The sequence below is a fragment of the Phascolarctos cinereus genome, unplaced genomic scaffold (genome assembly GCF_003287225.1).
Source record: "Phascolarctos cinereus isolate Bilbo 61053 unplaced genomic scaffold, phaCin_HiC Scaffold_42;HRSCAF=564, whole genome shotgun sequence".
NCBI classification, from domain to species: Eukaryota; Metazoa; Chordata; class Mammalia; order Diprotodontia; family Phascolarctidae; genus Phascolarctos; species Phascolarctos cinereus.
In genome coordinates this window covers 1-72,089 of record NW_027555769.1, presented here as the reverse complement: position 1 = coordinate 72,089, position 72,089 = coordinate 1, and the positions used below count along the sequence as shown (strand labels likewise).

At 40.1% G+C, this 72,089-nt stretch overlaps 2 long non-coding RNA genes and 1 pseudogene across 4 annotated transcripts; 2 read left to right on the top strand and 1 right to left on the bottom strand.

Moving 5' to 3' along the window:
* The first annotated feature begins 1,864 nt into the window (after positions 1-1,864).
* On the top strand, positions 1,865-14,907 carry LOC144456491 (putative monooxygenase p33MONOX; annotated as a pseudogene).
* Positions 14,908-18,359: 3,452 nt separating this feature from the next.
* LOC110203993 (uncharacterized) lies at positions 18,360-36,285 on the bottom strand. Of its 3 annotated transcripts, XR_002323148.2 has the most exons (7): positions 36,089-36,285; positions 35,509-35,640; positions 27,349-27,456; positions 22,789-22,887; positions 22,635-22,698; positions 21,155-21,246; positions 18,360-18,448 (listed from the first exon to the last, which is right to left on the bottom strand). It is a non-coding gene; the product is annotated as an uncharacterized LOC110203993 (long non-coding RNA). The 3 variants fall into 3 exon arrangements; XR_013485572.1 differs by having other exon boundaries at positions 35,509-36,285; XR_002323146.2 differs by lacking the exons at positions 35,509-35,640; positions 36,089-36,285 and adding an exon at positions 29,860-30,279.
* Positions 30,395-53,091, top strand: LOC144456492 (uncharacterized). Its single transcript, XR_013485573.1, has 5 exons — positions 30,395-30,546; positions 41,900-42,003; positions 42,504-42,640; positions 42,896-43,053; positions 52,849-53,091. It is a non-coding gene; the product is annotated as an uncharacterized LOC144456492 (long non-coding RNA).
* The last annotated feature ends 18,998 nt before the right edge of the window (positions 53,092-72,089 follow it).

Sequence of the window (72,089 nt, the reverse complement as noted above, 5' to 3'; positions counted from 1 at the left end):
ATGCAGCCAGTAGGTGTCTGAGGCAGTACTGGAACTGGAGTCTTCTTGACTTATAGCCCAGCACTCTTCATCTGGCTGCAGATACCTACTCTCTGTGTGACCCTGGCCAAGTCACTGAAGTGTTGTTGGCCTCAGTTTGCTCATCTGTAAAACGAGCTACAGAAAGCAATGTCTAACTGCTTTCAGTATCTCTGCCAAGAAAACCCAAATGGGATCATGGAGAGTCAGACATGACTGAAAACAACGTATTATTTTAGGGTGATGATGGAGTGCTTCGTGCATTTGTGAGAAACAACTATTCCCATTTTAGGATGAGAAAAATGAGGCCTGATTCTCATCACCACCTCAAGGTCCAGAAGTGGAGCTGGAGCTTGGACCTGTGTGCCTTCTGACCCAGAATCAGGGTTCTCAGTATGAGAAGAGCTAGTGTTGCCATCACCTCTCATCTGAGCTAAAAAATGCCTATGTTAAAGAAAGTTTACAGCGTAAGAAAGAGGGCAGCTAATCTTAACTCCAACTCCATCTGGCCTTGCAGCCCTTGTCTCGGCATTTATTTCCCTTGGGAGGTTATTTTCACTTTCCAAAATAAATTCAGACAGGGGCAGCTAGGTGGTTCAGTGAAAGAGCACCGGTCCTGGAGACAGAAGACCTGAGTTCAAATCCAGTCTTAGACCAGACACTTGACCAGACCCAGCTCTGCTGGCTTGCATGGGTTCATTTGTATGATCTGGCAACTGAAAAATTTCTTTCTTTCCCTTTTTTATTTAGTTATTGTGAGAAATCACTCAGGGGAGGGATTCACTCCAGAATTAGGTAGACTGCATTTTCACCGTATATGTCCCAGGTTCTGCCAGAAGTCAAACAGAGGAAGGAAGACTATGGTCTTAATTAGCTTTGAAGGATCAAAAATGACAAGCAACTGTACCAATAGATGACCTCATTTTCACTCCATAACTGGGAAGATCTGTAGCGTTAACTGTGTGAAGTTAGGCAAATACCCTTTTGACAAAATATATTCAGTTTTTGAAGACCCTCCAACTCTGCCTGTCTGCATGCTGAGGACCCTTCTAGTGTGGCCAGTGTATGTAGTCAGAGGTCCCCTTGAAGCAGTGATGTTCTGGGTTCCAATGTCCCTTTCAGCTCTGGAATTCTGTCATGATAATATGATCTGCTCAATCTCTGATGTTTTCTGTTCCAGGGTCACGTCTAGCTCTGACATTCCACAAAATTTGCTGCTTATTTAACAAATATCCTTCATAGCTACGACCAGCCATTTTCTTGGATATATTTCCTCCCAGTTTTGTACTTGTCAGCGGGTACATTTACACTTTGCCTGGTGCTGGTGGCTGGGCATGGTTGCTTGCTCATTTCTTTGATTATCCTCTGACATGGCTATCCCTCTCTCATCCATGAAAGAAGAGCATGGTCATTGATCTCCCCAGCTTCTCAGGGCATGGGTGACCTGGGAGACAGTGTTTTGCTGACCACAATCCTCCACCAGCTACCTCCTATATTTATTGAGGGGGCTGAATCTCAGGGGTACAAGGTATGCACAAAGAGATGGATAGACTGCCATGGACACTTGTCCAGTTCCACTTCTTCCTCTATGCCTGTGTGGCACCTGCAATGGTTTCAGTCAGATAAGCCACCTGGAGCCCAAAAGAATACTGAGGTACTCTTGCCTGGGGTGCTTTTGGGGGCTTGGTAGGTAAAACAAACCCAGTAGGGCCCGTGGTGGGGTGGGCAGTTAGCCGAACCAGGATGGGCAGACCTGAGGGCGGCTCCTGGGGTCTCGGCGGGGCCGCTGTGGAGGGGGCTGGAACTGCCTCGCCAGGTGGCCAAAGGCTCAGACCTCACAAAGGCCATGGCTGACTTCACAGACCATCAGCTCTGCTCCGCCCATGGTTGCCTGAGTATCTCTGGTGGCCCAGAGTTCAAATCTGGCAGTTTGTGAGATTGCAGGAGAGCAGATTCAGGGGCCACACTACACCTGCCTCAAGACCTCGAAGTTAACTCTGATATAGTTTAATGGTCCCCAAGTGGTAGTTATCTGACCATCGTTTTCACCCCTTCAGGTTTGGAGGGAAGCCGGTCGGCTGGAGCGGGGAACACCTCTGATCGTGAAGAAGCTGTAGACAGCCCCAGGGGCTTCACTGCAGGCTTTCAAGTCAGATCACTGGCTAGAAAGATGAACTTCTTGCTTGGGAGTTGCCTTGAGGGAAAGCATTGGACTCGCAAGTTGCTTTTTGTGTGTTGGTTATGTTTTCCTCCTGGAATGGGTGATTCAGGGGGAGTCAGCATGGAGGAGTAGCTCAGAATGGACTTGGAAGGTTTTGTGAGTGGCAGGGCTAAAGGAGAACTCAGGGGTCTTCTGGTCCAACCTGTTCGTTTATGAGAAAGTGTAAAGGAGGAGAAGGGGAGGTCAGGGACATGGCCAAGGGTACAGAGCAAGTAAGTACCTGAAGCAGGCCTGAGCCCAGGTTTCTCTTGCTGGACACCCTAGTTGGCTTATATGTTGACAACTCTCCTTTGACATCCACCCTTCACAGGCAGAAGATCCCTCAGGAAGCACTGCAAGAAGCAGCTTCCTGCCTAATGTGGGATTTCTGTAGGTTGCCCACAGAGTTACCAGGGTGGGTCAGAGCAAATATCACCCCTTTCCTGAATGGGATTTTTTCCCTTTCTAAAATGGGAGGGGAGGGAGTGGATGGTCTCCAGTGGCTTCACTCCCAGCCCTACTTGAATGTATTCCTGGAAGTTGGATGTAAAAGCTTAGGCAAAGTCCCTCTTTCCTGCCCTCAGAAAACACCCAGTCTACTGTGGGAAGAGAGGAGTGTCTTCGATATGGGAATTGTTAGAGGTTGGGCAAAGGAGGAAAAGCTAGGTGACAGGGGGATCTGGAACAAGTTGCTGCCCTTGGGCTTTCAAAGACGGGAAAGAGGTTGGAAGGTGATCACATAGCAAAGGTATCAATTTCGGACAGAAGAAAGGAGCAATGTGGGTTAAATGAGGGTCCTGGCGGAGACAGGGTGAGCACAGGAACCTGCACAACACCTTGACCAAAGCTCATGTGGCCTTTCTTTTATCAGCTTTAGCAGGTCTATCAGATTTTACTCAGGAAAATGGGTTCTGACTAGCTTATTGAGATCATTCTCAAGGACAGCTGTAAGATCATCTCCAAGATGCTAAACGTCTGAAGGGGACAAGATGGGGCAAGTAACTAAATCAAATTGCCTGTAGAAATGATGCCACAAACACAGGAGTTCAGGAGTCCTGGAATGCTTTATGAAAAGGCTCAGTGGCTGGTCCCACACCAGTGACAATGAGAGAAAAGAAAGCAGAGCTAAAAGAAATGTGGTTTACAATACCAACTCCTCCAAGCGAAACTGTTCTGCTTTCTTACTCATGATTGAAAAGGGGATGTGTTTTGAAGAAAGGGCTAAGGATCTCTCTCCCTCTCTGTCTCTGTCTCCATCCCAGTCTCTCTCACACACACCCACACACAGACACACACGCACACACACACACACACACAAACAGGGACAGGGCACACTCCCCCTGAATGGAATCGTTTCATATGGAATTTAGACTGAGAGAAGTCATTTGCAATTGGGAGGTGAAGAAAGGGTGCTCTATACTGTTGTGCCCAACCGTTCACTTACTTTCTAAGGAGAGAGGTGGGATACCATAGGCAAAACAGCTTTGGAATATAAACTCATTTGGCAAATCTCATGGAAAAAGTGGGTGAAAAATAAGGGCTTTCTTGTGGATGGGTATTCATATACTCTCAATGTTGACACATATGTGTACTCACCTATTCTGTATACTCATATATATTTATACTGATATTTTCTATCTAGATTCTCGTATGCGAATACTCCAGTATTATCCAAGTCTCTTCATACAGTAATAGTCATATATCCTTTCTTTAGATCCATACACACACATATGTACTCCTCTGTTCACTATTCACATATGTCAACAATCATAAATTGTGAAGATACATTCCCATTGATGTACTTCTCTATCTCTCAGTATTACGTCTGTTTATTCATACATCCTTCTCCATGTATTGACATAGAAGTGTGCATGTATTCTCTATTTTCACATAAATAAGGACTCACTTATTCTTTCTCTTTCTATATATATGAGTCCTCTTTCTCTCTCCATGTCTATATGCTGTTATAGGAATCATCATATTCTTTCTCAACATATAGGAGTCCACATCTTCTCCCACAGGAAATGGTGGGGTACTTGTTAATGTATAAAGACAAAAAGTGCTCACACTTCAATGAAGAAAAAAATAGATAAATATCATTTAGTTGTTTTTTCAGTCATTTGTGACACTTTGTGGTGCATTTTGAGGCTTTCCTGGCAGAGATTCTGGAGTGGCTTGCCATCTCCCCCTGCCGCTCATTTTACAGAAAAGAAAACTGAGGCAAAGAGGGTGAAGTACTTGGCCAGGGGCACATAGCCCAGGGTGACATCTGGAACTGCATTTTCATTCAGATCTTGCTGAGCCCACACCAGACACTATCCACTGAACCACCTAGATAATATATGTGTACCCATGTCAGAGGCTCTACCAGAAGTCCTTCATATGAATATAGAAAGAATACATAAGTATTTCTCAGTATGAATATGGAAAGAGAATATGGGAGTTCTTCAATATTATGAATATAATGAAAACATATAGAAAGACTTGAGGGTATGAATACACAAACAAATAGGTTTTTCTCCGGGGTACAAGGGATGAACAAGGAGATGTATAGACTGTGCCATGGACACTTGTCCAGTTCTGCTCCTTCCTCTATACCTGTGTGGCACCTGCAATGGTTTCAGTAAGGTAAGCCACCTGGAGGACAAGAGAATAGTAGGTTCTCTTGTCTGGGGTTCTGTTAGGGGTGGGGCGGGTAAAAGGAACCCAGTAGGGCCCGTGGCCGAGTGGGGGAAGGGGGGGTTTAAAAGAACCAAGGGATGGGCAGACCGAGAGGGCCGCTCCTGGAGTCTTAGCGGGGGCCTGTGGGAAGCGGGTGGAGCTGACGTTACCGACCATGAACTGTATTCCGGCCACGGTTGCCTGAGTATCTCTGGTGGCCCAGAGTTCAAATCTGTCGCGGTGTGAGATTGCAGGAGAACACTTGAACGCCCTCCCGAGGGTCGGGGGACGTGAGGGGCCACACTGCACTTGCCTGCAGACCTCGAAGTTAACTCTGATATAGTTTATTTGTCCCCAAGTGGTATTTATCTGATCATCGTTTTCACCCCTTTAGGTTGGCAGGGGAGCCAGTCGGCTGCAGTGGGAACACCTCTGATGGGGAGGAAGCTGCAGACAGCCCCAGGGGCTTCACTGCAGGCTGTCAAGTCAGATCACTGGCTAGCAGGACGAACTTCTTGCTTCGGAGTTGCCTTGAGGGAAAGCATTGGACTCGCAAGTTGCTTTTTGTTTGCTGGTTCTGTTTTTCTCCTGGAACGGGTAACTGAGGGGGGAGGTCAGCATGGAGGAGTAGCTCAGAATGGACTTGGAAGGTTTTGTGAGTGGCAGGGCGAAAGGAGAACTCAGGCGTCTTCTGGTCCAACCTCTTCATTTTTCAGAAAGTGTAAATGAGGACAAGAGGAGGTCTGGGACATGGCCAAGGGTACAGAGCAAGTAAGTACCTGAAGCAGTCCCTGAGCCCAGGGTGCTCTTGCTTGACACACTAGTTGGCTTATATTTTGACATCTCTCTCCTTTGACATCCAAGTTTCATAGGGGGAAGATCGCTCACAAAGCACTGCCAAGAAACAGCTTCCTGCCTCATGTGGGATTTGTGTAGGTTGCCCAGAGAGTTACCAGGGTGGGTCAGAGCAAATATCACCCCTTTCCTGAATGGGGTTCTTCCCTTTCTGAAATGGGAGGGGAGGGAGTGGATGATCTTCAGTGGCTTCACTCCTAGACCTACTAGAATGTATTCCTGGAAGTTGGATGTGGAAGCGTAGGCAAAGTCCCTCTTTTCCTGCCCTCAGAAAACACCCAGTCTAGTGTGGGGGGAGAAGAGTCTCTGCGATATGGTGAACTTGTTAGAGGTTGGGCATAAGGACCATAATTGTAAAGGAATACTCCTGGGTCACAGGTTGATCTTCTCCCAGGACACACACACAGGGGATACAGCAATAAATACAGAAACAATGACCACCTAGAAAGCCCAAACATCAGCAGGCACTGACTTGGGCCTACTACCAAGCTAATACAAAGGAAGAGTCTTCCAAAATGTGTTTTTCTTTTCACTGCCATGCCACTGAAATAACCAGAGAACCATTTTATAGAGGGGAATGGGGGTTAGGTTAGGTCAGGTGAGGTGGGGTAGAGTAGGGTGGGGTGGGAAGATGAGAAAATTCCACTGGAAGAACAACAAGTGGAAACTATCAAGAGAATGAATGGGGAGGGAGGAAGGGAGGGAGGGTGGGAAGGACTGGGGGTGGTGAATGTGAAGGAAGGAGGCCTATTAGACTAGATCTTCAATTCTATGTAAAATTTTAAAAAGCAGTAATATTCCAAACAATCTGATGTTGGCTAAGAAGTTTGGGACTGTTACGTGGCCATACCCCTTCTAGGACTGTATCCCAAGAGATCATATGAATGGGAAACGGACCCAAGTGTACAAAAATTATTTATAGCAGTTTTTTTATGGTGGCCAATTATTGGAAATGGAGGGGATACCCATCCGTTGGGGAATGGCTGAAGAAGTGGTGGTGCATAAATGTCATTTAATGCTATTGTGCTATGAGAAATAATGAACAGGGGGACTCAGAAAAACACACACACACACTTATAAGTACATATATATGTATACATATATATGTATCTATATAGATACATATATAAAAATACATATATGTTTGTATATGTATAAAGTAATGCTGATGAAGTGAGCACAACCAGGAGAACATGTACACAGTAACAGTCACATTATGAGATGACAAGTCACTTTGATGCACTTATCTCTTCTTAGCAATGCAAGGATCTAAGATAACTCCCAAAAGACTGAGGATGGAAAATGCGTCCACATGCAGAAAAGAACTATGGAGTCTGAATGCATATTGAAGCACATTACTTGCTTTCTGTCTCTCTCTCTCTCTCTCTCTCTCTCTCTCTCTCTCTCTCTCTCTCTCTCTCTCTCTCTCTCTCTCTGTCTCTCTGTGTCTCTCTGGTGGTTTCTCCCTTACTTCTCATTCTTCTTTACAACATGACTGATGTGGAGATAGGTTAATATAAATGTATATGTAACCTATATGAATTTACATGCCGTGCTTGTATGAGGGGAGGGGAGAGATGGGAGATCATTTCACAGAAGTGAATATTGAAAACTACAAGTTAATTAATTAATTAAGAAAAAAGAAGTAGTGGAATCGATGGTGTGGTTGGGAAATGATGTTTTATCTAATCATGTCCTTGCTTTTCCTTTTATGGCAAGTTTCTGTAACCAAAGCAAGTGGTCAGTAAAAGAGCTGAGCACAATGCAAGGATGTGAAAGTTTTCTGTCTTCCATCTGAATGTGAGGGGCCTCAAGGCGGGGGGTCTCGGGCTTTCCCCTCGGTGGGGAAAAAGAGGGCCATGTTTGCCCCTTTGGGGTGGGGGACGACAGGGTGCTGAGCCGTGGTCACCCGACCATGGTGCCTTTAGTTGCTCGGGGTTTTCAGATTCAAGGCGGTCGACTCCACGGGAAGCGGGCGCAGTTATTTGTCTAAGGTCCCCTCCCGGAGGTTGACCAGCAAGCCTGAATAAATGCAAGGCTCAGACCTAGAATGGCACATTGAATGTTCTATTGTGCTCTCAACAGCGCTACAGGGATGGAATCGGGTGCAGGGCAATGATGGTTTTTGAGAAACCAGGAAACAAAAAAATAGATATAAGATTCACTCACAACACCAGTTTACAAGGTGAGGTTCGATTCATTTTGAAGGAAGAAGTAATTCTTATACAACAAAAAAAGACAACCACAGAAGTTAATGCAACTAATCTGCTTGTTGGAAGTAAGATTCAAGCCCAGGACTACCTACTTTTCAGATATCGCAGTAGGAAATAGTACTTTTGAAAAGGAAAAAAAAGCTGAAAAAATATTTCTGGACAAGGAATGCTGCTTCTCAAAATTGAGACTCCCCTTTTAAACTATTTATGGGTTTAAAACCACAAATATTTTCTTCGGGTTTTTTTTGGACTGTGTATTACAGGTGACTTTTTTCTTTTTTGACTAAGATTTGTTTCAAAATGGGTTCTTCCTTCATGTAATGCATCCCTGATAAATGACTCAGAATTGAACATCTGTTTATAGTATATAATGGACTTCACCTTGGCCAGTTTGAAACAAGCAGCGACAGGGCTGAGTGCATTGATATAATTGCTTGAGGCAAGAGTGAGGAGTTATAAATGCTACGGATGTACTTAGATCTTGGGCAAATAGCAAACAATGAACTTCCTTTCCCTGCATAGTTGTGAAAACAGGAATAACCAATTTCATCCACATCATAGAAAGGAAGGCATAAAGTGGTCTAATTTTTTGCATCCACACTCTGCTAGAGGTAATCAAAAAATTCATGTGTGGCCATTTTTGTTTCTCTACTATGAAGGCCAAACATTTAATCATTTAAAAGTTGGCTCTCAGTTCCCCTACTTGAAGTGATGTGTCCCTGAATCCATCCCCTTCTGTTGAACCTCTACTAGACATCTATACATTCTACCTATCAGCATGTTGGCATAAGTCTTATCCTTCTAATTAGGATGTAAGCTCCTCACATATAGGGATGTCTGGTTCCATCTTTAGAGTCTGCTTGGTCATCTTGATTATGATCCTTGTACTCTGGTTCTCCTCCCCTTCCCTCACCCAGAGGAACCCTGGACTCCACCCCTGGAATGCTGGGGTCTCATATGTGAGCTTTAGCCTTATTTTACCTGGAACCAGGTCTCTATGCCACTTCCAAGCCATCTCCACATCATACCACCCCCACACATACCCCACTTTCCCACCTCCTCTTTATGTGTTTTTTGCCTTCCTCCATCACAATGTAAACTCAAGGGAACGGACTGTCTTGCTTGTATTTCCATCCCCACACCCTGACCACAGTGTTTGACACATGTTGTTCAGTCTTTTTTTTTCCAGTCATGTCCTATTCTTCATGACCTTACTTGTGGTTTTCTTTCAAAGATACTGAATAGCAAGTGCTTAATAAATGCTTGATTTATCACTTTTCAACACAGTGCCTGCAATATAGTAGATGCCTTTCCCAATACCCCTTAATACTAGTGACTTCTCCCCTGAGATTCTCTTCCATCTACCCTGTATCTATCTTGTATGTACATAGTTGTTTACATGTTATCTCTCTATTAGAATGCGTGCTCCTTTATTGACACGGGCTGAGCTTTTGCCTTTCATCATGTCCCCAGCACTAATTGCTTGGCACATAGTGAGCACATTTGACTTAATGACAGTAAATGTGTTTTGAATTAAAGTTTTTTCAAACAGAAGGATATGGAGGGAAAAGTCAGGCCAGGATGGGTTTGATGGTGATGGAAATGAATCAAAGAAGACAAAACTAGAATGGCGGGCATTGATGACAGACTACCAACTTCACAACTTTGTCGTGATTTGGCATATGGATACTGAAGGTGAAATATTTTTCCTTTTAGAGTAAACAAACCTTGTTTCTGCACATTAATAGATGTTCATTTTCTTGAAAGAATAAATGATATCTACTTGGAATAATTACAGCCATGCCAAGATTTTTTAAGTTACTTTAATTTTACAGAATATAATTTCCTTCTGCACAGAAATCAAATTTTTATGAATAAGGGAGTCAACTGGTAGTGGACCACTATACTGTTAAGGGATACATGTTGGATGTCTCTAGTCCATGGTACCATCAACATCCTCACAGTATTGAAGAAACTCTTACATATGCCAAGAGGTTCATTTCCTACCAGGTAGCTCCTTTTCCTACTTGCTAAAAGCAGAGCTTCTGATAAATGCCTGATTTACCTTCCTAATAACTTTGGCTTTGAAAAGGTAGAGGAAACAGCTCAGAGAGTGTTGATCTGTGTCTGCTTCTGACTCAGAACCAGGAAGAGTTGGATAATAAAGCAGAAATGACAGAAAACATAACCATCATCTTAAAGAGTTTTTCATGGATAGGGATGATGACTAGACCTGTGATTTCATTGGACTAGGGAACTTCCAGGGAAAGAAAGCATTGCTACCAATTTAGATTGGCACCTTCTCTGAAATGGAGTGTCTTAGAGAGTTGTCTAGAGCAGTGTCAAACTCAAACCAAAAGGAATCCCTCAGGGTTGCAGATTGACTTAGAAAACTTCAAATTAACATTATCTATGTTGTATTGCACCTTTGTTTATTTTGTTAAGCATTTCCTAATTACATTTTAATCCAGTTCAGGAGACACTCAAGTGTTTTGCTGTAGCTTGGACCCAGTACCAGCCCTGGATTAAAATGTCATTAGAAGACGTTTAACAAAATAAACAAATATACAAACATAATATAACATTCTAAAACTAAGTTCATATGCATCTGTATTGGGCAGTTAGGTGGCACAGTGGTTAGAGCACCAGGCCTGCAGTCACGAAGACTCATCATCCTGGGTTCAAACCTGGCCTCAGACACTTGACCCTGGGCAAGTCACTTAGCCCTGTTTACCTCAGTTCCCTCAATTATAAAGTGAGCTGGAGAAGGAAATGGCAAACCACTCTAATATTGTTGCCAAGAAAATCCCAAATGGGGTCTTGAAGAGTTGGATATGACTGAAAATGACAGAAAAAAACATAAAGGGATCCTTCTAAATGGGTTAATGCCCTCATTTCTGATTGCATTTGACACCACTGGTCTGGAACACTGAAATTTTAGGTCATGCAGCCAGTAGGCATCAAAGACTACACGTGAATCTAACTCTTCCTGATAGGCTCTCTATCATCCTTACCATACTAGGTATGTAAATAATGCATTTCAAAAAGTTAAAAAAGACAAATAGGATCCCATCAATGAGACTCTAAAAGCAAAGCGGGCTCAAGAGGGCAAGAGAACCTTTTTTTTTCTGGCAATTGGGGTTAAGTGACTTGCCCAGGTCATATAGCTAGGAAATGTCACATATTTGATCTGAGGCCAAATTTGAACTCAGGTCCTCCTCACTTCAGGGCCGGTGCTCTATCCACTGTGCCCCCCAGCTGCCCTAAGAGGGCAAGAGAATTGCATGATACAATCACATAATATTTTAATAAAGAATGACAATAAACTAAATTAGCTATCATTTTGTTAGGGGAAAAATATCTCCTTTTTGAGTTCATGTGGTACATACCTACTGCCGAAATAGTTTGACCACAACAGCAGCTATTATGGAGGTAAAAGTTATGGCAGTTTTATTATGCTTAAGCACAGGTTTAGGAGATAGAAAAATAATCCTGAACTCCAAATGAAGTTTCTGAAAAACTTTGATAGAGAAAATTACAACAGATAAAGAACTAAATTTTATTGTGTATTGTAATCTCATGCATTCTTGTAGGCTATAAAATGTTCTTTTTTTTTTAAAGACAGATTCATCCTATGCTTCTTTCAATATCATACAAATTGAATAAACTTAGTTAAACAGAATCATACTCTCATACATCTCCTAAAGAAATGAACCTAGTTGAAACAGACTCTATAGGTAAACTGAGGTCACAGATCGAACTGCATTTAGAAGATCCACAGTGGGCTGATACAGAGAGGAGACCTACAGTATACCTACTAAGTCAGAGTCAGATGAACTTTCCTCAAGCCAAATTATTTGGGAAGGTTTGATTCCCATTTTGGCTCCTTATCTGAGGAATGCTTGAGACCTTAAGTACATTTTCACATCCCATGGGACAGGTTTCACCCAGCTCAATAACCTCCTAACTGGGAGAAACGTCCCTGACCTCCCCTTTGCATTCACATGCATTCTCCAAGGTCTGATATCTTTACTCCACCAAGCTATCCTTCAAGGATGTCTGGTTTGCTGTCCAAAAGTCTGGGCCATTATCTTGCACCTGCACTCAATGAGCACTTCTTGGTCTCCTGAGAGAAGAAGGGTCATTGCTAGCCCCCATTACCAAAATTCCTTGAGGCAGGAGAGCTAGATTTTTAAACTGAAATCATCACACCCCAGCAGAACTCTGAATTAAGCTCAGGGACAAAGAACCATGACAGTTACAGGACGAAACCAATTACTTGTAAACAGGATCAATAAGAAAATGAAATGGATCAAATTTTAATCTTCTCACCTCATACCAGTCTCTTTCCCTGAAAAGCTCCTCACAGATTGAAAACCTGGCCTTTTTTCTGGGCTCAAATGCAATTTCCTGTGAGATTGCCCACACCAGAGGAATTCTTTCTATAATACTCTTTATCAGTGCTTTGCATAGTGTCTTGCACAGAGCAGTACTGAATTGTTCTTCTACTTCATGAGTTTTTAACCAAGGGTCCATGTAATTTTTTAGAAAACTTGATAAGTGCATTTCTATATAATTGGTTTCCTTTAAATTTTAGGTATTTTATTATATGCATTTGAAAACATTCTGAAAAAGGGGTCCATTGGTTTTACCAGCCTGCCAAAGGGGTACATGAAAAAGTTAAGAACCCCTGCTCTCAACAGATATATCAAATGTTGTCCAATCCTTCCACGAGATCCATTAAATATTCACTTCTCCTTAGAATTTATTTCAGTATAATTCAATTGAATAAGTACTGAGTGTTTGACATCATCCTAGGTGCTAGGGAGACAGTCCTTCCCAAAATGACTATATTTCCCTAACAGGAAAACAAACAGGTAAGTTTACAGATGTACAAATACAAAGGAATTATAAATCATATGTAGAGTAAGATAAAGTAATTTCAGTGGAAGTAGAGGAGGGGGAAGAGAACACAGCAACTGAAAGATTAGGAAAAGCCTCTCAGAAATAACATGAGCTGTGCTTTGCATTAGGGTAGGCCTCAAGATACTTACTAGCTTGCGACCCTGATTAGTCACTTAACCATATATCCTTCAGTTCTTCATCTGTAAAGTGAGCTGGAGAAGGAAATGGTGAAACCATTCCAGCATCTTTGCCAAGAAAATCCCAAATGGCGTCCCAAAGAGTCAGACACAGCTGGAACAACTGAAAATCATGGTAGATTCTACAAGGAAGAGGTGAAGAGGGAGGGCATGGTAGGCATGGAGGATAGCCTATTCAAAAGCATGAAGATAACAGATGGAATATCATATACAGAGAACACAAAGTAAGCTAGTTTGGCTGAAACGTAAGAGTGCATGATGGGGCAGCTAGGTGGCACAGTAGATAGGACTCAGGCCTTAGAGTCTGGAAGACTCGAGTTCAAATTTGACCTCAGACACTTGACACTTACTAGATGTGTGACCTGGGCAAGTCACTTAACCCTGATTGCCTCACCAAAAAGCAAATCATCATCATCATCATCATCATGATAGAGGGCGTAAGGAAGGGAAGTAAGTGTGCAATCTGTCTGGAAAGACAGATTGGAACCCTAATGATGACCACTAAAAGCTTCTGAATTCTGAACTTCTTAAAAGTCCTAAGTGAGGCTTTATCTTCCTCTACATACCTCCCCCAGGTCGTCTTAGATGTTGACACCATTTGCATCATATCTGATTCTACCAAGCTTGGTGCTTAGAGAGGGAACAGGGCCTAGAACCTTGGTGGTCTCAGCTTCCTGCCCATGCTGGTGCTTTGGGCTTATGTCCCATGTCCATTCCTTTCTCTCCCTCTCTCACCAACATAAACCCACAAGTCACGACAGCCTCTGCATGGGATCTGCTAGGGACTTTGCTGTTTATCACCAGATGTAGAAAGTTCCTTTTTGACATCTGTGTCATATCTGTATAACTTCCATTGACTTTCACATAACAATCAGAGTTCTGGGTTTTTTAACTAGAGAAACACCTGGATCACAATCTTTTATTGGCATCCAGAGAGCCGGATGTGCCTGCTACTGAGCACAGCACAGGTGGGCTTCTAGCCAAGCTGTCCCTGCTGCTTGGAGTGCACCAGGGCATTCACTTATGATACTCTAGAAGATCACACAGCATTGATTCCTCTCTATCTGATATGTGCCATAAGGTCCTGTGGAAAAAGGCACTCACTGCAAATTGGAAGTACCAGCAGCTTTTCAAGGTTGAAGGAGAAGTTAATCTGTATTCTCCTACCATAACCCCTCAACTTCCAGTGACCATGGAACAAGGTGCCAGTGGTGAAAGTCAAGACTAGAGGCATCATGAATTCTCATATTACAAAACAGACACAAGAAGGCAGCAGGCAGGGCTGAGAGATGTTGGGTAAGTTCCTCATAAAGTCCTCTCCACAGATGAAACCAAGTACCATCACGCAGCAGAGGCAGTTCGCAAAGTAAGGTGACAAAATGGAGAGATTAGAAAAAAGAGTCTGACTACTTCAGACCAGTCCATTCCAATAGCACATCCCTTTTCTTTTCCCAAGGAAAGGCTCAGAGGTTGGTTTATTTAACCATGTTCTACTTCCTTACCTGGTTCAGACATCAGCAGCATGCATTCTGGAAGTAGGGATAGAGACAGAACCCCATCTTAAAAAAGGAGCCTTTTCGGACCAAGAACCCTGTGAAAATCCAACTTGGGTTTGATTGTCTACTCCTACAAAGGTACTCAGAAGCTATAACCAATAGAGCTTGTGTGGGTGCAGACAACCAGAACTGCAGAGAACTCACCAGTCTTCAAGCCACCCAAAATGGACACTTTAGGGATGGATGGGAGGACATAACTTCCTTGAGTCCATAACCTCAAACTGAGGGATGAGGAACATATTGAGTCCTACGGGCTTCTAACTCCTACAGGCTTTTCACGTGGGCAAAATTGCTCTTCCTAATGACTGGCTCTTGTTTAGAGAGAATCACAGACACACATTTCCTGTTTCCCATTCACCTTGATTTGATATAGAAAAGAAGTTGCCCATTCACATCTGTGGGGAATATATCTAGGGATGGTGATTGCCTCTTTAAATATTTGTGGCAAAGCTTGAATCTTTCTAATAGGGAGATCTATTCTGTAAGGACCCAAATTGGCCTGAATACCTTGACAAAGTATAGTCTACCACAACCAACTACTCACCCACAGAACTAGATTGCGGGAGTAAGGCAAATAATTAAATCTAAATAATTTTTTTTTGCATATTTATCCAAGATTTTTAAAAAGTCTTAAGTGAAATAAGTAAAAACAATAATTTAATTTCAGTAATGTTTAATTAAAATGCAGATTAGTTACTTATAGAATATAACGAATAGTCTACAAGCAAGTGTGTTTTTTTAAAGGGGGGAATTTATCTCAACTAGTAAAAAATTATTCAAAGCAATATTAAATATGTTGATAATATAAAGGTCAAACCACAGATTATAATGTGCTATTGTAAGTAGTAGGTGGAGGCAATGTCATTTATTAGAAAGATTTGGAAAATTTGACTTTCAAATACAAGACTTAAAAGAAGCATAGAGAAGAAGGTAAAAGGAAAGAGAAACCATAAGGGATTCAATAAGTTCAAACTGTTTACATTCCTTCATGGGACAATGATACTTTTAACTCCTAAAACTTTCTCCTTATTAAGGCAGTTAGAAGGAGTATAGATAGACAGTTGGGCACAGGTGTGAGTCGAATATGATGGGATGATTAAAAAAACAAAATTCAGGATGAGAAAGAGGAACTCACTGAGAAAAGAGGAAAGTGAAAAGTAGAATGGGGTAAATTATCTCACGTAAAAGAGCTTTTACAGAAGAGGGAAAGATGAGGAGCATGTGAACCTTACTCTCACCAGAACTGGCTCAAAGAAGGAATAACACACACTTGCCTGAGTATAGTAGGGAAAGTAGGAGCAGAAGAGAATAAGGAGGGGTGGGCTGAAGAGAATGATAGAAGGGAGGTCTGACTGGGGGAGGTAAAAGTCAGAAGCAAAAACACTTTTCAGAATGGACAGAGTAAAAGAAGAGAGAAAGTAAGATAAATAACGTGGAAATAGGATTAGAAGGAAATACATAACAATCATACGTGAAAAAAATTACAGAAAGTTCCTCTGATCAAGAGGAATATATTTATTAGATATTATATACATTACATATAAGAAATATTATGTATTTCTTAAATATATAGAGAACTGAGTCAAATTTATAAAAATAAGAGCCATTCCTAAATTGATAAATGGTCAAAGGACAGAACAGGTAGTTTTCAGATGAAGTAATCAAAGTTATCTATAAGTCATATGCAAACATGCTCTAAAACACTACTGATTAGAGAAATACAAATTAAAACAACTCTAAGTTGCCACCTGATACCTATCAGATTGGCTGATGTGACAGAAAAGAAAAAAGATGTTGGAGAGTGTGTGAAAATTGAGATACTAATGCACTTTTGGTGAAGTTATATACTGATTCAATCATTCTGTAGAGCAATCTGGAACTATACCCAAAGGACTATAAAATCGTGCATACCCCTTTAATAAGCAATGCCACTCTTAGGTCTATATCCCAGAGAGATAAAAAAGGAAAAGGACATATATGTACCAAAATATTTATAACAGCTCTTTTAGTGGTGGCAAAGAATTCAAAATTGAGGGGATGTCCACAATTGGGGAACGGCTGAACAAGTTGTTGTATATGATTGTTAGAATACTATGGTGGTGCTATATGAAATGATGATGAAGATGCTCTCAGAAAAACCTGTTAAGACTTACATGAACAGATGTAAAGTGAAATGAGGAAAACATTGCATACATTAACAGCAATATTGTATGATAATCAACTGTGAGTGACTTGGAATCAGTCAAAAGGCTGCACCCAAGAACCTAGAAGGCACATCAGTTTCCCCACCTCTGACTCAGTATTACCAGCAATATAATGATCCAAGACATCTGAAGGACTTATGATGAAAAATGCTATCCATCTCTAGAGAAAAATCTGATGGGACTCTGAATATAGATTGAAGCATACTTTTTCTCTTTTTGGGAGTTTTTTTTGGGGGTCTATTTTCTTTCACAACATGACTAATATGGAAATGTTTTGCATGACTCCATATGTATAACCTGTATCAAATGGCTTGCCTTCCATTGAGAAGGGGAGGAGAGGGAGCAGGGAGAAGAGAATTTGGAATTCAAAAAAAATTAAATGAATATTAAAAAATGTTTTTATATGTAATGGGCGGGGGTAATACAATGTTAAGTTAAAGAAAAGATCTGGAGTCAGAATTTTAAGTTCACATCCTGTGAGCTTCTTGAAAGTAGGGACTGTCTTTGGCCTTTCTTTGTGTCTCCAAGCACAGTCCTTGGCACCACAGTAGGAGTTTTATTGTTGTTCAGTTGTGTCAGACTCTTCATGACTCCATTTGGGGGTTTCTTGGCAAAATACTGGAGTGGTTTGCCTTCTCTAGCTCATTTTACAGATAAAGGAACTGAGGTAAAAAGGTTATGACTTGCCCAGGGTCACACAGCTAGTATGCAAGACCGGATTTGGACTAGTAGGAGCTTCATAAATACTTTTTGACTACCATCATGGCTCTGCCAATTCCTACCTGTACAATGATCTCTCTGGACTTCCATTTCCTCATTCACAGTCAAGGAGGTTGAATTAAATGATTTCCAATATCCTTTCTATCTCTAAATGCAGTGACCTTAATCTTTTCAATGGTTTAAACTGATTAACATGTATTTTAAAGTATAAACAAGGTCACTGCCAAAAATAGGCATATGAATCAATGTTTTCCTATTATAAAAATTCAAGTGCTCAAATATGTACATGATTTCATGTGTTCAATCTTCACAGGTACTTTATATACTCTCCATTTTTTAATCTTTTTTCCAATTTTGAAGATTGCTTGGCTTCACGTCAGTTTTAAGAAGTCAAAACACCCACCTGCTGGGGAAAAGAAAGTTATTCCAATCTAGATGAGAAACTTTCTGAAATCTAGCACCTCATCTTTTCCATCTTATTTTTCCTTCATTTTTTTCTAAAATAAAAAGGTTTAATTTTAACTCCAAAACAAATTTTAAGAAGAGACGGATGAAATTAAAGCAATTGGAAAAAGGAAAAAATTAACTTTGGCAGAAAGAAAAGACGGATTTCTTTTTTTATTACTCATCGCTTCAACTGAGTTTTTAAAAGAGTTCTTAAAGTTGTTTACTGCCTGAACATTCTTTCTTCTGACCAAACTTAACCCCAAAACAGAGTGTTTGTGGACAAGTAGCTAAAAAATATCCAACTTGAAGCCAATGCAATATTTTATATTCAGTTCTAATTGAAATAACTCCATGATGGAAATAGAACAGAATGGTGTCAACAACAGCTGCAATGTCAGTGCATCATTTATTTAGTCAAGGACAAAAGAGTGAGCAAGCCGTCTTCATTCATCTTTTCCTCAGCTGGTTTAGACTGGGATAGGAGAGAAAACACAAATGCAGCGAGCGAAGTCTGACCTTAAGCCATAACCCCAATTCCCCCTAAGAATTCAAAGAGCCAATAAGAAGGATATCCCCTACTCTAAGATGCACCACAAGGTCACTGAGAAGTTACTGACCAGCCATGGAGTGGGAATTTCTATCATCTTGGACCAAGCAAATGTAGACTTTTCCCTTTCCTTCTGAGTGGTGCTACTTAAGGATTCCGTTCAAATTCATACATTGCATTTTTCCATTTAAAAAAATCTCCAACACATATAGCTATAGAAGTCCTCTTGCAGGAATTGCCACAAACTTTCTGAAGACAAATAGCATTGGGCTCTTCCAATAGTGTAAATGGCCAAGTTCTATCTATTCCCAAATCTAAAAGTCTGTCTTCCGATTGGAAAGGAAGCCTTTCCTTATCCTCCTTAATTCTACTCCCTTTACAATTTATCCTTCATATACCATTATCCTTCCACATTGTGATTTTCCCCATTGCAATTTTGATATATTATGGGTTGGCATAAGAAATTAAATGGGAATTTGGGGGAAGTTTTGCAGAAGTCATAGGCTACACATGAAGGCCACCAGATGACACAGAGCCTATGACCAAATACTTAACCCAAATTTTACAATATGGTACAGTAAACACCCCATAAAAGAAAAAGAAAAAATTCAGACCTTCTCTGATGTGAAGGGAGAACCAAAAGATTTAATGTGGATTTTCCAGATGGCAGAGGTGCCCCTAACCCCTCTACAGGGAAGGGATAACTGTAGCTTGTGTGAACATACAATTGTTTGCATGTTTTCTCTGCCTTTAGATTGTGAGCTCCTTGAGAGCAGGGACTATCTTTTGCCTTTCTCTGTATCCCCAGTGCTTAGCACAGTGCCTAAAATACAGTAGGCACCTAATCAATGTTGACTGACTCTAGGTTTTAGATAAGTATGTGTTAGAGAAAATCAAGGAGTATGTTGAAAGACAGCAGGTGTAGTGGAAAAGATGATGAGTTTTGAAATCAAGGGGTCCAAGTTTTAGTCCTGGCTCAAAGGTCACCTATTAGCTGTGTGACTATGGGTTAAGTCACTTCACCAGAGCCTTCAGAATGGAAATAAAAATACTTGCATTACCCTCCGTCACAGGACTGGGAAGGGGAAAGCACTTTGTAGAACTTTAAGATGCTATAGAAATATTGAGTAAAGAGGTGCATATGGAGCATTCTGGCTGCTGGTACGAGAGCATACAGAGAATACTAGGTCACAGGAGCATACATTTGGAGCTACAGGGACCTTAGAGGTCGTCTAATCCAACCACTTCATTGTACAAATGTATAAAATGCGGTATAGTAAAGTTAAGTGCTCAAGGTCACAAAGCAAGTGGCAGCACTAGAGTGCCAACCACAGATCATGGATTCCAAGCTGGAAGAGACCTTAAAAAGGTCATCAAGACCAGCCCCCTCATTTTACAGGTGAGGAAACTGAGACTAGCTGAAGTTGGGTGATTTGCCCAAGATCATAGTTAATATTAATAAACGACTAAGGTAGAATTTGAACTCAGGTTCTCTGACTCCAAACTCATTGTCTTCACTATTGCAGCACACTGCCTCCCAAACACAAAAGCCCTCAGAAAGGACACCTACCTACTACCCCTTCTGTCTTCTGCCATTATATGCCATTTTCTTCCTTGAAGGCTGATCTCTCTAAGGCTCACCTCAATATACCATATCTGATGCTTTGTCTTTTTGTTTTTCAAGGTCATCTCCAGGAAAAAAAATATATGGGTTCTAACGCAGCTAGGCCAGGGGTGGGGAACCCTCGGCCTGGAGGCTACATGTGGCCCTCTAGGTCCTCAAGTATGGCCCTTTTGGATTCAGTCAAAGGGACATACTTGAGGAGCTGGTGGGCCACATGTGGCCTTCACGCCACAGGTTCCGCATCCCTGAGCTAGGCTATCAACAGTGTAGAGCACAACCCATACTGTCCAACTTTTATCCATCTCCAGTCCAGAAAAACAATGTCTTTTCAACTTAATAAAAATGATAATTTATTTCTGCTTCTTTTGGTGAGGCCATCGGGATTAAGTGACTTGCCCAGGGTCACACAGATAATAAATATCATGTGTCTGAGGCTGGATTTGAACTCAGGTCCTCCTGACTCCAAGGCCAGAGCTCTATCCACTGTGCCACCTAGCTGACCCCAAAATGATCATTTTTAAAAATAAATTTTGTTGCTATGTTTGTTATATGTATTACCTACATTTCCCAACATAATCCTCCCTACTTCCTCTCCCAGAGAGTCATCATTTGTAAGGATAGCAATAGGGCCTGTGATTTCATTGATATAGGGGACTCCTGGATGAGGAAATTCCCTTTGCTGATGCAGCTTGGCATCCCCTCTGCAATCTCCAGTCCTTGAGACAATTCCCTAAAACGCTGAGAAGTCCAAAGACTTTCCCAGGGTCACACAGCCAGGTTACGTTAAAGGCTGGGCATGAAAGAAAAAGGAGGGGAATAAAGAGAGGGCAGAAAAACAAAAAGGGTGAGGAGGAATGAGAAAAAGAAGAGAAGAAAGATAAACGTTAACGACTACCATGTGGTAGTGACAGGGCAAGTTTCTTAAGATCACAGATTTTTTCAATTTGCTTTCAGTCTCTAGACCATTTCATAAAGTGGCTACTGCACTCAGTTTAATGAGTATTTACCTGCATTGATATATCTGGTTTAAAAGCATGGTTAACTTCTCAAATGCTTTCATAGCATTTTGGAAACAAACGTCTTTTTCCTCGTTCCTAGACTGAATCATAACCAAAAGGTTAATTAGATTTATATCATACAGTTTTTCTTCATTGAGAAGGGTCTTGGTGAAGGGAAGATGGAGGGATTAATGATCAATAAAAATGTAAAAAGAAAAAAAAAAGCTAAGCAAGATATGACTAAAAGTACTATATTTTCACTTAAAGGAATGATGCCAGAATGCTAATTGATAACACTATTGATTAGTTAAGCCAAGAACAACATATGGCAACAGAAGACTCGCGTTCATTTCCTCAGCACATGCTGTCATAGTCTACATACTCTGTCTTAACTTGTATAATTTTCTTAGAGTGACAGCATTTTAACATTGGAAGGGACCTTTGAAAACATTTCCAGAAGATTTAGTTAAAATGCTAGCAACGCTCTGAGTTGTTTTAAAGAAAAATGGCAAAGGTTTTCAAAGATTGTTGTAACTGCTCACTAATATTTTGGCCATATAGAGGATGAGGCCAGAGAATTACCTTAACCATTGGTGTGGACAAACTCTTTAAAAGGCAACGAATCATCAAAGAGTCCTATCTAACACTGATCAGATAACATTAAACCTTCCATATTTAACCTTTCTTGATCACCCAAGCTGCAACTCCAACTTCCCTTTCTAAAAAATATATTTTTTTTTATGTTGGATCTATTTTGTGTATACTTATTTGTGTATCTGTTGTCACCTCTGCTAGAATGTAAGCTCCTTGAGGATAGTATGTGTTTTGCTTTTGCCTTTTTATCTTCACCCCTGAAACAATGTCTGAAGCATGCAAGTGACTAATAAATACTTGTTGCTTAATTGATTCTGAAAGGGCCTACAGAAATTGCAGTTATTCACACTGCAAACAGAACATGAAATTCCCATGTCAGTAATTTTTTTACAAAGATTTTACAAAGATTCAAAAATTCAAATCATCCTTTCTTATTAAAGTAGTTAGTATGACTGCAGTGTTAATGAGGACATGGGGAAGAGTTCACTTGTATGGCTCTGGTTAGCTTCATTCTACAGCCTTCCTAGAAATGGACAACACTGGTGAGAAGGTAGACTAGGTGATTATGTATATGTATCAGAGTAAGTTTACTACTCCTCCCCCTCAAACTCAAGTAACTATTCCACAGACATGCAGTTGAGTACAGAAAACTAGGCATTACAAAATTACAAAACTGGTCATTATTCAGTCACTGCAACCTATTCTTTTACTATGTTGACCATGACTATGTCAACCTCTACTAAAGTCCTACTGGAGTGTTTCATCATGATATGGAGGTGACCTTGGGCTCTCAAAGGCCATATCAGTGGAACACAATTTTGATTATCCTATCACGTGGGACAGGCTTACAGTGTTGGCCTTGTGAGAGAATGTGCTCTTATCCACCAACACCCACCTTGGTGTAGTGAAGCTCAGCACTAGATTAGCCAGAAAGTGATGGGTTAGTTGGCTGAGACAGCCTATAAATAATTAGAAAGGTTTGTGAGTTGCATCAACGAAGGGAAATGTTGATCTTAATGAATTCATCACAGTGTTGAAGTCAATATTACCTCAAACGTTTTCTTCAATTCTTCAGTAAAGTTTTCCAAGGTAGAGATGATAGCAGACTCTCCTAGACTGTCTGGTATGACCTGTGAGGCTAGGTATTTCTTAGAATAAGTTGAAAGATACTGTAAAAATTTGCATTAAAAACAAACATTTGCTGCACATCTACTATGTGCCTATTGCATAATATACTCCCTAAATACAAATCGTGACTGATTAATTCAGTGACCAGACAAGATTCCAGAGCACCGAAGATGACGTGTACTACCCACCTCCCGGCAGAGAGCTGATGGATGCAAGGTGCAGAATGGATATAGTTTTTGGACTTGGACATGTCCTATTTTTTGGATTGATTATGTGTATTTTTATAAAGGTTTTTTTCAATGTTAGAAGTGTAAGAGAGAGAAAAAAATAATTTTGTTAATTATAAAATTAAATGAAAAACAAGAGTCATGGAACACGGACTAATCTGAAGCATGTTGGCATTTGTTGTTCAGTTATTTCAGACCTTTTGTGACCCCACTTGTGGTTTTCTTGGCAAAGATATTGGAGTAATTTGTAATTTCCTTTTCCAGCTCATTTTACAGATGAGGAAACTGAGGCAAACAGGATTAAATGACTTGCCCAAGATCACACAGCCAGTAAGTGTCCGAGGCCGGATTTGAATGCAGATCTTCACCTAGTATTACTTGTTACACTTTGCTTGGATGTTCGCTCTTTTCAAACAATCTCTTTTTCAAAGTCATCTCAGCAACTGGCTAGCAACCAGACCATGTTCTGGAGGTTCTTCTGCTCTTACACCACAGCCTTTCCTGATTGATGACTGCCTCTTTGAGGATACTACTTCAGCAAAATCTCACCCATGATTCATTTTACTCCATCTTCTCCAACCACCTCCTCCACAGCCTTCTTGCTAACTACTTCACTGTCCCATCTCCTACTCTTTCATTTCAAACTCCTCCCCAAAGGGAAACTGACAGAAGGGAGGGCATATGGGGAAAGGTGGTGGTCAGAAGCAAAACAGTGGTGAGGAGGGATAAGGTGAAAGGAAAGAGAGAAGGATAAACAGGAGGAAACACAGGATGGAGGCAAATATTTAGTTAGTAATCAAAACTATGAATGTGAATGGGATGAATCACTCATAAAAAGGAAGTGAATAGAAGAATGGGTTAAAAACCAGAATCCTACAACGTGCTGTTACAGAAAATACAGTTAAAGTAGAGAGAAACACACAGAGTAAAGGTAGGGGGTTGGAGGAATATGTGTTATGCTGATTAAAAAAAAAAAGCAAGGGCTGTAATCATGAACTCAGACAAAGCAAAGGCAAAAATAGATCCAATTAAAAGAGCTAAGGAAGGAAACCACCTCCTGCTAAAAGGTATCATATACAATACAGTAATATCAGTACCAAACATATATGCACCAAATGGTATGGCATCGAAATTCTTAAAGAAGTTAGATGAATTACATTAGGAAATAAACAGTAAGACTATACTAGTGGGGTACCTCAACTTTCCTCTCTTATAACTACATAAATCTAACCATTAAATAAACAAGAAAGAAGTTAAGGAGGTGAATAGAATTTTAGAAAAGTTAGATATAATTGACCTCTGGAGAAAACTGAATGGGGATGGAAAGAAATATACCTTCTTCTCATGGCACCTACACAAAAATTGACCATGGAGTAGGGCATAAAAACCTCATAATCAAATGTAGAAAGGCAGAAATATTCAATTTAAACTCCTCCTCATCCCCCCAGTTATGGAACCATGACCAAACATGTCATTATTCCTGAACGGAGTATATCAATCTGCTTCTCTATGCTCCATCTAATATCCTTTTAACTCGGATTATTCCCACCATCTGCTGCCTTCGTTCTTGTTCTTAGGTTACTCAACAAAGCTGGAGAAAATTACAAAACTATGCTGAGTCCACTACAAATTTATGTCACTTTAGCTCTACTGGGCCCTCCCTGCAGAAGGGCAATCCTTTTATACTTCCCTAATTGATTCGCTATCCTGCTCGCCATAGTAACTTTCTCAAACTTTTTATTTCTCTTCAAACTTTCCATAGCTTCCCTTTCCCTACCCTCTCAACTGAGAACCTTGTTCATATTTCACTGGAACTAATGAGGTCACTTCCCATGAGCTTCCACTTGTCCCTTCCTCATCTAACATCATTCAGATGCCTTCAGTCATGTCTCACCTGAACAGATAGATGGTCCTTCTTAACAAGGGAAACCTTTCTAGATGCACAAGTGATCCCATTCCTTCCTGTCTTCTCCAAAAGATTACCTTCTCTATTATTCCCACTCTGTCAAATATCTCCAATCTCATCCTGTCTACTGCTGCTTTCTTCTGCCTATAGACACACTCGTTTCTCTCTCATTCTCAAAAAACCCTCACTTCATGATACCATCTTTCCTCAACAGCTATTATCCTATTTCCTCCCTTTTGCGAGTAAACTCTTTGAAAAGGCCTTCCACAATGGGTGCCTTCACTTCATTTCCTCTTCTCTCTTAACTGAAATAGCTTTCTCCAAAGTCACCAATGCTTTTTCAATCCTCCTCCTTCTTGAATCCTCCTTCCATCGTTCTAAAATTTTGTGACACTGCTCCCTCTTGATTCTCTTACGTGTTTGAACACTGCTTCTCAGTATCCTTTGCTGAACTTTAATCTAGCTCATACCTGCTAACCCTGGATACTCCTCAAGGCCCTCTTCTTTTATTCTTTTATATTATACTATTCTATACTATTTTGCTTGGTGATCCATTTATTCCCATAGATTCAATTATCATCTCTATGCAGATTATTCTCAGATCTCTTTATCCAGCCCTAATCTCTCACCCAGGCAGCTAGTGGCTCAGTGGATACAATGCTGGGCCTGGAGTCAAGAAGGTACATCTTCCTGAGTTCAACTCCAGCCCAAGATGCTTACTAGCTGTGTGACCCTGAGCAAGTCTCTTAACCCTGTTTGCCTCAGTTTCCTCATCTCTAAAATGAGCTGGAGAAAAAAAATAGCAAGCCACTCCAGTATCTTTGCGAAGAAAATCTCAAATGGGGTCAAGAAAAGCAGGGCATGATGGAAACAACTGAACAACAACATGTCTCTCCCAGTCTCTGGTCTTACATCTCCGAACAGCTGACTATTGGCTATTTTGAATAGGATGTCCTATAGACATCTTAAACTGAACATGTCCAACACCAGACTCCTTATCTTTTCCCAAAAACTTTCCCCTCTTTCAAATTCCTTTGTTATTGTCAAGGGCACCAACCATCCCCACAGGCTCAAAACCTAAACATATGCTCAAACCCTCAAGTCTTCAGTTGGCACGTCCAATGTGTTGCCAAATCCTATTGATTCTACTTTAACAACATCTCTCCTGTATGTGCCCTCTGCTCCAACACTGCTACCACTCTGATATAGGTCCTCATCACCTCATGCCTGGTCTATCACAACAGCATATCGATTGGTTTCCTTGTCTCAAGTTTCTCCCCACTCCAATCCATGCTCCACTAAGGCACAGGTCTGATCACATCAGACCCTCTATTTCATAAACTTCAGTGGCTCCCCATCACCTCCAGGATCATGTATAAAATCCTCTGTTTGTTTTTTAAAAGCTTTCATAATCTTTCCCCAGTACCTTTCCAATCATGTAATATCTTTCTTCCCTCATTGTACTCTGAGATCTACTGATGCTGGCTTCTTTGTTGCCTGTACACAAAATACTCTATCTCCACACTTTGGGCATATTCATTTGCTGTCCTTGTCTGGAATTCTCTCCTTCCCCCATCTCTGTCTCTTAGATTCTCCGGTTTCCTTGAAGTCCCACATAAAATGACATCTTTTACAAGAAGGCTTTCCTAGTATCCCTTAATGCTAAAGCCTTCCCACTGATTACTTACAATATATATATATATGTGTGTACACACACACACACACACACGTATGTATGTATATGTGTATATGTATGTATGTGCTATATGTATGTGTGTATATGTGTGTGTGTGTGCATATTTATTTGTATATATAGTATTCACAGGTTGTCTCCCTCATTAGATTGTGAATTCCTTAAAAGTAGGGACTGTTTGTGGCTCACTTTGTCTCCCTAGCACTTAGCAGAGCTAAGCAGAGTTCAGAGGAGGCTCATAGTAGGTACTTAATAAATGTTTATGACGCAACTTTGACTTTCTGGACCAAAGTGTACTCCTCTGGCCACCACTCCCCTGTGTGTGTTGTTCCCATTGGAATGTAAGCTACTTGAGGGCAGGAAGGTATCTGGTTTTGTAATTGCATCCTCAGCATTTAACACATGGTTAGCACTTAATAAATGCTTTTTCATTCATTTTCTTTAATTTCTTCTGTAATAAGCAAGCTCTAAGCAAAACTTTAAAATGAGTGAAATTTATCTTCAGAACTCTTATCCTCTCCTCTTGCAGTATTCTTCCTCTACAGCATCCTTCTAGTCAGGCACCAGTCACTCACATTGGCCAGGTTCAGAGGTCAGCCTTTCTAAACACACAATTAGCATTTTACCTTTAACTTTGCTATATGTACAATGTTACCTTTAGGAATTGAGTTTTCTCCTGGCATTTAGGCAGCAGGGGAAAATGGTGTGTGGTCCTCTTCTAATGTTCGTTGTTTTGGCTCTATCAAAGTACTATCCAATAAATCTAAAGACAAAGAAAGCTCCATAAATATCACGTTATCCCAAACCCAAGTTTTCACCTTGCATGAATTTAGTAACAAACCAACTGCAACAGAAAGGGTCGAGCACTGCTCATTACAAGGAAGGTTCTATGACATGTCAACCTATTCAAAATGACCATGGGAACTAAAAGCATTTCAGTGATCCAAGAAGATAACAGAAATATAGAAATTATTTCTCCCTAGAAATCAGAAACACTCTGCTTAGCAAAAGTTCAGATTGACTGCTCTAGGAACATCTGTGACCTCACCCTGGAACATCCCTCCACCCCGCATCTCCCTTCTCTCACTGGTGAATTCTTCCCAGAATCTCCATTTTGGGGAAGAGTCCCAGGCCATACACTGAATTTCATTCTTCTCTCAGTTCTTTTACCTCTATATATAGATTTTGCCACCATTCCATTAAGTCAGTATACCTCCCAGCTTTTCAGATTCCTTTTATGTTGTCTTTCCCCATTAGAATTTAAACTCTTTGCAGGCAGGGGTTATCTTTCTTTGTGCTTATATCTGCATCTCCGGCAATCAATGCAGTGTCTGCATAGTAATTGATTGTTAAGTGACTAATGTTTTAAAAATATAATCTTTTTAGGGCCAGTCTTGGGCTAAATCGAAGTAAATAATTTCTAGTATCCCTTTCATTTTTATTTCTATTTCTCCATCTATTTTTTTGTCCTTTCCCCATAGGAGTCTACCTTCCACCTTTTTACTGCAGTGACCTATGCAAGTACCCTCCAGGCTCCACCCCATGCTCTCAATCTCCTCTCCCATTTAAAACCTGATATATGCTCCATTTCCCCACCCCACCCCCTTTGCTAGATGGAACCTGTTAACCTGGAGCTGGGCAAAAGGAACTCAATACTTAGGCTCTGCAGATGAAGATTCATTGGCCAGAACTCACAGTTTACATTCAGGATTTGATCAGTGAGGAACTCCCCCTCGCCATTCAGAATAACACCTTCTCTGTGACATATACTCTTAAACAGTTGCCCAAAACATTGAGAGGTAGGTAAAGTGACTTTCCCAGCATCACACAGCAAGTGTGTTTAATAGAATGGGCTTGAATTCAAGCCAGCGCTTTATCCAATACACTATATATTGACTCTTATAGAAAATAATGTAAGCTATCGTTTGGATCATGGACCAAGGCTTCAGGTTCTAATTCTGGCTCTATTACTGATGAGTTCTGTGACTATGAATAGGTTACCATTTACTAAAACTTAGCTAGATGATACATTAGGATGGAACTCTTAGGTGTTTCTATAACTCCATAACAAACATTTTCATTATTATTATACCCTTCCAGATAAAACCTTCATTTCAAAATGCGTCTTTGGGAAATAATGTTTTAATCCAAAAGGAATGTAACCTGGCATCTCAGGCGCTGTAACAGGACAGAAAATGTTCGACAACATATTTAGAGTTCCACAAGTGACACCCTGTTACCTACTATCAGGGGCAGCTAGGTGTTACAACTGATAAAGCATTGGTCCTGGAGTCAAGAAATCCTGGGTTGAAATCCAGCCTTAGACACTTATTAGTTGTGTGACCTCAGGCAAGTCACTTAACATCTGTTTGCCTCACTTTCCTTATCTGTCAAATGAGGATAATAATAGCACCACCACCCAAGGTTATTGTAAGGATCAAATGAGACAATATTTGCAAAGCAATTAGCACAGTGGTTGGCACATAGCAAGAGTTTTATAAATATTTGCTATTATTACCAGCCAGTCCTACATAGGCCCTTATTTTACTACAAATAAATGCAGCACCTATAGTCTATAAAATGGGATCCCCTCCACCACACACATAGAAGAGAAACCATACTATATAATAAGGTCTTTTTTGCTCTTCGCAAATCAAACATCTTTGGATTCTGATATGAGATAAACGTGGCTTCTAGGATCATGGAAGCATAGAAAATAACAATAGGACTATCTTCTCAAAGAATCATTGCAAAGAAAGTGTTATCTCAACAAGACCTTTGATCATTTACTGGTAGAGTTTCATAGATTCAGACGTGGGAAGGACCTCAGAAGACACCTACTCCAAAAAAACTGATTTCAATCTAATGAAATCAAAGGTCAACTTGGTAATAAATCAAAGAGCCAAGATTTGAATCGAGTTCTTCCGTTTCCCTATCGGGCACATTTCCCCCCAACTACACCAACCTACCAACCCTTAGAAAGAGCTATGACATGGAAGACAAATTAGGTGTGGACTACACATTAGGCAGAAGTAGCACAGAAGTAAATTAAGGCTTTACTTGAGGAAATTCAGGTCTCTTTTGTTTGAATATACAGGACAGTTTTAAAGGATGTCCCACAGTACTTCCTTAACACCGAGAACTAGCCAGAAGTAGAACTGCTGACCTTAGGAGGCATTAGGATCCTCCTCCCTGGAGGCCTATGAGATGACACCCGTTCTTCAATATTATGAACATAATAAAAAAAAAGATATAGAAAGAGCTGGGGATAGGAAGATACAAACAAATGGGTTTTCTCAGGGGTAAAAGGGATGGACAAAGAGATGTAGAGCCTGTGCCATGGACACTTGTCCAGTTCAGCTTCTTCCTCTGTGCCTATAGGGCACCTGCTAGGGTTTCAGTCAGATGAGCCACTTGGAGGTCAAGAGAACAGTCAGGTTCTCTTCTCAGCGGTTCTGAGAGGGGTGGGGCGGGTAAAACGAACCCAGTAGGGCTCCTGGCAGGGAGGGGAAAAGGGGGGTGGGGTTAAAAGAACCACGGGATGGGCAGACCCAGAGGGCAGCTCCTGGCGTCTCAGAGGGGGACCTGAGTGGATGGGGGTGGAGGCGCGTCGCCAGGCAGCAGGGTGGGCTCAGACTTCACAAAGGCCATCGCTGACGTCACCGACCATCAACACTGCTCCGCCCATGGTTGCCTGAGTATCTGTGCTGGCCCACAGTTTAAATCTGGTGGGATGTGAAATTGCAGGAGATCAGCTGAACGCCCTGCCGAGGATGGGGGACGTCAGGGGCCACACTGCACCTGCCTCAAGAGCTCGAATTGAACTCTGATATAGTTGAATGGTCCCCAAATGGTATTTATCTGATCATCGTTTTCACCCCTTTAGGTTGGGAGGGTAGCCAGTCTGCTGGAGTGGGGAACACCTCTGATGGGGAGGAAGCTGCAGACAGCCCCAGGGGCTTCACTGCAGGCTGTCAAGTCAGATCACTGGCTAGCAGGACGAACTTCTTGCTTGGGAGTTGCCTTGAAGGAAAGCATTGTACTTGGCAAGTTGCTTTTTGTTTGCTGCTTATGCTTCTCTCCTGGAAGGGTTAACTGAGGGGGGAAGTCAGCATGGAGGACTAGCTCAGAATGGACTTGGAAGGTTTTGTGAGTGGCAGGGCTAAAAGAGAACTCAGGGGTCTTCTGGTCCAACCTCTTCATTTTTTTTAAATATAGATTTATTTATTTTTAGTTTTCAACATTCCCTTCCACAAGTTTTTTGAGTTCCAAATTTTCACCCATCTCCCCCCTCCCCCACCCCAAGATGTCATGCAATCTGAATATCCCTTCCCACTACACTGTCCTCTCTTCTATCTCTCTCCCCTTCTCTTATCCCCTTCCCCTTCTATTTTCCTGTACGGCAGGATAGACTTCTGTACCCCATTTCCTATATTTGTTTCCCAGTAGCATGTGAAAACATTTTTTTAAACATATTTTTTAAAACTTTAGGTTTCAAATTTTCTCTCTTCCTCCCTCCCCACCCACCCTCATTGAAAAGGCAGGCAACTCAATATAAGTTGTACATCTGCAGTTATGCAAAACACATCCATAGTAGACATGTTGTGAAAAACTCACTCTATTTCCCCTGATCCTATCCTGCCCTCCCATTTATTCTATTCTTTCTTTTGACCCTGTCTCTCCTCAGAAGTATTTACTTCTGATTAACCCCTTTCCCAATCTGCCCTCCTCTCTATCATCCCTGCTCTCTTTCCCCTTTCCCCCCTATTTTCCTGTAGGGTAACACAGCTTTCCATACCCAATTACATGTGTATGTTATTCCCTCCTTAAGCCAAATCCTATGAGAATCAGATTCACTGATACCCTCTCACCTTCCCCTGTTTCCCCTTCCACTCTAACAGACTTTCTATTGTGTTTTTTTTTTGGTGAGATAATTTACCCCATTCTACTTCTCCCTTTCTTCTTCTCCAGATATAATCCTCTCTCATCCCCTCATTTTATTCTCCAGATATGACCCCTTAATCTTCAACTCACCCTGTGCCCTCTATCTATCTATGTACATATGCATACACATTTTTTTTTTCCCTCCAACTACCCTGATACTGACAAAGGAAGGTCTCATGAGCTATAAATATCATCTTTCCAGGCAGGAATGCAAACAGTTCAATCTGAATAGGTCTCTTATGATTTCTCTTTCCTGTTTACCTCTTTATTTTCCACTTGAGTCCTGTATTTGAAGTCAAATTTTCTATTCAGCTCTGGTCTTTTCATCAGGAATGCTTGAAAGTCCTCTATTTCACTGAATGACCAGTTTTCCCCTGAAGGATTATACTCAGTTTGCTGGGTAGGTGATTCTTGGTGGTAATCCTATCTCCTTGCCCTGAATATTATATCCATGCCCTACGGTCCTTTAATGTAGAAGCTGCTAAATCTTGTGTTATCCTGATTGTGTTCCCACAGTACTTGAACTGTTTCCTTCTGGCAGCTTGTAATATTTTCTTTTTGACCTGGGAACTCTGGAATTTGGCTACAATATTCCTAGGAGTTTTCCTTTGGGATCTCTTTCAGGAGGAGATCGGTAGATTCTTTCAATTTCTATTTTGCCCACTGGTTCTACTTATATGGGCAGTTTTCCTTGATAAGTTCTTGAAAGATGATGTTAGGCTTTTTTTTGATCATGGCTTTCAGATAGTCCAATGATTTTAAATTCTCTCTCCTGGATCTATTTTCCAGGTCAGTTGTTTTTGACATATTTCACATTGTTTTCTAATTTTTCATTCTTTTGGATTTGTTCTACTGTGTCGTGGTTTCAAAAAGTCACTATCTTCCAATGGCTCTATTCTAATTTTAAGGAAGTATTTTCTTCAGTAAGCTTTTTGGACTTCTTTTCATTTGGCCAATTTTGCTTTTTAGGGCATACTTCTTTGGCTTTTTGGACCTCTTTTGCCATGTGGGTTAGGCTATTTTTTAAGGTGTTATTTTCTTCAGTATTTTTTTGGGTCTCCTTTAGCATCACTCTCAGTTTTTCTTCTACTTCTCTAACTTGCTTCTCAAAATCGTTTTTGAGCTCTTCCATGGCCTGGGACCAATTCATATTTTTCTTGGAGGCTTTGGATGTAGGGGCTTTGACTTTGTTGTCTTCTTCTGGTTGTATATTTTGGTCTTCTTTTTCACCAAAGTAAGACTCTTTTTGCCCTGCTTGCTCATGATCCCGGCCAATTACTTGAGTTTTAATCTCTTTGTTAAGGTACCAATCTGCTTCCAATGTGGAGAATGTACTGTCCCAAGCTTCGGGGGTTTGTACAGCTGTTTTCACAGATACTTGTAGGGACCTGTAAATTTTCAGTTCTTCCAAGATGGTATGATAAGAGGCAAGGTGTTTACTCCTTTCCTGGCCTGTGACTACAAGTACTCCTTTCTGTCCTGTTACTGTGAGGAGGGGCTTCTCTCCGCAATCACTACAAGCTCCACCAAGCCAGCGCTCCTCCTCACCCCAGTACCGCTGCCCAGAACTGTGGCCCAGATCCGAACATGGGCAAAGGAAGAGATTCCTGCCTCAGCACTGGCAAAGAGATCCCTGCAGTCCTTCTCTCATCAGCCACTGGATTCCCCCTCAGGCTGTGGGCTGGAAGCTCAGGAAGCAGCTGCCCCCCCACAGGGCCACGCTCTTGGGCAATGGAGCTGAAACCCCGAATTCGTTTCTCAGGGCACCCACAGAAACACACTTTTCCCACTGAACTTCTAATTTGTCTTTGGCATTTGTGGATTGAGGAGTCTGGAAACCTCCACAGCTGCCCGAGATTCAGTCTTCTGAGGCCGGCTCCAGGGTTGCTGAAGCCTGTGCGCCCACGCTGCAGACTGTGCACCCATGCTGCGCTGCGCTCCCAGCCCGGTGTGACACACCTTTCTGATCAATCATCCACGTTGTCTTGGGCTGGAAATTTGTTTCACTCTGTCTTTTTGTGGGTTCTGCTGCTTCAGAATTTGTTTAGAGCCATTTTTTATGAGTATTTGGAGGGGTTTGGAGGAGAGCTCAAGCAAGTCACTGCTTTCACTCCGCCATCTTGGCTCTGCCCCACCAACCTCTTCATTTTTGAGAAAGTGTAAATGAGGACAAGAGGAGGTCTGGGACATGGCCAAGGGTTTAGAGCCAGTAAATACCTGAAGGAGACCCTGAGCCCAGGTTGCTCTTGCTTGACACACTACTTGGCTTATATCTTCACATCTCTCTCCTTTGACATCCAGGTTTCATAGGGGGAAGATCCCTCACAAAGCACTGCCATGAAACAGCTTCCTGCCTAATGTGGGATTTGTGTAGGTTGCCCAGAGAGTTACCAGGCTGGGCCACAGCAAATATCACCCCTTTCCTGAATGGGTTTCTTCCCTTTCTGAAATGGGTGGGGAGGGAGTGGATGATTTTTAGTGGCTTCACTCTTAGCCCTACTTGAACGTGTTCCTGGAAGTTGGATGTGAAAGCCTTTGCAAAGCCCCTCTTTCCTGCCCTCCACAAATACCTAGTCTAGTGTCGGGGGAGAGGAGTGTCTGCGATATGGTGAACTTGTTAGAGGTTGGGCAAAGGAGGAAAAGCTAGGTGCCAGGGGGATCTGCCACAGCTGCTGCACTTGCCCTTTCAAAGATGGGAAAGAAGATGGAAGGTGGTCACATAGCAAAGGTATCAATTTTGAACTGAACAAAGGGAGCAATGTGGGTTCAACGGGGGTCCTGAAGGAGTCACAGTGAGGACAGGAGCCTGAATAACACCTTGACCAAAGCTCACGTGCCCTTTCTTTTACAAACCTTAGTAGGTCTATGAGATTTTTCTCAGGAACATGAGTTCTTCCCTACCTTGTTGAGATCATTCTGAAGGACAGCTCTAAGATCATCTCCCTGATGCCAAATGTCTGAAGGGGGAAAAGATCGGGGCAACTAAATCAAATTGCCTGTAGAAATGATGCCACAAATACAGGAGTTCAGGAGTCCTGGAATGCTTTATCAAAAGGCTCAGTGGCTGGTCCTACACCAGTGACAAAGCAGAACTAAAAGAAATGTGCTTACAATAAAAACTCCTCCAAGCTGAACTCTTCTTCTCTCTTGCTCATGATTGAAACGGCGATGTGTTTTGAAGAAAGGGCTAAGGATCTCTCTCCCTCTCTGTCTCTCTCTCTCTCTCTCTCTCTCTCTCTCTCTCTCTCTCTCTCTCTCCACCCCCCCCACACACACACACGGAGGCAGGGAGCACTCCACCCTCCCCCATACAATCATTTCATGGGGAATTTAAACTGAGAGAAATCATTTGTAATTCGGGGGTGAGGAAAGGGTGCTCTATAGTGTTGTGCCCAACAGTTGACTTACTTTCTAAGGAGAGAGATGGGATAGCCATAGGCAAAACAGCTTTGGAATAAGAACTCATTTGTCCAATCTCATGGGAAAAGTGGGTGAAATCTAGGGACTTTCTTATGGATGGGTATTCATATTCTCTCAATGGTGACACATGTGATTACTCACCTAATCTCCATAGTCATATATATTTATACTGATATTTTCTATCTAGATTCTCGTATACGAATACTCCAGTATTATCTAAGTGTCTTCAAACAATAATAGTCACATATCCTTTCTTTAGATCCATACACACACATATGTACTCCTCTGTTCACTATTCATATATGTCAACAATCATAAATTGTGAAGATACATTCCCATTGATGTACTTCTCTATCTCTCAGTATTACGTCTGTTTATTCATACATCCTTCTCCATGTATTGACATAGAAGTGTGCATGTATTCTCTATTTTCACATAAATAAGGACTCACTTATTCTTTCTCTTTCTATATATATGAGTCCTCTTTTCTCTCTCCATGTCTATATGCTGTTATAGGAATCATCATATTCTTTCTCAACATATAGAAGTCCACATCTTCTACCATGGGGAAACGGTGGGATACCTGTTAATGTATGAAGACAAAAAGTGCTCACACTTGAATGAAGAAAGAAATAGATAAGTACCATTTACTTGTTTTTTCAGTCATTTGTGACACTTTGTGGTGCATTTTGAGGATTTCCTGGCAGAGATTCTGGAGTGGTCTGCCATTTCACCCTGCAACTAATTTTACAGAAAGAAAACTGAGGCAGAGAGGGTGAAGTACTTGGCCAGGGGCACATAACCCCAGGGTGACATCTGCAACTGCATTTTCATTCAGGTCTTGCTGAGCCCACAGCAGACACTATCCACTGAACCGCCTAGAAAATATATGTCTACCCATGTCAGAGGCTCTACCAGAAGTCCTTCGCATGAATATAGAAAGAATACATAAGTATTTCTCAGTATGAATATGGAAAGAGAATATGGGAGTTCTTCCATATTATGAACATAATGAAAACATATAGAAAGACTTGAGGATAGGTAGATACAAACAAATAGGTTTTTCTCCGGGGAACAAGGGATGGACAAAGAGATGGATAGACTGTTCCATGGACACTGGTTCAGTGCCGCTCCCTCTTCTATACCAGTGTGGCACCTGCAACGGTTTCAGTAAGGTAAGCCACCTGGAGGTCAAGAGAACAGTCAGGTTCTCTTGTCTGCGGTTCCGTTGGGGATTCGGCGGGTAAAACGAACCCAGTAGGGCTCGTGGCCGGGAGGGGAAAGGGGCCGGGGGTTAAAAGAACCAAGGGATGGGCAGACCGAGAGAGCGGCTCCTGGCGTCTCAGCGGGGGGCCTGTGTGGATGGGGCTGGAGGCGCGTCGCCAGGCAGCAGGGTGGGCTCAGACTTCACAAAGGCCATCGCTGACGTCACCGACCATCAACACTGCTCCGCCCATGGTTGCCTGAGTATCTGTGCTGGCCCACAGTTTAAATCTGGCGGGGTGTGAAATTGCAGGAGAGCAGCTGAACGCCCTGCCGAGGATGGGGGACGTCAGGGGCCACACTGCACCTGCCTCAAGAGCTCGAATTGAACTCTGATATAGTTGGATGGTCCCCAAGTGGTATTTATCTGATCATCGTTTTCACCCCTTTAGGTTGGGAGGGTAGCCAGTCTGCTGGAGTGGGGAACACCTCTGATGGGAAGGAAGCTGCAGACAGCCCCAGGGGCTTCACTGCAGGCTGTCAAGTCAGATCACTGGCTAGCAGGACGAACTTCTTGCTTGGGAGTTGCCTTGAGGGAAAGCATTGTACTGGCAAGTTGCTTTTTGTTTGCTGCTTATGTTTTTCTCCTGGAACGGGTAACTGAGGGGGGAGGTCAGCATGGAGGAGTAGCTCAGAATGGACTTGGAAGGTTTTGTGAGTGGCAGGGCAAAAGAGAACTCAGGGGTCTTCTGGTCAAACCTCTTCATTTTTTTTAATATAAATTTATTTATTTTAGTTTTCAACATTCCCTTCCACAAGTTTTTGAGTTCCAAATTTTCGCCCCATCTCCCCCCTCCCCCACCCCAAGATGTCATGCAATCTGAATATCCCTCCCACTACACTGTCCTCTCTTCTATCTCTCTCCCCTTCTCTTCTCCCCTTCCCCTTCTATTTTCCTCTATGGCAGGATAGACTTCTGTATCCCATTTCCTATATTTGTTTCCCAGTAGCATGTGAAAACATTTTTTTAAACATATTTTTTTAAAACTTTAGGTTTCAAATTTTCTCTCTTCCTCCCTCCCCATCCACCCTCATTGAAAAGGCAGGCAACTCAATATAAGTTGTACATCTGCAATTATGCAAAACACATCCATATTAGACATGGTGTGAAAAACTCACTCTATTTCCCTTAATCCTATCCTGCCCTCCCATTTATTCTATTCTTTCTTTTGACCCTGTCTCTCCTCAGAAGTATTTACTTCTGATTAACCCCTTTCCCAATCTGCCCTGCTCTCTATCATCCCCCTGCTCTCTTGTCCCCTTTCCACCCCTATTTTCCTGTAGGGTAACACAGCTTTCCATACCCAATTGAATGTGTATGTGATTCCCTCCTTCAGCCAAATCCTATGAGAATCAGATTCACTCTTTCCTTCTCACCTTCCCCTGTTTCCCCTTCCACTCTAACAGACTTTTGTGTTGTTTTTTTTTTTTGGTGAGATAATTTACCCCATTCTACCTCTCCCTTTCTTCTTCTCCGAGTTTAATCCTCTCATCCCTTCATTTTATTCTCCAGATATGACCCCTTAATCTTCAACTCACCCTGTGCCCTCTATCCATCTATCTATATATACATACATAAATTTTTTTTTCTACAGCTACCCTGACACTGACAAAGGTGTCATGAGTTATAAATATCATCTTTCCAGGCAAAAATGCAAACAGTTCAATCTTAATAAGACTCTTATGATTTCTCTTTCCTGTTTACCTCTTCATGTTCCACTTGAGTCCTGTATTTGAAAGTCAAATTTTCTACTCAGCTCTGGTCTTTTCATCAGGAATGCTTGAAAGTCCTCTATTTCACTGAATGACCATGTTTTCCCCTGAAGGATTATACTCAGTTTTGCTGGGTAGGTGATTCTTGGTGGTAATCCTATCTCCTTTGCCCTCCGGAATATTATATTCCATGCCCTGCTGTCCTTTAAGGTAGAAGCTGCTAAATCTTGTGTTATCCTGATTATGTTTCCACAGTACTTGAATTGTTTCTTTCTGGCAGCTTGTAATATTTTCTCCTTGACCTGGAAACTCTGGAATTTGGCTACAATATTCCTAGGAGTTTTCCTTTGGGGATCTCTTTCAGGAGGAGATCGGTAGATTCTTTCAATTTCTATTTTGCCCTCTGGTTCTACTATGTCAGGGCAGTTTTCCTTGATAAGTTCTTGAAAGATGATGTCTAGGCTCTTTTTTTTGATGATGGCTTTCAGGTAGTCCAATGATTTTTAAATTCTCTCTCCTGGATCTATTTTCCAGGTCAGTTGTTTTTCCAATGACATATTTCACATTGTTTTCTAATTTTTCATTCTTTTGGATTTGTCCTACTGTGTCTTGATTTCTCATTAGGTCACTAGCTTCCAATTGCTCTCTTCTAATTTTTAAGGAAGTATTTTCTTCAGTAATCTTTTGGACTTCCTTTTCCATTTGGCCAATTTTGCTTTTTAGGGCATACTTCTCCTCATTGAGTTTTCGGATGTCTTTTGCCATGTGGGTTAGGCTATTTTTTAAGGTGTTATTTTCTTCAGTATTTTTTTGGGTCTCCTTTAGCATCACTCTCAGTTTTTCCTCTACTTCTCTAACTTGCTTCTCAAAATCGTTTTTGAGCTCTTCCATGGCCTGGGACCAATTCATATTTTTCTTGGAGGCTTTGGATGTAGGGGCTTTGACTTTGTTGTCTTCTTCTGGTTGTATATTTTGGTCTTCTTTTTCACCAAAGTAAGACTCTTTTTGCCCTGCTTGCTCATGATCCCGGCCAATTACTTGAGTTTTAATCTCTTTGTTAAGGTACCAATCTGCTTCCAATGTGGAGAATGTACTGTCCCAAGCTTCGGGGGTTTGTACAGCTGTTTTCAGAGATACTTGTAGGGACCTGTAAATTTTCAGTTCTTCCAAGATGGTATGATAAGAGGCAAGGTGTTTACTCCTTTCCTGGCCTGTGACTACAAGTACTCCTTTCTGTCCTGTTACTGTGAGGAGGGGCTTCTCTCCGCAATCACTACAAGCTCCACCAAGCCAGCGCTCCTCCTCACCCCAGTACCGCTGCCCAGAACTGTGGCCCAGATCCGAACATGGGCAAAGGAAGAGATTCCTGCCTCAGCACTGGCAAAGAGATCCCTGCAGTCCTTCTCTCATCAGCCACTAGATTCCCCCTCAGTGTGTGGGCCGGAAGCTCAGGAAGCAGCTGCCCCCCCACAGGGCCACGCTCTTGGGCAATGGAGCTGAAACCCCGAATTCCTTTCTCAGGCACCCACAGAAACAGAGTTTTCCCACTGACCTTCTAATTTGTCTTTGGCATTTGTGGATTGAGGAATCTGGAAACCTCCACAGCTGCCCGAGATTCAGTCCTCTGAGGCCTGCTCCAGGTTTCCTGTGTCCTGCATGCCCATGCTGCACTGCGCTGCGCTCCAAGCCCAGTGCCATATACCTTTCTGATCGATCATCCAGGTTGTCTTGGACTGGAAATTTATTTCACTCTGCCTTTTTATGGGTTCTGCTGCTTCAGAATTTGTTTAGAGCCATGTTTTATGAGTATTTGGAGGGGTTTGGAGGAGAGCTCAAGGGAGTCACTGCTTTCACTCCACCATCTCGGCTCCGCCGCTCCACGAATCCTTTCTTTAGGTCCGTATACACACGTACATATTCCTCTGTTCTCTATTCATATATGTGAGCAATCTTATATAGTGAAGACATATTCCTATGTATGTACCTGTCTATCTCTCAGTATTATGTATGATTATTCATACATCTTTCTCCATTTATTGACATATAAGTATGCATATGTTCCCTATATTCACCTATGTGAATCCTCACATATTCTTTCCTCTTTATACATATATATATGTGTATAGATATGTATATATATGTGTACATGTATATATATATATATATATATGTATGTATGTATTCATTTTCTCTCTATATATGTATATGTTGTTGTAGATATCATCATATTCTTTCTCATCATATATGAATCCACATCTTCACCCACAGGGAAACCGTGGAATGCTTGTTTACATATGGAGAGAAAAAGGGCTCACACTTGAATGAAAAAAAAAATACAGAAGCATCATTCAGTTCTTTTTCGGTCATTTGTGACACTTTCTGGAGCATTTTGAGGCTCTCATGGTAGAGATTCTGGAGTGGTTTGCCATCTCCCCCTCCAGGTCATTTTACACAGAAGCAGACTGAGGCACATATGGTGAAGTGACAGGTACAGGGTCACATAGTCCAGGGTGACAACTGAAACTGCATTTTAACTCAGGTGTTGCTGAGACCAGACCAGACACTCTGTCCACCGAACCACCTAGACAATATATGTGTACCTATTTCAGGAGCTCTACAAGGAGTCTTTCATATGAATATAGAGAGAATACATGAGTATTCCTCTGTACAAATATAGAAAGATAATATGAGTTCTTCAGTATTATGAACATAAAGAAAAAATATAACAATACAAGAGCATAAGAAGATACAGACAAATGGGTTTTTATCAGGGGTACATGGGATGGACAAAGAGATGGATAGATCATGCCATGGACATTTGTCCAGTTCTGTTTCTTCCTCTCTGCCTGCGGGGCACATGCAAGGATTTTAGTCAGATAAGCCACATGGAGCACAAGAGAATAGTCAGGTTCTCTTGGCTGGGGTTCTATTAGGTGGTGGGGCAGCTAAAACAAACCCAGTAGAGCCCCTGGCTCAGGGGAGGGATAGCCAAACCAGCGGGGGGTGGTTGTGGAGGGGAGTGGAGCTGCGGTGGCGAGGTGGGCTCGTGCCTCACAAAGGCGCTAGTTGACGTCACTGACCATCAGCTCTGTTCCTGGTAATCCTGGTATCTGGCTTGCCCTGGTAACTCTCTGGGTAACCTACACCAATTCCAATTTACGAAGGAAGGTGTTTCTGGGGAGTGTTTTCTGAGGGATGTTCCGCCCACGAAATTTGGATGTCAAAGGAGACAGATGTCAACATATCCGCCAGCTAGGGTGTCAAGCAATAGAAACCTGCGCTCAGGTCCTGCTTCAGGTACTTACTGGGTCTGTACCCTTGGCCATGTCCCTGACCTCTTCTTGTCCTCATTTACATTTTCTCAAAAATGGAGAGGTTGGAGCAGATGACCCCTAAGGTCTCCTTTAGAAAGTAAGTCAACTGTTGGGCATAACACTATAGAGCACCAATTCTTCACCTCCCAATTACAGATGATTTCTCTCATTTAAAAATCTTTAAGAAAAGATTGCATTGTGTGTGCCTGTCTCTGTGTGTGTGTGTGTGTGTGTGTGTGTGTGTGTCTGAGAGAGAGAGAGAGAGAGAGAGAGAGAGAGAGAGAGAGAGAGAGAGAGATCCCTGGCCTTTTGTTCAATACACATCCCCCTTTCAATCATGAATAAAGAGAGGAAAAGTTCAACTTGGAGGAGTTTGTATTGTAAGCCACATTTCTTTTAGCTCTGCTTTCTTTTCCCTTATAATCAGTGGGCAGGCACCAGCCACTGAGGCTTTTGATGAAGGCATTCCAGGATTCCTGATCTCCTGTATTTGTGGCATCATTTCTACAGGCAATTTCATTTGGTTGCCTGCCCCATCTTTTTCCCCTTCAGGACTTTGGCATCAGGGAGATGATCTTAGAGCTGTCCTTGAGAATGATCTCAGCAAGCTGTGGAAGAACCCCTCTTCCTGAGAATAACCGGATAGACCTGCTAAGGTTGGTAAAGTAAAGGGCACATGATCTTTGGTCAAAGTGTTATTCAGCTTCCTGTCCTCACCCTGACTCTTCCATGACAATCATTTAGCCCAGATTGGTCCCTTTGTTCAGCATACAATTGAAACCTTTGCTATGTGATCAGTTTCCACCCTCTTTCCCATCTTGGAAAGGCCAACTGCAGCAAGCTGTTCCGGATCCCTCTGTCACCTAGCCCTTCCTCCTTTGCCCAACCTAGATCAAGTTCACCATGTGGCAGAGACTCTTCTTCCCCCACACTAGACTGGGTGTTTTCTGAGGGCAGGAAAGAGGGACCTTGCCTAGGCTTTCACATCCAGCTTCCAGGAATACATTCAAGTAGGGCTAAGAGTGAAGCCACTGAAGATCATCCCCTCACTGCCCTCCCATTTCAGAAAGTGAAGAAACCGTTTCAGGAAAGGGGTGATATTTGCTCTGGTTTGCTCTGGTAACTCTCTGGGTAAATGACACCAATCCCAATTTAGGGAGGCAGCTGTTTCTGAGGAGTGTTTTCTGAGGGATCTTCGGCCCATGAAATTTGGATGTCAAAGGAGACAGATGTCAACATATCAGCCAGCTAGGGTGTCAAGCAAGAGAAACCTGGGCTCAGGTCCTGCTTCAGGTACTTACTGGGTCTGTACCCTTGGCCATGTCCCTGACTTCTTCTTGTCCGCATTTACATTTTCTCAAAAATGGAGAGGTTGGACCAGATGACCCCTAAGGTCTCCTTTAGCCGTCCATCTCAGAAAACCCTCCAAGTCAATTCAGAGCTACTCCTCCATGCCGACCTCCCCCCTCAATCAGCCATTCCAGCTGAAAAAAACAAAAAAAAAAACAAAAAAAAAAGCAAAATACTAGTCCTATACTTTCCCTCCAGGCAACTCTCAAGCAGTAAGTTCTTCCTGCCAGCCAGTGATCAGACTTGAAAGCCTGCAATGAAGCCCCTGGGGCTGTCTGCAGTTTCCTTCTGGGCTGAGGTGTTCGCCACTGCAGCCACTTGGCTGCCTTCAGAGCCTAAAGGGGTGAAAAGAGAAGGTCAGATAAGTACCACTTGGGAACAATTACCCTACATCCGAAGTAACTTTGAGGTCTTTTTTTTTAAAATTTATTTTGATTTATCAACAATCACTTCCATATGCTTTTGAGTTGAAAATTTATCTCCCCCTTCCTCCCCCCCAACCTCCCAAGATGGCACACAATCTGATATAGGCTTTACATTTACATACCTATTAAACATTTTTTTCACATTAGTGAAGTTGTAAGTAAAAATTAAAGCCAATACTAGGAACCATCAGAAAGATGAAACAAAACTCAACAGAAGGTAAAAGTAAGTGATAGCGATTCGACTTCCATAATTCTTTCTTTGGATGTGGACAGCATTTTCCATCCTGAGGCCTCTGGAGAGGTCTTAGATCCTCATAATGCTGAGAAGGTTCAGTTTAACAATCTTAGTCATTGCATAACGTGGCTGTTATTGTGTACAAAGTCCTCTGGTTCTGCTCACTTCACTCAGCATCAGACCATATAAGTCCCAGGTTTTTCTGAAGTCAGCCTGTTCATCATTTCTTATAGCACAATAGTATTCCATTACATTCATATACCACAACTTGCTCAGCCATTCCCCAATTGATGGGCATCCTCTCAATTTCCAATTCTTTGCCACCACAAAAAGAGCTGCTATGAATATTTTTGTACATGTGGGTCCTTTTCCCATTTGTTTGATCTCTTTGGGATATAGCCCTAGAAGTGCTATTGCTGGATCAAAGGGTATGCACATTTTTGTAGCCCTTTGGGCATAGTTCCAAATTGTTCTCCAAAATGGTTGGATCATTTCACAACTCCACCAACAATGTATTAGTTCCAATTTTCCCACATCTTCTCCAACATTTATCATTTTCCTGTTTTGTCATGTTGGCCAATCTGATAGGTGTGATGTGGTACCTCAGAGTTGTTTTGATTTGCATTTCTCTAATCAATAACGATTTAGAGCATTTTTTCATATGACTATAGATGGCTTTAATTTCTTCATCTGAGAACTGTCTGTTCATATCCTTTGACCATTTATCAATTGGGGAATGGCTTGTGTTCTTATAAATTTGTCTTAATTCTCTATATATTTTAGAAATGAGGCCTTTATCAGAGAGACTGGTTGTAAAAATTCTTTCCCAATTTTCTACCTTCCTTCTAATCTTAGTTGCATTGGCTTTGTTTGTGCAAAAACTTTTCAATTTAATGTAATCAAAATTATCCATTTTGCTTTTCATAATGTTCTCTATCTCCTGTTTGGTCATGAATTCTTCTGTTCTCCATAGATCTGATAGGTAAACTATTCCTTGTTCTCCCAGTTTACTTATGGTATCAGCCTTTATATCTAAGTCCTGAACCCATTTTGACTTTATTTTGGTATATGGTGTGAGATTTGGGTCTATGCCTAGTTTCTGCCATACTCTTTTCCAGTTTTCCCAGCAGTTTTTTTCAAAGAGTGGGTTCTTATCCCAGAAGCTGGGGTCTTTGGGTTTATCAAATAATAGATTACTATAGTCATTGACTACTGTGTCTTGCATATTTAACCTATTCCACTGATCCACCTCCCTATTTCTTAGCCAGTACCAAGCAGTTTTGATGATTGCTGCTTTATAATACAATTTAAGATCTGGAATTGCTAGGCCACCTTCCCCTGCATTTCTTTTCATTAGTTCCTTTGATATTCTGGACCTTTTGTTTTTCCAAATGAATCTTGTTATTATTTTTTCTAACTCTATAAAATAATTTTTTGGTAGTTTGATTGGTATGGCACTGAATAAGTAAATTAGCTTAGGTAGGATTGTCATTTTTATTATATTAGCTCGGCCTACCCATGAGCAACTGATGTTTTTCCAATTATTTAGATCTGATTTTATTTGTGTGAAAAGTGTTTTGTAATTGTGTTCATAGAGTTCCTGGGTTTGTTTCGGGAGGTAGACTCCTAAATATTTTATAATGTCTACAGTAAGTTTAAATGGGATTTCTCTTTCTATCTCTTGCTGTTGGGCTTTGTTGGTAATATATAGAAATGCTGATGATTTATGTGGGTTTATTTTATAGCCTGCAACTTTGCTAAAGTTGTTTATTATTTCAAGTAGTTTTTTACTTGATTCTCTAGGATTCTCTAAGTATATCATCATGTCATCTGCAAAGAGTGATAGCTTTGTTTCTTCTTTGCCTATTCTAATGCCTTCAATTTCTTTTTCTTCTCTTATTGCTAAAGCTAAGGTTTCCAGTACAATATTGAATAACAGTGGTGATAATGGACATCCTTGTTTCACCCCCGATCTTATTGGAAATGCTTCTAGCCTGTCCCCATTACATATAATGCTTGCTGAAGGTTTTAGATATATGCTATTTATTATTTTAAGGAAGACTCCATTTATACCTATGCTTTCTAGTGTTTTTAATAGGAATGGGTGTTGTATTTTATCAAAAGCTTTTTCTGCATCTATTGAGATGATCATGTGGTTTCTGTTGGTTTTGTTGTTGATATGCTCAATGATGCTGATAGTTTTCCTAATATTGAACCAACCCTGCATTCCTGGTATAAATCCTACCTGGTCATAGTGTATTATTCTTGTGATAAGTTGCTGCAATCTACTTGCTAATATTTTGTTTAAAATTTTTGCATCTATATTCATTAGAGAAATTGGTCTATAATTTTCTTTCTCTATTTTGACTCTTCCTGGTTTAGGTATCAACACCATATTTGTATCATAAAAAGAATTTGGTAAGACTCCTTCTTCACCTATTTTCCCAAATAGTCTATATAGTATTGGAATTAATTGTTCTTTAAATGTTTGATAGAATTCGCATGTAAATCCATCTGGCCCTGGAGATTTTTTCCTAGGGAGTTCATCAATGGCTTGTTCAATTTCTTTTTCTGAGATGGGGTTATTTAAGTATTTTACTTCCTCTTGGTTAATCTGGGCAATTTATATTTTTGTAAATATGTATCCATTTCACTAAGATTGTCAAATTTGTTGGCATATAGTTGGGCAAAATAATTCCTAATTATTGTTTTAATTTCCTCTTCCTTGGTGGTAGCTTCACCCTTTTCATTCTTGATACTAGTAATTTGGTTTTCTTCTTTCTTTTTTTTAATTAAATTAACCAAAGGCTTATCTATTTTATTTTTTTTCATAAAACCAGCTCTTAGTTTTATTTATTAGTTCAATAGTTTTCTTAATTTCAATTTTATTAATTTTTCCTTTGGTTTTCAATATTTCTAATTTGGTGTTTAGTTGAGGATTTTTAATTTGTTCTTTTTCTAGTTTTTTTAGTTGTATGCCCAATTCATTAATCTCCTCTTTTTCTATTTTATTTATGTAAGCATTTAGAGATATAAAACTTCCCCTAAGAACTGCTTTCGCTGCATCCCATAGGTTTTGGTATGTTGTCTCATTATTGTCATTCTCTTGAATGAAATTATTGATTGTTTCTATGATTTGTTGTTTGACCCAATCATTTTTTAGGATTAGATTATTTAGTTTCCAATTATTTTTTAGTCTATCTTTCCATGGCCCTTTATTACATATAATTTTTATTGCATCATGATCTGAAAAGGATGCATTTAATATTTCTGCCTTTCTGCATTGGATTGTGAGGTTTTTATGCCCTAGTACATGGTCAATTTTTGTGTATGTGCCATGTACTGAAGAAAAAAGTATATTCCTTTCTATCCCCATTCAGTTTTCTCCAGAGGTCTATCATACCTAACTTTTCTAATGTTCTATTCACCTCCTTAACTTCTTTCTTGTTTATTTTGTGGTTAGACTTATCTAGTGCCGAGAGGGGGAGGTTCAGGTCCCCCACTAGTATAGTTTTGCTGTCTATTTCTTCCTGTAACTCCCTGAACTTCTCCTGTAAGAATTTGGATGCTATACCATTTGGTGCATATATTTAGTAATGATATTACTTCATTGTCTATGGTGCCTTTTAGCAGGATGTAGTTTCCTTCCTTATCTCTTTTGATTAGATCTATTTTTGCTTTTGCTTTGTCTGAGATCAGGATTGCTACCCCTGCTTTTTTACTTCAGCTGACAATATATTCTGCTCCAGCCTTTTACCTTTACCCTGTATGTGTCACTCTTTTTCAAATGTGTTTCCTGTAAACAACATATTGTAGGATTATGGTTTTTAATCCATTCTGCAATCCATTTCCGTTTTATGGGAGAGTTCATCCCATTCACATTCACAGTTATGATTACTATCTGTGTCTTTTTCTCCATCCTTTCCCCCATTTATGCTTTTCTTTCTCCTTTTTCCTTTCCCCCTTCACTAGTGTTTTGCTTTTGACCACCGCCTCCTTCAGTCCCTCCCCCCTTGTATTATCCCTTTCCCTTTTCTTCCCCTTTAGTCTTACTGCTGCTTCCCTCCCTTCTTTCCCCCTCCCTTTCTTTCCCCCTCCCTTTTCTTTCCCTTTTCCCTCCTACTGCCTATAGGGCAAGTTAGATTTCTATACCTAACTGATTATATTATGCCCTTCTTGAGCCTAATCTGATGAGAGTAAGGTTCAAACAATGCTCCCCCCCCTTCTTTCCCTCTGCTGTAATAGGATTTTGTGTCTTTTCCTGTAATGTAATTTACCCTTGTCTGCCTCCTCCTTTCTCAGTACATTTTCTAAGATAGATTGATCCACTTATTTGGATCCATTTAACCCACTTGATTAGATTTTTTTTTATCATTACATCAAAGTCAACTAATATCCACCCTCTTTATGTATACTCCTTTAACAAGGTGTAATAACAATACAGTTCTCAAGGGTTGCAAGTCTCATATTCCCTTGTAGGGGTTTAAACAGCCCCCCCCTTATTAACAACATATTGTATCCTTCTGTCCCATTTACCTTTTTAAGTCCTTCTTGAGTCCTGTACTTGAAGATCAAATTTTTTGTTGAGCTCTGGTCTTTTTATCAGGAAAGTTTGGAAGTCTCCTATTTCGTTGAATATCCACCTCCTCCCTTGAAAAATGATGCTTTTTTGCTGGGTAATTGATCCTTGGCTGCATTCCAAGCTCCTTTGCCTTACGGAATATCATGTTCCATGCCCTGCGGTCTTTTAATGTAGAAGCTGCAAGGTCCTGTGTAATCCTGACTGTGGTTCCATGATATTTAAATTCTTTCTTTCTGGCTGCTTGCAGCACCTTCTCTTTCATCTGGTAATTTTGGAATTTTGCTATTATATTTCTTGGTTGTCAATTTGGGATCTCTTTCAGGTGGTGATGGTGGATTCTTTCTATGGTTATTTTCCCTTCTGGTTCTAGGACTTCTGGGCAGTTTTCCTTTATGATTTCCTGAAAGATACTGTCCAGGCTCTTTTTTTCATCATGATTTTCAGGTAGTCCAATAATTTTTAAATTGTCTCTCCTGAGTCGATTTTCCAGGTCGGTTGTTTTACTGATGAGGTATTTTACATTTTCATCTATTTTTTCTTTTTTTTTCTGTTTGACTGATTCTTGCTTTCTCATAGAGACATTAGTTTCCATTGTCCAATTCTAGTTTTTAACAGATTGTTTTCTTCTGTTAGTTTTTGTACTTCCTTCTTCAACTGGCCAATTGTGTTTTTTAGGGACTTGTTTCCTTCAGTATACTTCTGTTAGTTTTGTACTTCCTTCTTCAACTGGCCAATTGTTTTTTTAGGGACTTGTTTTCTTCAGTGTACTCTTCTGTTAGTTTTTGTCCTTCCTTCTTCAATTGGCCAATTGTTTTTTTAGGGACTTGTTTTCTTCAGTGTATTTTTTTTCCAACTGGCCAATTGTTTTTTGAAGGACTCTTTTACCTCTCTCATTTGACTATTAAAATCCTTCTTGAGCTCTTCTAAGAAGGCTTTTTGGGCTTCAGACCAGTTCATATTCCCTTTTGTTGTTGCAGATGTGGGTTTGTTGACAATGTTGTCCTCTTCAGAATTTCTGTCTTGATCTTCACTCTTCTCATAATATGAATCTATGGAACGTTTCTTTTTACTCATGCTGTTTCTTTGTTCCCTGGCCTTTGAAGAGATTGAGCTCTTCTGCTGGGGAACAGAGGGTACTGACCCAAGCTTCTTGTGTTGGGAGCCTAGGTCTTGGTCACTGGCTTTGCTGCTGGGCCTCTTATGCTGGAATTGGAGGCTGTAGGTTTCTGGCAGCTTACCTGTTGGGCTGGAATCAGCAAGGCTGGAACTTTCAGGCAATTCTAGGTTGCCTGCTTTTCCTTTCCTTTAGCTTTCTTCAGCTCCTTTTAGATGGGTGCTGCAGGGTTTTTGTCTGCCTGGGGCCCCCTGCAGTGTTGTGTCCCTCATTTCTGCTAATGCACAGGGAGATTCCTTTGCAGTGGAGTGCCGAGGCTCCTGGTGGTTTTCTGAGCTGGTTTCCACCGGTTCCCCCCGCCTCCCACTGAGGCACTCGAGGTCCAGGTGTTGGTGTTTGCCTGCTCTACCACCTGGGCTTCAGGATTTCTTCACAATTGGAGGCTTCAGGGCTCCTACAGCTCACCTGGTGTTGGGTTGGAATCAGCAAGGCTGGGCTTTAGGAAGCCTTTAGGTTGTTTTCTTCACCTCCTTTCAGATGAATGCAGGGTACTTGTCGCCTGGGGCCCCTTGTTTTGCCTCCTTATTTTTGCTAAGGCACTGGGAGACCCATTTGCTGGCTGCTGCAGTGCTCCCCTCGCTTTCTTCTAGTTCATGTGTTCCAGGGTTTTTTTTTCTGGGGTTATTTTCTTGGTTTTCAGAGGTTGATAGGGGAGAGTGAGAGCGACTACCTTTTCACTCCACCATCTTGGCTCCTTACTTCGATATCTGGAGGCAGGTGCAGTGTGCCCCTAGCGTCCCCCGATCCTTGAGTTGGCATTCAATTGCTCTCCTGCAGTGTCACAGCCCACCAGATTTGAACTCTTTGCCACCAGAGATACTCAGGCAACCAGGGCAGAGCAGAGCTGATGGTCGTAACATCAGCGAGCCCCTTTGTGAGGTCTGAGCCCACCTTGCCACCTGGCCATGAGGCTACACCCACCCCCACACCGGTTCCCGGCTGTGACTCCAGGCGCCACACTCACCGTCTGCCCATCCGTTGTTTCAAGCTATTCCCCCCCACCCCTGCCACGGGTGCTACTGGGTTGTTTTCGCTGCCCCCCCATACAACCCCAGCCACAAGAACCTGACTATTTTCCTGTGCTCCAGGTGGCTTCTCTGACTTAAACCCTTGCAGGTGCCCCACAGGCATAGAGGAAGAAGCCGAACTGGACAAGTGTCCATAGTACAGTCTATCCATGTCTTTGTCCATCCCTCGTATCACTGAGAAAAATCCACTTGTTTGTATCTTCGTATCCCCAAGTCTTTCTGTATTTTTTTCATTATGTTCATAATATTGAAGAATGGTTATCATCTCATAGGCCTCCAGGCGGAAGGATCCTAATGCCTCCTAAGGTCACCAGTTTTACTTCTGGCTAGTTCTAGGTGTTAAGAAACTATTGTGGGACATCCTTTAAAACTGTCCTATATATCGAAACAAAAGAGACCTGAATTTCCTCAAGTAAAGCCTTAATTTACTTCTGTGCTACTTCTGCCTCATGTGTAGTCCACACCTAATCTGTCTTCCACATCATAGCTCTTTCTAAGGGTTGGTAGGTTGGTGTAGTCGGGGGGAAAGTGCCTGATAGGGAAACAGAAGACCTGCATTCAAATCTTGGCTCTTTCATTTACTACCAATTTGACCTTTGATTTCATTGGATTAAAATCAGTTTTTTAGAGTAGGTGGCTTCTGAGGTCCTTCCCAGGTCTGAATCTGTGAAACTCTACCAGGAAATGATCAAAGGTCTTGTTGAGAGAGCACTTTCTTTGCAATGATCCTTTGAGAAGATAGTCCTATTGTTATTTTCTATGCTTCCGTGATCCTAGAAGCCAAGTTTATCCCATATCATAATCCAAGTATGTTTCCTTTGCGAAGAGCAAAAAAGACCTTATTATATAGTATGGTTTCCCTTCTATGTGTGTGGTGGAGGACATCCCATTTTATAGACTATAGGTGCTGCATGTATTTGTACTAAAATAAAGGCCTATGTAGGACTGGCTGGTAATAATAGCAAACATTTATGAAACTCTTTCTATGTGCCAACCACTGTGCTAATTGCTTTGCAAATATTATTTCATTTGATCCTTCCAATAACCTTGGGAGGTAGGTGCTATTATTATCCTCATTTGACAGATGAGGAAAGTGAGGCAAACAGATGTTAAGTGACTTGCCTGAGGTCACACAACTAGTAAGTGTCTAAGGCTGGATTTCAGCCCAGGTTTTCTTGACTCCAGGACCGGTGCTTTATCAGTTGTAACACCTAGCTGCCCCTGATAGTAGGTAACAGGGTGCCACTTGTGGAACTCTAATTATGTTGTCAAACATTTTCTGTCCTGTTACAGCGCCTGAGATGCCAGGTTACATTCCTTTTGGATTAAAACATTATTTCCCAAAGATGCATTTTGAAATGAAGGTTTTATCTGGAAGGGCATAATAATAATGAAAATGTTTGTTATGGAGTTATAGAAACACCTAAGAGTCCCATCCTAATGAATCATCTAGCTGAGTTTTAGTAAATGGTAATTTATTCGTAAGTCACAGAACTCATCAGTGATAGAGCCAGAATTAGAATCTGAAACCTTGGTCCATGATCCAAAAGATAGCTTACATTATTTTCCATAAGAGGCAACATATAGTATATTGGATAAAGCGCTGGCTGAATTCAAGCCCATTCTATTAAACACACTTGCTATGTGATGCTGGGAAAGTCACTTTACCTACCTCTCAATGTTTTGGGCAACTGTTTAAGAGTATATGTCACAGAGAAGGTGTTATTCTGAATGGCGAGGGGGAGTTCCTCACTGATCAAATCCTGAATGTAAACTGTGAGTTCTGGCCAATGAATCTTCATCTGTAGAGCCTAAGTATTGAGTTCCTTTTGCCAGGCTCCCGTTTAACAGGTTCCATCTAGCAAAAGGGGTGGGGTGGGGAAATGGAACAAATAGCCGGTTTTAAATGGGAGAGGAGATTGAGAGCATGGGGTGGAGCCTGGAGGGTACTTGCATAGGTCACTGCAGTAAAAAGGGGAAAGGTAGACTCCTATGGGGAAAGGACAAAAAAGAGATGGAGAAATAGAAATAAAAATGAAAGGGATACTAGAAATTATTTACTTCGATTTAGCCCAAGACTGGCCCTAAAAAGATTATATTTTTAAAACATTAGTCACTTAACAATCAATTACTATGCAGACACTGCATTGATTGCCAGAGATGCAGATATAAGCACAAAGATAGATAACCCCTGCCTGCAAAGAGTTTACATTCCAATGGGGAAAGACAACATAAAAGGAATCTGAAAAGCTGGGAGGTATACTGACTTAATGGAATGGTGGCAAAATCTATATATAGAGGTAAAAGAACTGAGAGAAGAATGAAATTCAGTGTATGGCCTGGGACTCTTCCCCAAAATGGAGATTCTGGGAAGAACTCACCAGTGAGAGAAGGGAGATGCAGGGTGGAGGGATGTTCCAGGGTGAGGTCACAGATGTTCCTAGAGCAGTCAATCTGAACTTTTGCTAAGCAGAGTGTTTCTGATTTCTAGGGAGAAATAATTTCTATATTTCTGTTATCTTCTTGGATCACTGAAATGCTTTTAGTTCCCATGGTCATTTTGAATAGGTTGACACGTCATAGAACCTTCCTTGTAATGAGCAGTGCTCGACCCTTTCTGTTGCAGTTGGTTTGTTACTAAATTCATGCAAGGTGAAAACTTGGGTTTGGGGTAATGTGATATTTATGGAGCTTTCTTTGCCTTTAGATTTATTGGATAGTACTTTGATAAAGCCAAAACAATGAACATTAGAAGAGGACCACATATCACTTTCCCCTGCTGCCTTAATGCCAGGAGAAAACTCAGTTCCTGAAGGTAACGTTGTTCATATAGCAAAGTTAAAGGTAAAATGCTAATTGTGTGTTTAGAAAGGCTGACCTCTGAACCTGGCCAATGTGAGTGACTGGTGCCTGACTGGAAGGATACTGTAGAGGAAGAATACTGTAAGAGGAGAGGGTAAGAGTTCTGAAGATAAATTTCACTCATTTTAAAGTTTTGCTTAGAGCTTGCTTATTACAGAAGAAAATTAAAGAAAATGAATGAAAAAGCATTTATTAAGTGCTAACCATGTGTTAAATGCTGAGGATGCAATTACAAAACCAGATACCTTCCTGCCCTCAAGTAGCTTACATTCCAATGGGAACAACACACACAGGGGAGTGGTGGCCAGAGGAGTACACTTTGGTCCAGAAAGTCAAAGTTGCGTCATAAACATTTATTAAGTACCTACTATGAGCCTCCTCTGAACTCTGCTTAGCTCTGCTAAGTGCTAGGGAGACAAAGTGAGCCACAAACAGTCCCTACTTTTAAGGAGTTCACAATCTAATGAGGGAGACAACCTGTGAATACTATATATACAAATAAATATGCACACACACACACATATACACACATACATATAGCACATACATACATATACACATATACATACATATGTGTGTGTGTGTGTGTACACACATATATAAATTGTAAGTAATCAGTGGGAAGGCTTTAGCATTAAGGGATACTAGGAAAGCCTTCTTGTAAAAGATGTCATTTTATATGGGACTTCAAGGAAACTGGAGAATCTAGGAGACAGAGATGGGGGGAAGAGAGAATTCCAGACATGGACAGCAAATGAATATGCCCAAAGTCTGGAGATAGAGTATCTTGTGTACAGGCAACAAAGAAGCCAGCATCAGTAGATCTCAGAGTACAATGAGGGAAGAAAGGTATTACATGATTGGAAAGGTAGTGGGGAAAGGTTATGAAAGCTTTTAAAAGACAAACAGAGGATTTTATACGTCATCCTGGAGGTGATGGGGAGCCACTGAATTTTATGAAATAGAGGGTCTGACATGATCAGACCTGTGCCTGAGTGGAGCATGGATTGGAGTGGGGAGAGAAACTTGAGACAAGGAAACCAATCGATATGCTGTTGTGATAGACCAGGCATGAGGTGATGAGGACCTATATCAGAGTGGTAGCAGTGTTGGAGCAGAGGGCACGTACAGGTGAGATGTTGTTAAAGTAGAATCAATAGGATTTGGCAACACATTAGACGTGCCAACTGAAGACTTGAGGGTTTGAGCATATGTTTAGGTTTTGAGCCTGTGGGGATGGTTGGTGCCCTTGACAATAATAAAGAAATTAGAAAGAGGGGAAAGTTTTTGGGAAAAGATAAGGAGTCTGGTGTTGGACATGTTCAGTTTAAGATGTCTATAGGACATCCTATTCAAAATAGTCAGCTGTTCGGAGACATAAGACCAGAGATTAGGAGAGACATGTTGTTGTTCAGTTGTTTCCATCATTCCCTATTCTTCATGACCCCATTTGAGATTTTCTTCGCAAAGGTACTGGAGTAGCTTGCTATTTTTTTCCTCCAGCTCATTTTAGAGATGAGGAAACTGAGGCAAACAGGGTTAAGAGACTTGCTCAGGGTCACACAGCTAGTAAGCATCTTGGGCTGGAGTTGAACTCAGGAAGATGAACCTTCTTGTCTCCAGGCCCAGCATTGTATCCACTGAGCCACTAGCTGCCTGGGTGAGAGATTAGGGCTGGATAAAGAGATCTGAGAATAATCTGCATAGAGATGATAATTGAATCTATGGGAATAAATGGATCACCAAGCAAAATAGTATAGAATAGTATAATATAAAAGAATAAAAGAAGAGGGCCTTGAGGAGTATCCAGGGTTAGCAGGTATGAGCTAGATTAAAGTTCAGCAAAGGATACTGAGAAGCAGTGTTCAAACATGTAAGAGACTGAAGAGGGAGTAGTGTCAAAAAATTTTAGAAAGATAGAGATGGAGGTGAAGAGGGAAATAGAAACTCCCACATCATATTAAGAGGATCTGAGACAGAGGCCAATTGATATGTGGATTGGGCAATATATGCCAGTTCTAGAGCTAGAAAGAGTGGGACTTCAATACAGAGCTTAGTGCAAGTCTGCTCAAGAAAGAACATGGATCTTAGGTATCAGGCCTGATAGGTTGTTCTGTATATAGTGTACATATGAAATAACATCTAGCTCATCCTTCATAATTTTGGGATGTAAATATCGAGCTGGTGTCATATATATGTTTACTCCCTGGATACATAGGTATGTTTCTCTAGACCCAACTCTTTGCCATCAATACTCTCACATCTTTACCACTCCTTGGAAGGTAGAGGCCCCAACCAACTGCTACCTACAATTAGGATAATTTCAATTTTTGTTTCCCTGATCCCCCATTATTCAGAGGTAAATTTTTGGGGTTTGAAGGGCCTTCCTCCTGCCCCTCCCCCTCCCCATAGTCTCATTCTGATGCAGTCTAATTCTACCATCTTTAGTCCTTTTCTTCTTGTGTTTTTCCTTCCTGTTATGTCTCATAGAGTCCCTGCTTAATCATTTACAAGATTCCTCTCCTACTTGGTTTATTCTTTTCATACTCTTCCCATATCAGCACATCATCAGAAGATCTTCACTGTATGTGTATTCCTAGATTACATTGTGAAGCCTCTTCTCCGCTTTTTCAGTTGGTTACGTTATTTTCCATGGCTTTAACACCTCCCTCTTGGACATTTTGAAGTGGATGTTCAAAACATCTCAAACTCATATGTTAGAGGAAGAACTCATTATAGCCTTCTCTTCCCCCAAACATTTCCCTCTCCTAAATTGCCAGTTTATTCTTTTGGGAAAAAAACGTTCTTCCAGTCAATGAAGTTTACAACTTCAGTATCATTTGGAAAAATATATATATAATTTTAATCACCCCAAATATCCATTCAGTTGCTAGATTTTGTTGTTTCTATCTTCACATCTCTCACATCTGTCTGTTTTTTTCTGCCCAAACAATCACTTCTCCAGTTTAGATCACCATGACCTCTCATTTGGACTATTGTAATAATTTCATCATGAGTCCATCTGTCTCAAACGTCACTCTACATTGCTCTGTCCTCTAAAGAGCTGCCCAGGTGATTTTCTGAAAGCAGAGAATGGCTCACTATGTCCTTGTGGGCAAATATGAAGTATTCTGTTTCATATGTAAAGCCATTTGCATCATGACCTTTATCTATCCTTCCAAACTTATTGTGTATTACTCTCCTTTGTATACTCTGTGGTACAGTCAAAGTAACCTTCTTACTCTTCCTCATATATACCATTTCATTTTGTATCTTCAGGCCTTTGTACTGACTGTCCCTAATAACTACAATCCTCCCCTCCTTCGCCTATACCTTGTAGCTTCCTTGACATCATTATAGATTCAGATCAGATTCTACCTTCTGCAGGAGACCCGTCCCAGTTTCCTAGCTGCAAGTACCTTACCCCTCTCTAAAGATACCTTCAATTCACTGTATGTGTACTTTGTACATATTGATCCATGAACATGTATTCTTTCTCACAGGGCACCTAAGTAGCACAGTGGACAGAGTTCTGGGCCTGGAGTCAGGAAGACTCCTCTTGAATCCAAATCTTAGTAGCTGTATGATTCTGGAAAAGTCACTTCACCCTGCTTGTCTCAGTTTCTCTAAAAAGGAGTTTTTGATGGGAAAACAGGAGCAACCATTATATTTCTTCACAGAATGTATACTCAACTATAACTAGTTACTTTTTAAACATGACTTGGCCATCATCAGTATGGAGTAGCATTAGAAAAAAAAAAGCACACATATAAAGAACTAAAAGTAGCAATTAAAGACGTAGTTGGTGAGTTGTAAAGACATGAAGGCTGAAGGGATTCCCAGCTTCGTGGTTGTACATTTGGGTTTCAGACTTTGAGAGAAAGTTATGAAGTATGTTATTAATAAGAAATTTTTGGTGTAGCATGTCATAATATCCTCAAAGTATACTTAATGAATTATTAGAGATTGGAGGATCATAAATTCTTAAGAGAGTTTGTATAAGAAGCATGAACATTAGCAGAAGATCGGAAATTAGAACCTATGAAGAAAGGGAGATGAGGTAGAATGAGCTTACTATCAGCTTACATAACCCAAAAGTCCACTACATCGTGTGAGTGTGTTCTAGATCTTCAATTGCAGGTGCTTTCATTAGTCCCAAGCTGAACCATTGAAATGCTAAGTATAGAGAATACTGTCAACAAAGGGTTGCAATGTCATCAGAAACACTAGGTATTCCAAATGCTAAGAGATGAGGGGAGAGTTCTGTCTCAAAGCAAGATAATGACTTAGATGATGTCTAATGGCATCATATCTTTGTGGTCGTGAAGTACACTGAAGATTTTAATGGTAGTTCAGTGTAACTTAAGTTGACATTTTTATGCCTATTTTGTTCTGGCTGAAAGGCTCTGCCCTTAATATGACTTAGGATCTGAATTCAAAAGATCCAATCCTGTGCTTAGTGCAGGGCATACTCCTTGAGTTAAATGTGCCCTCTGGAAAATCCTGGAATCAAGCCTCCAACAAGTATACTATTCGATACACATTTGTGTTATGAAGTACCATTATGCAGTGCAAATTAAAATGAAAAACATTTCTGTGCCATATAGGAAAATAAAAGAAGTCAAGAAACAAAAACTAATGTTACCACCAGGGCCTGTGGCTCCCTATTTATGAAGCTTTCCTCTCAAAGTAACAAAGAACTTTATTTTCTTCATAAATGTTTTCACTGTGGTGCTCATGGGATTGGCATTTTACTTTCTTTCAGATCCCTTGGGTATCAGTCAAGAAACACTGAGTTACCATGTTTTAACCTATACAGTGGTTATAGTATAGTTTGCTCTAATTGGTGCCATTGAGGTACCTTGCTGCAGCTTCTATAATCATTGCAATAGACACAGATACAGTGCTGAGGTGGTGTCCCAAAATAATTCTCTTTTTTTGCTTCCAGTATTTCTTATGTATGTCTCTTAACTCTATGTAATCATATCCCGTATTGTAGATGTCTATCTGATCCTACTTCAGGTAGTTAACTGGTTTCTTCACTGTATTCATTCAGATATATTTCCTTTTTTCATCAGCATATTTAATCTTATCATTTGGCTTTTGATACATGTTAGTGGCTTGCTGTATGAGCTCTTCACCTATGCCTGGGAAACCTTACATCTTTGTCCTCTGAAGCCATTCAGCACTTCCTAACCTTAGTTTTCTTCTTTTATTTAATCCTACCTGTCTCTGGCACATCCTCCTTTCCTTTCAGCTGTTTCCTTCATCCATGGCCTTGAGGCTTTGTCTGCTCAAGGGACCAACAATCTACATCTGGATGGCAGATAGGTGGCACATGAATAAAATGCTGGACTTCACATTCTGACATCCTGCTTCAGATAGTTACTAGCTTTGTGACTCTGACCAAGTCACTTAACCTTTCTCAGGCTTGGCTTCTTTCTCTGTAAAATGAAGATAATAATAATACCTACTTTACAGGGATATGAAGTAAAATTGAGGTAAAATGTTAAATATTTTCTAAAACTTCAAATATTAGCTATTTTCTGTTATTTTTATGAAAGTTAGTTACTATTAATACTACAGCATATCTTCTTAACTCTCTGTCTCCTTTTGCTTTTTTCCCCTCTTTTTCTTCCCTTACCTTCTTTCCTCTTCCATATTTTCCATTTTTCTTCTGCCACTGGCACAGATTAAATGCTTGATTTTGCGGTGACTTATAAGGCTATTAACCCTTTCTCCTATGCCACTCCATATATCTGAACAAACTTTGCTTTTCATGGTCTTCACTTTTGGAAAATCTTCATTTAAAGGCAGCTCCTTCATTCATTATATGTAGCAGAGAACTGATTGAATGAATTGCTCAACAGTCATTACGTAAAATGGTTCATGCCTTCTTTAGTTGCCATCTCTATCAAGTCTTACGTTTTCTTTAGTTTACTTCCCTTTAACAATCCTCTCTTCTCCTGTCCACATGTTTATGTTTATCTAAAAGGGAAACTTTTTGAATGTGAACTAATTGCAAATGCTTGAGTTTCTTTTCAAATATCTCCCCTAGAGCTAAAAGTGTTGTACAGAGAAATCAGTGAGTGAGACCCAGACATAATTTAAAATGTGGATTTAATAGCACGCGGCTGCAAGGGTTATGCACATCCAAATCAAGCAGCCCCAATGAGGGGTCCAGCTAGGGTTTATATGGAAAAGAGCATGAGAAAGAAATTCCAGGAACACTGATGAGGTAATACAAAGGTGCAGGTGTCTTTGGGGGCTATGGATGGGAACGTACAGGGAGTATACCGGACAGGGAAGGGGATGGATCTTTGGAGTCTGGCAGGAGGAAGAGTCCTTGGGCTGATCAAGGACACCCCTCTCCCTCTGTCTTGATGAGAGAATGCTCTGCAACAAGGGAAAGCTTTCTCACAACACAGGAACTTATTAAGGAATTGGGAGGCTTCCGGAGACATGATCTGAGGGCTGGGGACTGAGCAGCCCAGCTCTATGTAGCTGTACCAGGGAGAGAGATAAGGGTCATGCTGAGGCCCATGCATAAATAATTGCTAGGCACAATGTCCTTGGGCTGAGGAGTGGTTGTTAGAGACAGTGTTTCTGAGACTAGGGAGAAATTGGGGCACAAGTACAAGCACAAGCACCCGAGCACCCATCATTACAGGTCAGAGATCACACAAACTAGACCAGGTGTCTTGGTCTCTGGTATAAACATAATTATCTAAAACAATTATATTGCAGGCTTTCTTATCCATTTGCATTGGGGGTACGGGCTATGCTGAGCTATGCGACAGTACATTTCAGTATTGTTTAGATTTAGGAGGAAAGAGGTCTGGGGCAAGATTAAGCACCAACTTTTGCTTTCCATGGCTTAAAGGGCTGTACTACCTAAATGGCAAAATAATGTTCTGCATTACACCTTGAGAAGAGCATTGTAAAACAGTTGGATCTTTCTTTTCAATCCTTCTCTGTTGGAACTCTGCAAAGCTTTCTCTCCTTTGTACTTCTGGAGTTTGGGGGGGGGGGTAGGCCAGCAGGGAGGGAGGTAAGGAAGGACAGATTTTTCTCTCGTACCTCCCAGTAGCTCAAAACACATGGGAGTAGGAACATGTGATTGCTTAAATGAGGATGAATCCATGGTTATCTTTTTGTTTCCTTTTCTGAGCACAGGCCATCAGCTAGTGATCCTGAGAAATGGATATTTCTAGCCTTGTCTACTGCTGTCTTATGTGTTTGAGAATTCTTGAGTTAGGTGCTTGATATTCAGAGGATGATAATTTCTCTAACAGCATACTTCTCAGAAGATAAGTTCAAAATAGGGGAATCCTAAAGCAAAGTTTGTCCTGGAGAAGCAGGAGATGCTTATCTCATGTGATATATCTGCTGAGCAGTTTCACAAAGGTCCTTTACCCTTCATAGTGCGAACAATGACTGTAATGGGCCACTTGAGATATTTTATGTTTCTGTGTTTTTAATACACAATTATGAGAATTTTTTTCAGCTTAAGTCATTTCTGTGTTGTAGGAAATTAACAAGTGTTGCATAGCTTTTATCATCTATTCATATAAACCTATCTATATAGTCCAACAACCTTCTGTTCCCATTCTGAGGAGCGCCTAGGCATGAGCTATGCCTAAACACCATTTAATAGATTTCTGAAATTACACTAGGGTCAGAACAATGAGCCAGAACAGTGAAAGGAATTTGACCTCCTCTTTGGAATCAAGTTCCCCAAGATGAAGATGGTTTGACCTAAGCCCAAAGTTGTAAACCATTGTGGAAGGGGATATTGTGGGTAGTATATGTATCAGGTTCTTTAACTTAACGTAATCCCATCAAAAATCTCTTTGGAACGTAAATAAACACCTACTTTGTTATCATCCTTACTTAGACTAGAGTAAATTTGTACAAAACCTGATAATTATGTGAGTTAGATAAAACTCAGTTCCTTGATATGAAATTCAGGTAAATATTTTTTTTTGTTCCTCAGCTTTTTTGCTTGTTTCCCCAGTGTTATTTTGTTAATTCTTAATCTTTCTGAAAAGGGGGCATTTGAGCCAATATTCAGTGTTCGTTTATAAGGAAAGGTGTTATAAAATTTAATGGTTTATTAGCTACCTTATCCTTTGCCTCAAGCAAAGGTGTTAGCCAGACAGTAAACTTAAAAAGAGACAGGTATTTTCTCCTTGGGGTGTTATTTTTCATCACTGTATGAAGTGATACTTTTTACATGTCTGGCTTGAAGTACAGAATGAGAAAGAGCTAAACCAAATAACAAATGCAAGAAGGTAAGGAACTTTATGGCTCCTGGGAAATCAGTTCCATTACTTTGTTGAAATATTGTGAATTTTGGAAATATTAGTTCACTCACTGCTTCATACTCTATGCTATGTCCTCACAAGTACTGAAACACTCCAGTTTTGAGCTCAAATCTCTTCCTCTATGCTTCTGTACTTATGATGCCTAGGTTTGTTTCAGGCCACCCCCAAAGCCATATTTACAATTCCTGGCCACGTGCCACTTTGCTGAATCTGTGACCCAACACCAATGGCAGTCACTTGGTCTCCTATCCAAGTACTTACAAGGTGAGTTCTTGGGGGGGAACATTTCCCTGTTTTCCCTTCTTAGCCCTTGGGCAGCTAGGTGGCACAGTGGATAGCTTTAAGGCCTGGAGTCAGGAAGACTCATCTTCCTGAGTTCAGATTTAAACGAAGTTGTATGACTCTGAGCAAGTCACTTAACACTGTTTGCCTTAGTTTCCTCACCTCTGAAATTAACTGGAAAAAGAAATGGCAAAGCACTACAGTGTCTTTACCAAGAAAATCTAAGATGGGATCATCCCAAAGAGTTAAACATAACTGAAAAAAACAGAATAACAACAAATTCCAGAGCTCCTCATGTTTGACTCAGGGACCTCCACTGAAGAGGAATAATGGTTTTGCAAGGTAATAGGCTGCAGAGTATGAAAATCAAACAGCACTGCTTCCTATTCTTAGTCTAGACTAATTCTGTTTACATTCATTGTGAATTCTCAGCTGAATGGTTGTCCGGTACTTGAACCACTGGAGGAATACAAGAGTGATTCCTATTCATTTTTCAAAAACATACAAATCTCTCTGAACTTCAAGTATAAATTCTAGCACCCTAAATATGTCCTGTTTCTCATAGAGCTTTCTCCATCTTAGAGAGTACACTTGGTATGTAAATGACTTGTTAAACATCCTTTGGCATTTCTACTCCAAGCAAGTGTTGTCTCCATGTGTCCCTTGTGTGAGAAATCTATTCAGCCTCATGTCAAGGTGATACTATTGTTGAAAAAGGCACTGAAACACTCCACTTTACATATGACAAAAAGATTGGTCAAAGAAAAGCAGGGGCACCCAGGGTTATTTCAACCAGAATTACATGTCACTTCTGCTTTTATTTGGAATTTTGCTTCAACAACTGTGCCTGGTAATGGATTCCATCCCATCTGACACTTGATTTCATATAATTACCTTCCTCCATTTTTACTTTTTAGTGTCTTGATTTAAATTAGTTTTTTTTTAGCTACTGTTTGGTTAAATTCATTAAAACAAATCCCAATATCAAATGTCTTCCTTTTGACTAATGAAATGCCATTATTCTGGATGTCTACAAGTCTCTGAGTTAATGGATTTAATCAACTATCTAAAATAACCCTGTCCTTGCATTTGATTTCATATCACATATTGCCCAGGTAATCCTTTGGCTCATATGTCAAAGGACAAAGATGTGCTATACATATTAGATATAAATACACACATATAGTAAGGGGATAAAGGATAATTTCCATATCAAGTAGATACAAAACAAATGTGTTATATTTCCCATATGCTAGCTCCATTTTCTATCTTAACAAATTTTATTTTTTTTTCTTTTTGTACCCACTCACATTTTTGAATTTATCATCTCCTACCTTCCCTAGAGTCATGCTTTGCAACAAATAATAAAAAAGCAAAACTTTCCAACTCATCAATAAAAGGCTGACATTATACTAAAAGTCACACACCATTATCTCCCACCTTTGCAAAGAATGGAAATAAATTCTTTCTCATCTTCACTCTTTGTGGGCAACCTTCATCACCATAATTTGAAAGTATGTGTTTTTGATTATTTAGTTGTATTCAATCTTTCTATTTTCTTAGGGTAAGCACTGTGAATGCTCATTTCCTGGTTCTGATTACTTCATTTTGAATGAGTTCATATAAGTCTCCCATATTCCCCATGTTTACCATATTCATCAGCATATTCGTACTTTTCACGGAGAATTGATATTCCTTTTTTTTATGTATCAAAACTTGTTTAGATGTCAGGCATCTCTTTATTTCTAGTCTTTTATTAGATCTATATTGAAGAATAATGCACAAAACACAACTGAAGACACTAAAGCCAGACCTGATCATGGACATATATTTTAAAAATTATATTGCCATCTTATTTTCTAATCAAATCTTTCATTGTTTATGTTTACTTTTTCTCTATTTTACCTTAGGTGAATTTTTTCTTCTAATGTGTTTCTAGAGGTCAAGGTTCTCTTAGGACTGATGGAGTCTCTAAGACTTGCAGTTAATGGCCTCAGTGTAAGTCTTAGCAGGTTTATGAATGAGAGGATATTTAATAACTGCTGTTTAATACAATCATCACTGTTGTAGGCTGCAATAGGAGGAGCTGAGCAACTATCAATTCTCCTGCTGTACAGACATAAGCTCTTTATCTGTGTGTATGTATATATGTATAGATATAGATATAGATGTAGATGTCAGCACTCACCCATGCGACATATTAGGATATTTTTTATTTGTCTTTTTTTTTCTATATTTGGGCTCTTTTTTGACAAGCACTTATAACTAAGTTATGTTGTTGACTACCCTTATGTACTAAGTACACTTGGTATGATTTTTATTGAAAAAAACATACCTGCCTATGACACAGGAAAGGGAAAAAAAAAGTAATTGAATCACTCACATTTAGTATCTGTCTGAGGGACAAATTAAAAAAAGAATATCTCCCCTGAATTGAACCCAGTTTTCTTCTCTGTGATAATAACCAAATATTGCTATAATCTTGAAGGAAAAGTGCAGGTCTTGATTTCAGATTAGATAGATATTAACATTGGTACATCCAGATTCCATTTCCTATAAACTAATTAGTTCTAAGTAATATATCCCTCTTGGGGTATGTAAAACACCACTTAGGTTCCCTGAAATCACACGGGAAGCAGGTAGCAGACAGAATCAGTGTTATTATAATAATCCTTTATTTAGTATGAGCCTAAACTTCTTATGATAGTTGTTAGAAATGGAGACAAAACCTAGATTGCCCTGTGGGAATGAAACTTCTGTGACTGAAATAATTTTTAAACAAAGTGTTTTTAATTTCATTATGGAAAACATGTCCCTTTTAAAGTCTGTTGAAAATGTAACTGAAACTCTTGTTTTCTGACCTATTGGAAATGGCAAAAGCAGGAAACCCTTACCATTTTGAACACCTTGAGACTTGAATCAGCATAGATATTTTTAAGTTGTCTATAATGCTCCCCTCCCCCAGGGTCATTTTCTTATGATGCATAAAAATCATCTTTTTTTTCTTAACTGGAGAAATATTGTAATGATTACAGGTCCTTCTTTGGAGTTAGGAAAACCTAGTTTCAAGCCTTTCACACAAGCTGACTCAGTGAGTATTGCAAAAATGATAACAATTAGCATTTAAATAATGCTTTAAGGTTTGTAAAGTGCTTTGCCTATACTGTGTGATTTGATTGTCAAAATAAGCCTGAGAGAGGTTGTGACTTGCCCAAGGTCCCACAGCTAATAAATATCTGAGGCAGGATTTGAATCAGATTTTCCTACTCCAAGTCTAACACTACAATCCCTGTTCACTGCCTCATTTACCCTTAGTGCCCTTGGCCACTCGCTGAGATTATGTTATTGCTATTTATTGATGCCAGAGGAAGTTTCCACATCAGGAATTTCTGATGAAATCATAACTCTGGACCCAACCTTCAACACTCTTGCCCCAACACACACACACAATTCATGACATATTTATAATTAAACAATAAGAAAGAACTGTTGTGTCTTTTGAGTGTATTTCCCACGTGTATATCTATGGGCTTTGACTGAATTGAATCCCAGATTCCAATATTAAGGTCTAGGGGTTCTACCTTTAATAATACTTTGATCGAGTAGGGATAGGGTTTATACTGGAGATTTCATTGTTATAGAGAAACCTCCCCATTCCAAGATGAGTAAACTCCTGAAGGTTGTTGTTCAATCATTTTTTGGTTGTCTGACTTCATTACCCCACTTGGGATTTTCTTGATAAGGATACTGGAATGGCTTGCCATTTCCTTCTCCAGTTCATTTTACATATGAGGAACTTAGGCAAACAGGATGAAGTGACATGCCCAGAGTCCCCTGCTTGTATGTGTCTGAGGCCAGATTTGAATCCACAATGATAAGTCTTCCTCACTCCTGGCCAAACATTCTATTTATTGTTTACCCCTAGTTTCCCCATCCAAAAACATAGATACCATCTATGAAACTTAGGTGAGTTTTTTCTACTTATTTGTAATCCCATTGTTTAGCACAGTGACTGGCTCATAACAATGCTTAATAAATGCCTTTTGACTGATTAACAGAGTGGCTAAGAGACTGGGAGTTGAAGTCACCTTCCCTGGGTCATGTGGCTAGTACAAACCAGTGGGAGGGTTTAAACACAAGCTAAGACAGCACTCTATCCACCTTGTCACCTGACTGCCTCCCAGTTTAAAAATATAAGTCACTGAAAGGACGCAATTAGAGGCAATGTAGTTTTGTGTATCCAAGATCTAAGTTGAAACCTTGCATCAAAGCCTGCAAAAATCTGTTCCCTAAATCATAATTACTAAGTTATAGTGAACTTGGGAGTTCCTGCATCAGAAATTTCCCTTAAAGGAAAATTACAACTCGGGCATGATAGAGAATACATAATAGTTGTTGTAAAGGTAGGTGTAAATGCCCAGGGACAGGGATGGTGTTGGGCAAGACTAATGTGAGCTGTCTGCCAGGAGCTGTCCATGCTTACAGGGGTATGAGATCACCTTGTTAAGGCTACTGATCATGGCCACCTTGGGTAGAGTCACAGGCTCCTCCATCCCACTAGTGAGTCAGCCTCGGTCACCAAGCTGACAGTCTCTCTGGTAAGACTGGCTGACCAGTGGACAAAACCATGGATTTTTAATAATTTTTAGAAGGCTGTAGTTGTGTGTAAGGGGAGGGGTTTGAGTTTTTCTGGGGTACACACACAGTGTGAGTTCAGACGGTGTCTTGGGGCCCTGAAGTTTATGAAAATTATTCCTAGAACCTGTAACCAGTAGATATGATTGTGAAACTTATATGCTTCTTTATATTCAGAAAGTAGTTATTTTGCTAAAGAGATGGGTACATGCTTTCAATTAAATTTATACAAAATGTAGGGGCTTTGGAAATTTAATTAACAACTCTTTTTGTGATAGGAAGTCATGGGCTTAACTGTCCTATCTATCCTCCACCCTCACCCTGAGTCTGCTGAACTTTTTATCACTTCCACTGAAAGTACCTATGTATGGGCAAAGGATATCATAAGACTGTAACGTCATTGAATGGGATTGGTGTCAAGATAACTGTGTGTATAGCTTCATTAAGGCTGTGCACAATGTTATTATAACCTTATCCAAAGACAGGCACACATCGCAAACTAATTTATGAGAATAGCTTCCTAGTTTCTTATAAGGCAGAGAAATTTGCCTGTTAAATTTTCCTCAATAGCAATTGAGCCTCCTTGTTTAAGTAAAGACTCTCTTGATGATGTGCCTCTAAGAGGTGAGCTACTTTCAAAGGCCCTGTTATCATATTTGTCTTGCTCTTTAGGGGACTCTGGGTCCGAGCCCAGTTTGCTAAGTTACCACATGTTGTGTGTGATTATGTCTTTCTCTTCTGGTGGAATCTGAGGTTGAAGAAAGAAGTGACAGACTAAATGCCCCAAATGGATTCAGGCAGAGTTTATGTCCAAACTGAACTTGGCCAATACTTTATTTTTGTAGTATTCTTCTATCACAGCATCATGCCTGTTCCCTCTTCCCTTCACACAGTGGCTCAGTAATGCTTTTGTTGTTTTTGTTTTAACTTGCTCCTTTGCCAGAACATCTGCTATAACGGGCTGTTCCCTGAAGCTCTTGGCAATGTTGGGAACCCTATGAGCATCCAATTCATGGTCACATCATGAGATTGCAAAGAACTGGATTTTGGATGAGAAATTAAAACTTGAGAGTCCTCATTCCATACATAGCTTTCATTCACATCTTTTTTCTGTCTACCAGGAGACATATCTCTATTAATGTTAATTTTGGTCCCTGTTCTTTACTATTTAATTCCCCTAAAGGCTTCAAGGTTGCCTCATTACATGTTATATTTTAATAGGCTCTGCAGTTTAACACTTTAGTGTGTAATGAATGTTAATGGAGGTAATGTTGGCCAGCCTGAATCTAGGAGGAGAGGAAGATGGAGTTACCTCCATCCTTGTGAACACTTGTTTTCATGTGCTTATTATAGTCAAATTTCCTCAAATCTTTAATTCTCATTTAGTAATATATTGCTACTTCTCATTATGTAGAAGTTTTCTAGAGAGATGTGCATAAAGTTATTATCTGCAAAATGTTTTCCCCTTGATTTGGTGAACAGGAAAAGAATGCCTTCGGGTCATCCCTAATTTTGTTCGCTCCCCTTGAATAAAAACAAAGATGAACTTTAAAGTTTAGTGTTGCTTCGAGATGAATCTCAGCATAAAAAGAGACCTAGGTAGCTTTAAAAAATACTTTTGTTGATTTATTGTTTCTATATCACCTTTATTTTTAATTAATTTTTTAAAATTTGAATTCTAAATTATTTCTCTTCTCCATTTTCCAAAGTCATTGAAAAGGCATGAAAAACCAAACCCATTATAAATATGTATAACCATAAAAAATAATTTCTAAATTAGCCACGTTTTTAAAAAGTAGAAAAAAGAAATAAAATATATCTGTTTTCTATCTGAAGGTGAGTAATATATTTCATTGTTAGTTCTTTGGAAATATGGTTAGTCATTTTGATGATCAGCATTTCTATGTGTTTTAAAGTTCATTATCTTTATTGGTGTTATTGTATCAATTCTAGTTTTGCTTACTTCACTTTGCATCTGTTCATATAGATCTTTACAGTTTTTCTGAAACCTTCCTCTTCATCAGTTTTTAAAAATCTTTTGATTATTAATTTATTTATTTTTAGTTGTTAACATTCACTTCCATGAAATTTAGAGTTTTAAATTTTCTCACTCTCAGTCTCCTTCCCCCTCGCTAAATGGTGTGCATACCGATAATGGTTCTACTTATACATTCATTTTAAGCACATTTTCACATTAGTCATGATGTAAAGAAAAATTAGAACTAATGGGAGGAATCACAAGAAATTAGAAACAGAAGAAACCAACAAAAGAAAAGGGAAGAGGATAGTATGCTCCCATCTTCATTCAGACTCTGTAGTTCTTTCTATGATTATGGATAGCATTTACTATCATGAGTATTTTGGAGTTGTTTTAGATCTTTGAATTGCTAAGAAGAACTGAGTCTCTCACAGTGAGTCACTGCACAATGTGACTATTACCGTGTACAATGTTCTCGTGGTTATGGTCATTTCAGTCAGCATCAGTTCAGTTAAATCCAAGTTTTTTCTGAAGTCCGCCTGCTCATCATTTCTTATAGGACAGTAGTATTACATCACATTCATATATCACAACTTGTTCAGACATTCCCCAACTAATGGGCATCCCCTCAATTTCCAATTGTTGGCCACCAGAAAAAAAGCTTCTATAAATATTTTTGTACATATGGGTCCTTTACACATTTGTATGATCTCTTTGGGATACAAACCTAGAAGTGGTATTTCTGAGACCAAAGATATGCACAATTTTATAGCCCTTTAGGAATATTTCCAAATTGTTCTCCAAAATGGTTGGATCATTTTACAACTCCGCCAACAATGCATTAGTGTTCCATTTTTACCATGTCTCCAACATTTATTATTTTCCTGTTTTGCCATTTTAGCCAATCTGACAGGTATGATGTGGTACCTCAGAGTCATTTTGATGTTCATTTTTCCAATTAATAGTAATTTAGAACATTTTTTCATATGACTATGGGTAGCTTTAATTTCTTCATCTGAAAATGTCTGTTTATATCCATTGACCATTTATCAGTTGGGGAAACACTTATATTATTATAAAATTGACTCAGTTCTCTATGTATTTGAGAAATGAGGTCTTTATCAGAGACATTGGCTATAAAAATTGTTTCCCAGCATTCTGCTTCCTTTCTAATGTCACTTACATTGGCTTTATTCATATAAAAACTTTTCACTTTAATGTAATCAAAGTCATTCCCCCTCATTTTTTCTTAAAGCACAAAATTATTCCATCATATGCATGTACCATAACTTATTCACCTATACAGTGCTACGTATTTTTATTTACTCATCCAGGTCCATACCAATTTAACTACCAAAAATTACTTTACATAGCTAGGGGGGGAAAAGTCATCTTAAGCAAAAAAAGCTCAAAAATATCAAGGGAATCAATGACAAAAAAAATGGTAAGGAAGGGGGCCTAGAACAACCAGATGTTAAGAAATCTGTAATCATCAAGACTATTAGATCAGAAATAAAGAGGTTGATCAGTGAAACAGATTAAGTACACTGTATACTAAAGCAAATAAGCATAGTAACTTAGTGTTTTATAAATCCAAAGATCCCATCTATTGGAGCAAGAACTCACTATTCAACAAAACTTGTTGGAAAACTGAAAGTAGCTTGGCAGCAATTAGGCATAAAATAACATTTCACATCATATACCAAGATAAGCTACAAAGTTAATATTATAAGCAAATTAGTGGAGTGTAAGAGAAACTACCTGTGAGATTTGTAGTTAGGGAAAAAGTTAATTACCACCGAAGAGATAGAGAGTTTTTTATAGAAGGCAAAATGGATAATTTCGGTTACATAAAATCAAAAAGTGCATGCACAAACAAATCCAATGTAGCTAAAGTAGAAGAAAAGAGGGAAACTGGGGGAAAATTTCTCTGCAGCAAGTTTCTGTAATAAAGGTCTCATTTCTCAAATGTGTAAGGAACTGAGCCAAATTTGTAAGACAAAGATACATTCCCCAAATGATAAATGGCTAAGAAATATGAATAGGCAGTTTTCAGAGAAAGAAATCAGCCCTATCAATAATAATATTTTTTAAATGCTCTAAATCTCTAATAACTGAAAAATGCACATTAAAAAGAACTTTGAGGTACCAACTCACACCTGTCAGTTTGGCTAAGGTGACAAAAAAAGAAAAAGCATATGCTGGAAGGAATGTGGGAAAACAGAGATGAACTAATGCACTGCTGGTAGACCTGTGCATTGGTTCCACCGTTCTGGAGAAGAATTGCAAACTACTCTCAAAAAGCTATTTAGCTCTGTTTGACTCAGCTATATTGTTATTAGGTTTATACCTCAGAGATCAAGGAAAGAGGAAAAAGAACCCATATGTACAAAAATATTTACAGCAGCTTTTTTTTTGGTGGACTAGAATTAGAAACTGAAGGGATGCTCATGACTTTTACTTATGAATATTTTCTTTTCCCTCCCCTATCCTGCAAGCCTTCTTTTATAGCAAAAATCAAAAAATCAAAAAAGAAAGAGAAAAAATTCAATAAAACCACCCAACACATAATTTTTGCAATATTTATAGAATTTCATATCCACTGTTCAAATACCTCAAGGAAGAAGAGAGATATAGTTTCTTAGCTCTTATTCATTATAATTAAAGAGATTTTACTTGTTGTATTTTTGTATTTTCTTGTTTTTCATTTACAGTTTTGAGACAGTTATATGCATTATATTTTTGGTTATGTACACTTTATTTTGCATCTCTACAGATAGCTAAATTCTTTGAATTCTTCATATTTGTCATTTTTTTTAGTGGAATTTGTTTAGTCATTCCCACATCAATGGTCATCTACTTTGCTTCCAACTCTTTGCTGGAATTTTGTGATTTTTAAAAAATCCTTACTAAGCATAATCTAAATCTAAGCAGTTCAAATGTTCCCACTTATTTATCTATAATTTTTGAGCGACAGTGAGGCATAGTAGATAGGGAACCGTATTTGGAGTCACAAAGTCCTACATCTGACCCACACCAACTTGGTGACCATGACAATTCTCTGCAATTGTAACTCTACTAACTTATAAAGAAATTGTCTATCTGCATAGGTGGAGGGATTCCCATGCTCAGAATGCCACTACACTGATTAAAGTGGTATTGTCAATGTATTTTGTACTCAACAGTATCAACTTTCTAGATTATGTTTTCATGATGTCCTTCTGTGCCATGCTTTCCTTTGTCACTGAAATCCTAATTGACATTAACATAGTCTTTGCTGCTTTGTCATTTGTCAAATCCAATGTTTTTTGTCTTTGCATTCATTTCTTTATTTATGTGTGTCTTTCATGATACACTTAGCATTCTGAAATAGTCTTGCAAGAACTGAACACTTTTTTGCCTTTTCAAATTACTTATCCTGTATGCTTTTGAAGTATGAAAGAATAGTCCACATAATTGTATGCACTTGTTCTGATTTTTGTGTTTTGTACAATGGTAGCTTCTTAAATTTGTTATGTGTACAAGATTTATGTTTATTTTTCCTTTCTGTAGTATTGCAGCTTGACATCAGAATAGTGGGTGCAAATGAATGGAACCATCAATTACTTGGGAGTGTGGGGCTGAGGCAGAGAGCATAATTCTGAAAGTAGCAAATTTTAAGTCATACCATATGAATATTATGCACAAAGATTTGGTTGGCAAATTTCCTGGTAATTCCATTTGTCAAATATACCAACAGCAAGAACTGGTTTTGCATCCAGTGGTTTCAGTGTCATGTATACTTTGTACTTTTAAATGTAGCTATGATTCTCCAAGTTAAGCCCTTCACCTTGTGGCTGAATTTATGTGCATCCTTTCTGCATT